We start from the raw sequence: 72,089 nt of genomic DNA on the forward strand, positions 1-72,089 counted from the left end.
CGTGTGCAGGTGCTGTATCGCTGTCCCTTTTCTTAGGGGTAGATTTTGAAGGGGAAGGGGTACAGAAAAAATAGAACTGAAACTGCGCCTTGAAATGCATTGTTTGGCTTTCTTTATTACTGAATAAAAGCACACTTTACAATCTTTTACAGATGTAAATGTCTTACTCTTATTTGCGCGATCTAAAATGATCTCTCTGTCATGAGAAAAAAATGCAAACGTACATAATCCCATGCTGGATTGGAATGTAATTTGATTAACATACCATCACTCACCTGTACTGTACACTACTGTGGAAAATGATCTGTTGAGAAAAGCCCTGGGGTTTGTGTTTTCTGTATATATTTGTTAATGCAGGATGTGTTGTGCTCTTTAAGAGTGTGCTCTCGCTCGTGTGGGTCTGGACATCAGGAACATGCGAGTGCCATGTTAATTCTTGCGATGTACAACACTTGTTGTGATCAGGTGCATCTTCAAATCTTCAAATACATTGTATTTAGTAGTGATAGGCTTCAGTTTTAAATCCCCTTGAGAGCTTCACTGCTGTTTGGAGTGGATTGCGGTAAATTTGACCAATTTTGAAGTTTATTACTAGACCTTAAGGTTTAGCAGTTTATCAGACATGAGAATTTAATCCTAATATACAGTACATATTTGATTTAAATATTGTTGTTTTCCATCCATAGTCATGTTGTGTTTTTTTTTTTTTTGTCTGTGACAGATTACCAGTAATAGGCTACATGCAAAGTGCCTAAAGATTGTTGCCACAGCACACAGTAGTGAAGCCATGAATAAATGTACAGAATAAGTTGTTGAGACAGACATGTCACAGATTTGAAGAAACAAAACACAGATCGAGGTATCTTCAGAAGGATCATAATCATTATTGAAATTTTTTGGGGGGACAAAAAAGTTGATTTGGGCATGGGTTCTGTGCAGATTTGTTTGTTAATTAAGTTAATGCCTGTCCTTTGGTGACTACTATCTGTCTGCACAGCCTTTGAGCGAAACAATTACATCACACTACATAGTTCGTCCTTTCAGTGTTGTCCTTTGCTGTTCTCTCTCCATTCTTCCAGTGTTGGTAACTGCACCCTCTGGTAACCATTTGAAGAACCAGAAAATAAATTGAAATAATTGTCAAGCTTTATAATTGTGGAAAAGGTAGAGCAAACTGTAAAATATTTTAATCAAAATTAGAGCTAAAAAAAAAAGAAAAATAGGGCAGGTCACTTCAAAATTTCTTACTGTTTTTTTTCAGAAAATTAAGCCTAACTTTAGCCAATCTTGTGTAAGCCTTTTTTACTTCTTTAAGATTTTTTTCTCACAGGTCTGACGTGTCTGCAAGGTTTCAGTAGTTGTAGACCATGGCTAAGGCCTCAAAAACAAATGTAGGATTATGCATACAGTCCTATGATTAACATCATCAGCGTGATTTGGGGCTGACTTTAACTTAAGCCTAGGACACACGATGCCAATGTCAAAGAACTAGGAGTGACAAATCAAATTAGTGTACTTAAGCAAACCAAATACTATCAATTGTTTTAAATTTGGTTTTGCAGTTTCTGCCCCCCAAAATATTTGTTGTATTCTATAATAGTTTAAGTTCATTTGATTGACTATTAAAAAAAAGAGTTTAAAATCAGTAGATATTAAGTTTGGGCAAAATTGCTACTTTTTACTTTCATTCAATGTGTTTTTGGTCATTATTAATGCATTGTCTCTTTAATAAATCGTAATGAAAGCAGCAATCTGTTAACATAGGTGCTGATAAAAAAAAGTACAATCTGTTTGTGCATTTAAAAGAGGTGTGGGAAGATGTGCTTTTTTTTTTTCAAAATGATCTTAACACACTGGTTTTGATAATGTAGGAAGGGGTTTTAACCACAGCAATTTGAACTAAAAGCAGACTTACCCACTCTTGTGGTTAGAAGTCCAGTTTTAATCCATTCACCAGGTCAGCTGTGAGAAAGCCTGCTAAGACCAGCTAAAGTAAATTTCAGAAAACTCACTGCAAAGGATCCCGGGTTTCGGCACCATCTGTAGGAATGGGTTTTACCCACAGCGGTTTGAACTGTAGTTTTGCAGAGCGACTAAAAAGTTATCAGCATGATGGTAAAAACTGTACATTTCTAGTCAAACCATTCTTTTGCAATCTTATATCAAAAACGGAAATAAGGGCAGCATTAATAGCTAAAAATGCGGGAGAGCGTTAATATTATGTGAGTGTATTTTATTGCAATATGGAACAATTAAGTGTTAATGTTAAATCAAAAGTAATTCACAAATACTTGGTAATGAGGTGATAAAATGCCAAGAATGCCCTATGGTTCAGGCCCGGATTGGCTAATCGGGAGGACCAGGAGATTTCCCAGTGGGCCGGTACGTTTTTTGGCCGCAAGGGCCGGTGTCCCTAGCTCCAGAATCTATTGCTCTCAGCTGTCACAATTTTTTAATTAATTTGTTTATTTACTTGACCACTGTCTTCTTATTCATTATTTTACCGCAGATCTGCTCATTTTATATGAAACCAGCCTGCAGGTTAATGATGATATAACTCAGATGAGTCACCTCTCAATGTACAGCTGTTGTAGTCTAGTGTTTAGCATGTTAGATGACGAAGCCACCGACCCGGGTTTGATCCTTGTCTGAGTAAGTTTTTTTTTTTCATTTTCATTGTTAAGACATATAAAACTGTTAGGGTTGTTGAACATTTGAAGTTCTAAAGCAGCTGTTTTCTCAAAAAAAGACGTGATAGTGTAATTAGAAACTGAATTGGAAATGACCTTATTTAAATATAGTCAGTCGTGAACTGAGGTGGGCCGGTCTGAGGCTTGAAACTCCAGGGCTGAAAAGGAGTCCCAATCCAGCCCTGCTATGGTTACAGCTGAATTAAGTACAAAATAACAGTATAAAATGATAAAAGAAGAAATGATAAAACATGTGATATAAATTGTCCCCAGCTTAAATGTAAAATTAAAATTACCAGAGGTACAAGGAGAGACACCGGGGGAGGGAGAGAGAGAGAGAGACAAAGAGAGCAGGTCCAGAAGTTAGCCTGATTGCAGTAGAGTCAGAGAAGATAGACTCCAGATGAGGAGAGGAGCAGAGTAGGAAAAGAGGCCAGGAAAAGAGAGGGCATGAAAAGAGACAGAGCAGCGTTTTACACCTATTTTGTATCTTTCTTGACCATGTGCCTAAAGCCCAAATACTGAGACATTCAAACTGACCAATCACCATGGACATGTTTTGTCATATAAACAAATGCATATGATAATTCAGCCTCTTACAATAACATACAGGCTTAGTCCTATAGTATATTACACAGAAAACCCAGATTTATGATCTATTTTACTTATTTATGCATTTATTTTAATGAGAGGTGCATTTTCAAATTAATTGTCTGATGAAATTGAGCATTTTGAGCACTGCTTTGCATGTTTACTGCCTGCTGCGCTTCACATATTTGCTGTACCACTCTGAGCACCTGAATTTGAAAAAAAAAAAAAAAAAAAAAAAGGTCAACGCCGAGCGGAAAAGCATTCGACGTCACTGATGTTGTGCACTTGAGCACCAAGACAGCTGATTCAGTGGTTGCTTAGCAACATAAAAATAGTGCATTGTTCTTGTCTAAAGTAAAAACTAAAAAGGTGGTGCACCTCACATTTAAGACCTGAGAAGTGTGTTTTCAATGATCAGGGCCTTATTTTCTAAGTTAAAGTTGGTTTGTATTTATGCAGGTGTAGCTGTGTGGGCAAATATTAATAATGGCTGCGTTTTAGGCTCCATCAGCTTCATACATTTGAATTAAGGCTTAAAAGGATTATATGACTTTTTGGCGGGTATGGTGCAATGGATTCTGTGGTTATTATAATGTTTCAAGAGTTCACACTTAGCTGACTGAGATGATTGATTATAAAGCTTGTTTGGCATGCTGTCCTAGGAGAGAGCCTTGAGCTGATAAAATCCGAGCCCGGGGCTGCCTCCCGTTTGCAGGGTAGTTTGAGCTCAGGTAGATCTTGAGAACTCCCTTGCTGTAGTAGCTAATGAACAGATAGCGATTGCTCTTAAGAGATTACTACTTCCTAAGTGCATGCAATGTTTCCCTTACCATTATATAAGGGGGGCGCCTCACCCTCACCCATATCCAGCACGTTTTTACACATCGAATGGCCTTCCAGCCGCAACCTATCTCTGGGAAACATTCACACACTCTCATCCACACACCCTCATACACTACCAACAATTTAGACTACCCGGTTCACCTGTACCTGTCTTTGGACTGTGGGGGAAACCGGAGCACCCAGAGGAAACCTACGCAAACGAAGGGAAAACATGCAAGCTCCACACAGAAACGCCAACCGACCCAGCCAAGGCTCGAACCAGCGACCTTCTTCTTGCTGTAAGGCGACAGCACTACCTACTGCGCCCCTGCGTCACCCTCTCTCTCTCTCTCTCTCTCTCTCTCTCTCTTTTTGAGTTATGCTAATATTTGTGTTCTTTTAAGTTTGCTGTTTTTTTTTTTGTTGTAAACACACATACAAATATTGCTGTTGTATGACTTCTCTTTTTAAACACTCCCACCCTTCACAGTTTAATCTGACCCAATTGTTTTAATCTTGTAAAATGGCCTAAATGGCTGGTTGTTACAAATTCTCCATTGCTTGCTAGCTTTTGAAAGAGAGCTTTTTCCCTTGTCTTCCTTCCTTGACATTCATTTTCCCTTCCAGCCAATGATGCTACGTTCTAATTTCACTTCTCTATCAGAAATCTATCTCTTCTGGCAGGCTGTAATGTCCACTCATTCAAGATAATGCTGATGTATCTGCTGTCTACATCCGTTTTGATCGCCTGTTCCTTATATCGGAAAAATAGAATGACCAAATCAAATAGCTCCCTTTCAACACCACTTTCAACTTTTTGCCTCTCTATTTAGGTTTTTTCATATATTGTATATTTGTTTGAGGCTCTGGACATCATTTTATTAAAGAATTTCTATCCCTTTACCTTAACTCACTTCACACAGAACACTTTGTGTTGAATGAATTATCTACATTCCTCTATTCACTTTTTAATGGGCTATATGCACACAGAATTTTCATTTCAGCCAACCAGCCTTGGCGCTTCCAGTGAACTGTCTTTTAATTACGAAATTGTCATGTTTAAGGTCTGATTTTTTTAAATATCTGTGATCTTCACTGCCTGATAGACATATGATATGAAGTGGGTCTCAGACGGGACAAGAAGTACTTAATCCAACCCAGGCTCATTTTGAAAGCGTAGTCCCGCGGACGTTTCTGAAGACCGCGAATTTCGTAGCCGAAGGTAGGTATGGCTGCATTTCAGTATTTTTTTTTTTTTTTAAGCGAATGCTACAGGGCGGTAGGATGCCGTTCCTTTAGGTGCTCACCGACTGACCGCTTACCTCTGTGTGAAGGGATTTCCCGCCACAACCAGTTTGTCCGGTTAGCTCGTCGTGTATGTCGGCAGACTTGAGACGCAAAGGAGTTGACCGCGACGATGATGAACTTGTTTGTCATGCTGTCCTAGGAGAGAGCCTTGAGCTGATAAAATCCTCGAGTCCGGGGATCCCTCCCGTTTGCAGGGTAGTTTGAGCTCAGGTAAATCTTGAGAACTCCCCTGCTGTAGTAGCTAATGAACAGATAGCGATTGCTCTTAAGAGATTACTACTTCCTAAGTGCATGCAATGTTTCCCTTACCATTATATAAGGGGGCGCCTCACCCTCACCCATATCCAGCACACTTTTACACAGCGGATGGCCTTCCAGCCGCAACCTATCTCTGGGAAACATCCACACACTCTCATCCACACACCCTCATACACTACCGACAATTTAGCCTACCCAATTTATCTGTACCTGTCTTTGGACTGTGGGGGAAACCAGAGCACACAGAGGAAACCTACGCGAGCGCAGGGAAAACATGCAAGCTCCACACAGAAACGCCAACCGACCCAGCCAAGGCTCGAACCAGCGACCTTCGTCTTGCTGTAAGGCGACAGCACTACCTACTGCGCCCCTGCGTTGCCCTTTCTCTCTCTCTCTCTCTCTCTCTCTTTTTGAGTTATCCTAATATCTGTGTTCTTTTAAGTTTGCAGTTTTGCGTCCTGGTTGCGACTGGTTGCGTCCTACCGCAACCAGTTTGTCCGGTTAGCTCGTCGTGTATGTCGGCAGACTTGAGATGCAGAGGAGTTGACCACGACGATGATGAACGGGTTCGAGTCCGGTGAAGAGAGGTTCCAGAAATCAGGTAAGACAAAAACAAAAACGTGGTCAAAAATCAGACGAGGGATTTTCTAAACCGTCAATCGGTAAAATTGGTTGGGTTTAGGGAAGGAGGAGGGTGGGTCTGTCGATTGGCTGGTCGCCCAGTCAATCATTCAGCCGGTCGACAGTGGCCTCTGATGGGTTTACGCGAGAACAGTGCGGGCGCGAACGGCGCTCGCGAGAGACATTTGAGATGCGAAAAAGCGCACACAGCGGCCTCTTGCGGATTTGTGAAAACAAAAGCTGCAAAAATATGTACCTCCCAGGACGTATTTCGCAGCCTCCAGAAACGTCCACGGGACTATGTTTTCAGAATGAGCCTGGGTTGACTTATTCAGGTCCATTTCCCACCTCCATGTCATTGAAAAATAGTTACATTAAGCTTTCACCAGAAGCTTATCATGGCTGAAAAACACTAGCTGTGCATATAGCCCATGCAGTTTCACAGAATATTAGAGGCGCACACACACGGTAACAAAGTACTCTAACTGAATAAGTAAAAAATAAAAATCTCAATCTATATGATGAGGGATCACAAGCGTTTATCGAGGGATCACAGTAGTACAACAACTACTACTACAGCGTCTACTACAACAACATCTACTACTACTGATACTACTACTGCGTCTACTACAATTGATACTACTACAACAACGTCCACTACTACTACAACTGATACTACTACAACAACAACGTCTACTATTACTACAACAAATACTACTACAACAATGTCTACTACTACTACTACTGATATTACTACAACAACAACATCTACTACTACTACGGTGTCTACTGCAACTGATACTACTACCACAACATCTACTACTACTATTGATACTACTACAACAATGTCTACTGCTACTACTGATACAACTACAACAACGTCTACTACTACTACGACTACTACTACTACTACTACTACTACTACTGATACAACAACATCTACTACTACTACTCCTGATACTACTACAGCGTCTACTACAACGTTTACTACTACTATTACTGATACAACTACAACAAAGTCTACTACTACTACGACTACTACTACTTCTGATACTACAACAACATCTACTACTACTACTACTACAACATCTACTACTACTACTACTACTACTACTACTACTGATACTACTACAGCAATCACTGCAACTACAACATCCAAATCGACAACATCTACTACTTCTGATACTACTACACCAACAACGACTACTACTACTAATAGTACTGCAACAACACCTTTACTACTTCTGATACCACTTTAGCAATAACATCTACTACTACAGCTACTACCTCAACAATCCCAACTTCAACTACAATCGTTACTACTACAATGACTACTACTACTACTACTACTACAGCAATCACTGCTACTTCAACATCTACATCGACAACATCTACTACTTCTGATACTACTACACCAACAACGACTACTACTACTACTAATACTACTGCAACAACACCTTTACTACTTCTGATATTACTTTACCAACAACATCTACTACTACAGCTACTACTTCAACAATCCCAACTACAACTACAATCGTTACTACTACAATGACTACTACTACTACTACTACAGCAACCTGAATAATGACAATGGTAGAAATGCTTATACTAATGATAATGAAGAGATAACAGAAGGACAAGTCTGAACAGTAATAATAATAATAATGATAACAAAAGTAAAAGTAATACCATTAATAATGATAGAGAGGAGGTGAGGGGAGGTTGGGAAATCAGGAGGAGGACAAATAATGATTGTAATAATAATAATAATAATAATAATGATGGGAAATAAAAGAGGATAAAACACAGTTAAGGGAGGGGAAAGAGTAGAAGAAAAGGAAAGGAAGAAAAGGGAGTCGAAAAATAAAGTGCAGCAAGCAAAAAAAAAAAAGTAAAGAGTGTTTATTTCAAACAAACAGAATAGGACAAAAAAGGGAAAAAAAAGACGAAACACTTGAAGGCAGATCTTTGCACAGGTAAAATGTTTCTTTCGTGATGTGGGGAAATACTCACATAGTAGGCAAAATTCATTTCAATTTGTTGTTTGTCAATTTATAAGATTTTGACCTTTCAAAATTTGATTTTGATAGATTTAAAATATTCACATTTCTCCCACGACAGGACAAACGACAGACTTGCAAGGGAAAATAAGACACGGTAGATGCTGGAAATAATTATTTGTGTGGAATTAACAACTGATGTGATTTTGCTCTATTAGATTAAATAACTATTTTGCCGTTTCATGATTAATTTAAGATTTCGGAGACTAAATGAATCATTATTGACTTTTTACCCTTAGAAAACCAAATAAACAGTATGTAGATTTATGTTTGGGAAGCAAATCGAATCAAAATGCACATATTACATTGAAGGCTGGGCAGGGGAAACTACAATCGAATTTAGGAGGAAGGAATTCAGTTACAGAGTTAAAGACCTTATAAGATAATGTTACTGCATACGAGAAAAAAAGGTGGACCGCTCATAGGCTGAATCGATCTTTAAGGGTTACATTTGTGTAATAGGCATTGAATTGGTGCATTGGAAATCAAGTTCATCCACCATATAAAAAATATAAATCATTGTACTTCTAGCTTAAAAATACAGCTGTGTCATTAAGATGATACTATACATATAGATTTATATGGCCATTGTGTGGTTTTGAAAAGATGCCCCTATGGTTATGACAATGATGACACATTGTTAGAAATAAAAGCTTCTAGTATTAAGTTGGAAAGTTACTTACTTTTAGTAGAATGTGTAAAGTGGACTATCAAATTGAAGTGTCTATCCTATCAATAGAAGATTAAGAAGAGTGTCTTCTTTTTCCTCACACTTTTTACATTTTATTTAGCAGCCCGACGTTGCAGCTGTGTCTATGTGTGTGCCTTATGTTCTAGCACTGCAGTCATCTTGTTTTAGGGTGTGCCTGCTTTTAAAACCCCTTCATTATGCCAAGGTGGAGACAGATCATGGACCATTGGATGTCACTGGTGTTCGTGTCTGGCAGCGCAGTTGGACGGCTCTTAATTGGAGTGATTTTAGCTAGAAAGCAGTGCTGTTGGTGTCAGCCAGACACAGGAACATGTAGATGTGCTGACAGAGTCAGGCAGGGGACATCCTCCTTACTGATTTCACCCCCCCTCCTTTAAATTTTTGTCCCCTCCTTCCCACCCCCCATCTAGGATCATTATCACTGTTACTGGACGCTCAGTCTAGGAGTGCCCACTTCAAAAAATCTGCAATTTAAAGTTATTACTGTGCCTGCTACAAATGTATATCTATGCTGTTAAACTGTTTAAGGATGTTTCAGTTAACTAGAGCCATTAACAACATTTGAACCATTAAAAAAAAAAAAAAGTGTACAGATATTTGGAAAAATAATATTTCTCATTTTAATTAGCTGTAGGACAAAAACATGCTACAAACTAGAAAGTACAACATTAAAAATCTACAAAACTATGTTAAATGTTAAATATATAAAAAAAAAAAATTAGAGAGTTAGCACTTTCAAGTTTCTTGGAGTACACATCCCTGAGGATTTGACAAGGACTACTCAACCAGACGCAATGCTGAGGAAGGCACAACAACGCCTCTTCTTCCTCAGGCGTCTTATGCTGTGTTCACACCAGACGCGGAACGCGCGTCAAGCGCGAGTGATTTACATGTTAAGTCAATGCATACACGCGAATAGACATCCTGTGGCGCGATACGTGCGAATGGCGCGAAGCGAATGACGCAATGCGAATAGCGCGATACGCGTGAGGCGAATTGAGCGTTGTGCGTGTTTGACGCGCTTAACGAGCGTTTCGCGCGAATCTCTCGAGTTCGAAAATCTGGATTTCAGCGGACATTCGCCCCACTTTAACCAATCAGAAGCTTGCTCTTGTGGGGGCGTGATTGTGACGTAAAACCTGTTGATGGTGTCCTGGGGGAAATCCTCCAGGCGACACCGACAACAAGTCATCAAACTGGGCTTGTCTCAGTCAGAAGCACCACTGAAAGCCTCCGTCATCCAGGTTCAGTTTCTAAAGGAGTTTATGAGCTGACAGAGCTGGATGCACCTTTGAAAGCATGTAGTGGACTCAGACACGGTCCTAAACGTATCGGCGCTGTTTTTCAGCCTTCATAAGGTACATAAACACTGTTATTTTCTTCATAAAATCCATGTTAGCCATTTAGCAACGAAGCTACAGTCACCGGGCAGACAGAAGCCCTGCCCATCACGCAAATCTGCGTCTGTTCTGAAGTGAATTTGACACGGGAATGAAGCATTTTTTTACGCCTGAACGAAGCGGGGTTTGACGCGCGAATGAAGTGAGTAAACTAAAATGTTAACGCAGAAATTTACGCGCGAATAGCGCGACTTATCTGCGCGTTCTGCGTCTAGTGTGAACACTGCATTAGGAGGTTTGGAATGAGCCCCCACATCCTCTGCTTATTCTAGACCTGCACTATGGAGAGCATCCTGTCTGGCTGTATCACCACCTGGTATAGAAATAGCACCAGCCGCAATTGCAAAGGCTGTCTGTAATTTGCACTGTTGTTGTAATTTTATCTGTATTTTGTACTGTCTGGAGCCAGCATCTAAGCTGTTCACTCATCGTAGCACACGTGCTGCTAATGATGTGACAATAAAAGTGATTTGATCAACCATAACTCCTTCCAAGACAGCCACAGACTGTGTAATTAATGGTTAAAGAGCCCCTATGATACAATAAAAAGGGTCATATTTTGGTTTTGGGGGTCTCCAACAACAGGATGATCAGCATGCAAGATCAAAAAACACTTTCATTGTCTTATAATGTGCATTTATTTTTACCTAATTATCCCAGCGACTCCCATATGATTCATTCAGCGATTCATTTGTTTCTAAAAGCACATCCTTAGCGCGATGCTAATCTGCGCTGATTGTTGACTGTCTGTTGCGATTGGTCGACAGCATTCAATGCGATACAGAGAGAAATGCCCACCACGGCTTACTAACAATATTGTAGTCAGAGTGCAGAGTGTATGTGTGAGCATACCTGCCAACAACACTCCTGTTTTTCCCGGGAATCTCCCACCACCTTCCTGATTTATTATTTATCCAACGCAATCTCACAGCAATTCATAACTTTTTGATTAAGTACGTAAATTCGTATGAATTCGTACAAAATAATTTGTACAATTTAGTGCGATTTGTTCATCATTCAATGAAGGTTGGGGTTATGGGGTATGGTTGGGTGCCATGCCTCCTTTTTAAAATTGTACATTGTCATACGACTGAACTCATACAAATTCATAAAAATTAGCCGCTAAACTGACAAAACGTAAAATACTTACGTTTCCTCGTGAGATCAGGCTGATTTATCCCGAAAAACTACCGTAATTTCAGTGTTTGTCTTCTTTTTTTTTTGTTACTGTGTTAGTGGGCGGAGCCAGGGGTTTTAAATTTTGCCAGGTTTGAGCTTGCAACAATTAGGCGGGGCTTTCATATTGATGTTGATGAAGACTCGTTAGCAAGACGATTCATTTGAAGCACTATGATTCATTTTTTAGATGAATCAATAGTTTTTAACACTGTGCACTTTCAGATTTACGTCTTGGCTGGATATTTCACTGGACTATTCCAGCACTACATAGAAGGTCATTTTCAAAAACCCATAATAGGGGCTCTTTAACTAAACTTCACAGACCACACTAACTGAACAGTTCACTCTTCTGCATCTACCCAACGGTTACAGTGAGCATTTATGGTTTTGTCTTTGTTGCACTGCAGTAATATCTTTGACGCTAGCTGGAACAATGACCTTTATGTATGTTCATTTTAGCCAATGGTGTACGCAGACTGTGCCCCAAAGGGAGGACCGCAAAGTAGGAATGAAGGAGATGAGTCTGGTCAGAGTACACTGCAATTGCCTTTATCTTTGTGAAAACAGCTTGTGTTGTAGTTTGTCTCTGATTGTATTTGCTTTATTAATTGTATAAATTTTTTAAACTACCAAAGTTATAATGCTTTCAATCCTTGTTTTATGAACACTAGTAAAAACCCTCTCTTTTGTTTAAATTGCTTGACTTCGGACTATGCGGACTAAATAATTAAAACTGGACACTTGTTCTAATGTTATACCGCTCATAACTAGTTAAAAAATTAGGTACACCATCTTTTAGTTCCCAAAACTTAAAATTCTTTTGTCTTCTCAAGGTTCAATTGTAGATGGCTGTTATCTAGCCATTGCAAAAGACTTTTAATGCAATCAAAGTTGACTAAACTGTTTTTGTCTATTTGGCAAAAAAACTAAAAACCAGATCATCAGCATATTTACTTAGTATAAGATCATTGTTGTTGCACTAAATTTAGTTGATTCAGCTAAAGAAGAGGCGATAATGCAAAGCCTTGCTGTAGAGTTTAGACCATGCAAACAGATCAAATTCCAATAACTCTTGGAGGGGTCTACTGATACACAGTACAGTGATATATCTGAGTCTGATACAGTATCTGATACTACATCTGGGGTCCGTTCTTCGTACGTGGATTACTCAGTTAGCTGGATTTGGATATTGACGATTTGACACGATCCAGGATCGTTTCGTTCTTCAAAGCTGATCCGAGAGTTGTTGTCATGGCAACAGTTCTGCTAGCTCAAACCTGATCGGGAGCAGGTTCAATTCATATAAACAGGATTAGATCAGCTCAGTTCAAGCAAATATAATACAGAAAGTATGTACCGAATTCTGATATTTTCTTACAGTATTCGTTATATACACTTGGGAAAAGAGTAAATATTTTTTAAACTATGTATATATATAAAGTTATAGTTATTAATAAAATAAATAAAGTTATATATATTAATAAAACTTATGCAATCTGCACTCTCGAAATGAAAGTACAAAGACTGCCACCTGGTGCTGCACAGAGAAAACTTATTGATATGAACTTTTTAGATCGCTTAGTACAAATTGTTTATAATAGAAATGCACAATATGTGACTTTTTAAAAGCAATAACACATTAATGCAGTCATAAACATGTTTTGATAGTTAATATGACGGTGATTTGATGCTTCACAGAAGTTGCAGACGCCTTTACCAATATGAAAATGCTTTTGTAAACAACCAGTTATTCTTTACACCGATTAAAAAACGGCTACTATAATAAAGAAAATCTTTTCTAAATGTGGAACTAAATACATTGATATGCATTGAAATACATGATGAATACTCTTGACACGTGAAAGTGTAAAGCCTGCTGCTCACAACAAATGTGGAAGGTTATTGCGTGTCATATTTAACAAGCCGTTTACTGCTAATTTGATGTAATTTTGCTCACATGGATAATTGAATATTAATCAGATGATGTCATTACGCTGCTGTTTCGTCAGCCAATCGTTGCATTGCTGATCATGATTTCGAGGATCGATAGATCAGTCCTTCACAACACACGCAGCGATCTCAGATCAGTTCATCCAGACATTCTAATCTGATTCGCGAACTCGTTTGAAGAACCAAATTAGCGAGAGATCAGTTATCAAGATTAAAAGATCCAGGATCTGCCAAATCATCTTACATCATTTAAGCGAGGTACGAAGAACGGACCCCAGATCTGATTCTATATCTGATACAGTGATATCTGTTTATCCCATGCATGCCTCCAAAACTGTGGTAATCATTTTGGCCTCGAATACTAAGATTATTATTTGTACTAATATTAATTTTCTGATAAAAGAGTAGGGCAAATGTAACAAACAATTAGTACATTAATCTTAAATGAAGTGCATATGACTGAAAAATGTTCTGTTCTGATGAGTTAAACCCTTTTAGATTACACATATTTCTTCTCAATTTTAGCACAAATTGCTAGACATAGTGTGTCATAGAAATTCATAAAAGACAATTGGGATTTGGGACACAAGTTTCAATTGTTTCTTTACATGTAGTGTACCATAGTACATCACAACCAATGCCATATTCAATACGTTTTACAAAGTTATTGCAGAAAGTCTAGCATGTTCACTCCCTCCATCATTAAGGATAATTTTTGTCACATGGGTGACACTGACCAACAGAAGCAAATAATCTCTTCTGCACACAATTTTTAAAATGGCTAAATAAATAAGAGAGGACTTCTTTCATGAAATAAAACTAATGCTTTGAGGTGTTATGGCAACAGTACAATTGTGTGATTTGCTATAATGGGATTACTATGACAGAATAAAAAGATAAATGTTGCCAATTGATAGCTGAGGCATTTTTGCAGCCTGGTCACACAATGATTGACCGCTAAGCAACATGGGATAAATGGAACCCACAGCACCCTAAGATTTTATCTAGACAAAATCCTAACTCTTGGTGAAATTAGGAACCTTCCAGTTGAAGGTTCTGAATTTATGTGCAGAGCAAATCTGGATGGTCTGCAAAACACAGACATGGACCTCTGAAGAGAGCTTACTGAGGAATTCATTTCAACAAAACTCCTGTCTGGAACACACAGAAGCCACAACCTTGGAGGTGAGAGTTTTTACATCTTGACCAATCCTGGCAGTCTGGGCCATGCAGATGCAGCTCTCTGAAGAGAAGTTATGAAAGCTAAAGTTCCTGAAGGCAATATGTGTGCTCGTTACTCCTGTTGATGTTACAGCTTCCCAAATTCACTTCGTAGAGACTTTCTTGTTTCTCTTTGCAGGCTGTCAGAAGTGTAATATATTTTATAGAAACAACCTCTATACAACTTCCACAACAATATAATGACACAGCAACTTCTGGAACAAAAAGTATCTGTCTCAGATTCTTTATCTCTTCTTGTGAAGAAACAAATTTGCAAAAATAGTGCCTTTCAGATGCAGCATAGTTTTTGGACAACACTGTCAAAGAATGATTGGAATGACATGTATAATATAATTTAAATGTTTTTCTTCATTTCCAATTTCAGGTGGGAATAAATCGGAGTTACTGATTTAATGTTTGTTACTACACCTATAACAATTCCTAAAATGGACCTAGAACCTAAATCTTCAAGTCTTTTTTTGAGCCTCAAGTCTAAGTGGTGTTACCTTATATAAAAATGTCAGAGAGACATCCACAGGAAACAAAAAAAAAAAACTAAATTAACAGATTTCTGCAAAAACCAACGTATTACATATATACTAAGAAAACAAAAGTAATTAGCTTAGAAATTATGTAAATAAAATTAAATGATCACAGAAAAAAATGTTAAACACATGTTGAGGTGTATCCCCCATCCCTTGGTTGGTTTTGGAAAATTAAAAAAAAAAAAAAAACTTAAATCCAATATTAGAGTGGACAGACGAGACCCACAGAAGATGGGTTTCAAGACTCATTTGAAAAAAAAAATTATACTTGGGCATTGCTAGCAACTTCATTCTCCTGCCATGAACCATTACCAGTCCTGCCATTACCCAAAAGCCTTTAATACAAAGTATTGAATATATTTCAGTAGTTCACTTTTTACTTGAGTCATTCAACAATTTATTTATGGTGTTTAATTGACATGTTTGACTTTTCACCAAAATCTGGGTTAATTTCAAGTCAACAGGTATTTTAAAATCATATTGAGCAGGAAAAAAAAAATATTTGATGAGATGTACATTGTACATTTTCCTGTTAGTTTTGGGATAAATTTCTGGTTTAAAAATAAATAAAAAAATAAAAAAATAAAAAAATAAAAAAATAAAAAAATAAAAAAATAAATAAAATAAAATAAAATAAAACTTGATGGTAGAATAAAGTCTGAATAAACCAAGTATGGATTGTTTATACAGCTAAAATCAAAATCATGAGGCTTCCTGTGAATTTTTTATTTTTTTAAAACATATTTTTAAACAATTTTACTAACTCATTGCTAATAACCAATTTATTTAGTGTTTTTTTCTACTTGCTTTGCAAAATACAAGTTTGTACTAAGTGCAATTATGACTAGTTTATTATGTTAACTAGGCAAATTAGGGCAATTAGGCTAGTTATTAGACAACATTGTTTAAAAAATAATAATAAACTGCTTATATTTCAGCTTAACTTAAAGAAATAAGCTTTTCACTAGAAGAAAGAATATGATAGGAAATACTGTGAAAAAATGTGCAGTCTGTTAAACAGAACACTATGTTACACAAGCTGCGTCTCTAATGGCACATTATTAACTCATGCACTATGTACTTATGCACTTACACACTCAACAGCGTAGTGTATGTATGTAGTGTCATCCCTAATGGAGCACAAATTTTTTTTTACTAAGCGGAAATTCAAACCATTTCCCTGATGACGTCTGATGTTTGCATCAGTGATATAAATGACCAAACTATCAAATAAAACCTGCCGTGAGTATAACCGCATACACCACCAGGAGGCGCTATAATCACTATCGTAGGAGAATTTTGCTTTCACCATCCAAAATAAATAAAGCAATCCAACATGTGCGCCTGATAGCTCCGCCCCTTCCGCTACGTGAGCAAACCTGCAGTCGTTGAGTGCCTGAAGTGTACCGGCTTCATTTTACTGCCTGAATGAGTGCATCATCCGGGTAATTAAAGTGCACTTATTATTTTTAGAGTTTTCAGTGTGAACGCACCACGTACACTATTTATACTACAAAATGGAGTAGAATAGTGCATAAGTATGCGATTTTGGGATGCAGCTACAGTCTTTGGTCCACTCCATAGGTAATCAGAACACACCACCAATACTATAGCAATACTTATCCTCTGCAGTTTGGATTACATTGTTTTGTTGACAATTATAAATCTGCTAAGTAATGCTGTGTTTTTTTTTTTTTATGGGGGGGGGGGGGGGGGATCTGAGCGTTGGTTAATAGAACACTTTTATTGTAAGATTTAGGACCTATTAAATAGAAATATCTTTGATTCAGCTTTAAATAGAAATCAGTACACGATTTATCCAAGGTATAATCACTGTAAAGCACAGCCTATTGATTTATTAAGTGTCTAATATACACTGGGGTTGAAAGAAAGGGAAAAAAAAAACATCCTCGGAGTGTTATGACACAGGCAATCAGGAAGCTTCAGAATTTGACGATTATGGTGCTAAATATTGATCTGCTCTTCACATGTGTCAAAATTCCCTCCCCCTTTAATTAGAATTTTCCCTGTGTGCCACAGACAAGTACTGCTGGAATACATTATGGCCATGTATGGCGGGTAGTGCAGGAACTGCCCAGGATAATTGCGACCTCTTGTCTTCTTCCTTCCCTCTCGAGTTTTGAAATGACTCCAACCTGTCTATCTGACGTCGTCCAAATCTGTGATAATCAGATGTATTTTCCTTCTTTTATCATAGAATCATTGCTTTATCCCCTCTTCCCCATTTGCCTCCCCTGTCCTATACTCTCTCTCTCTTCATTAGCGATTAAGGCATTAGTATTTTTTCCTCACTGTTTCTGTTTTTTCTCTCTTTTCACTTGATTCATGAACTTGTTTTCTCTCTACCCCTGCCCTTACTAAAGATCTGTATAAGTAACGATAAGACTGTCCTCCCCTCTCTGCCGTGGTGAAAGACCCGGCCAACTTGTCCATGTGAGCTCCACATATATGCAATTAAGCAGTCTTTGAACATAAACAGTCTATTAAGCTTTAAAATATATCAATGTGAAGTGAAAATATCCTATAGACAATTTGAGTGTGATGCAATGGTATCCATATATCCTCTATTGGAGAAATACGATAGAGAAACGTTAAAAAAAGTCACTGACCGTATCAATCCAAGTCTCAGTATAATGTGATCGCTCACCCACTGGTGTTCCTCACTTTCCAGAAAAGACTACTGATGTCCATTTACGTTCCATGAAAGCCAATCAACGACCACAGTGTAGTCCAATGAAAGTGTGTATCGCACAGTCATCATTCATAGTAACTTCCAAGACAACAGGTTCTGTTTACATAAGAAATAAACATAGGACAAATCACAATATTGAAAATACATTCAAACTTATAGACTTAGTCAATACTCACGTTTGAGCAGCAACAATGTTCTCAAAATACCAGAACCAGAGTGGGTTGGTATTAGGCATTAGTTGAGCAAGTTGTTCCCTCCACCAAACACAAATCACTTGCTCTATGGTGGCCTGGAATATATCTGGTTATCACTCCCCTCTAGTGCACGCTAGTGGCTCTTAGTGCCATTGCAACCACTGTTTATCACGCTACAAGGAACCAAAGTGATAATTAGAAATACATGTAATGCTAGTTCCTTACAGTCTTGTAAATTGAATTTGATTAAACATAAAACTTTTAAGCAGCCACATTTTGTCAGATAACAAAAGTGGTTCTAGTGCAGTATTTCTCAACTCTGTTGCCAACAGTACACATTTTCAACCTCTTCCTATTCAAACACACCTCAATCAGTTCATCAGAACATAAGAAGAGACTTCAAAACCTAAAATGAATGTGTAGAGCCTGACTAATATAGGATCTGTTGATAATAAAGATTTTTTCTTTTAATTTATTTTGCAACAAATTAATTTAAGCACTTTCTGCTACATTATACATGTGTATAAAACTTGTAGTTCTTTATAAAAAAATGTAATAAATAAATAAATATATTATTTTTAAACCTTCAGCTTGATGACCTCTAGAGGTTAAGAGGTAGCGCTTAGAGACCGAAGAAAGTGAATGAAGAGCAGAGAGCAGACAGTAAGACGCCATTGTTTAGAGTTTTGTATTTGTTAATTTACCACAAAATACTGTCACCTAGGAACCAACCGGTGACACGGCGTTAGTATTCACTGCGGGGGTGCGTGGTCCGTCATCCTAGGAGATATTATTTAGGCTCCAGGAATGCCCAGGGCTGCAAATTTTGTCTCTGCAGGGGACAACTTCTGACTCAGGTACACTAATGGGTGCTTCTCTCCCTTGTGAACTTGTAATAGTATCACACCTAGTCTGGAGTCAGAAGCATCAGTCTGGAGGATGAAGGGGCAGCCAAAATCAGGTGTATGCAGTACAGGGGAAGAAGTCATGGCCTCTTTCTGCCTCTTGAATGCCTATTCTGCTGCTGGACTCCATGGAATCTTCTCTGGTTGCCCCTTCTTTGTCAGGTCTGTCAGCGGGCTGGATATGGATGACAAATTGGGGATAAAACATCGATAATAGCCCGCCAACCAAAAATGGAATGTAACTGGGTTTTCATGTTGGGTCTTCTGGACTTTTTCAACCTTTGACTGTTGTGGCTGGATCAGGGGTTGGGCGGGTCACTCAAATAGTCTTTTCTGAGCGCGCTGGGCTTCAGAGGTGTTGGTGGACTAGGAGCATTCCTCTGTCAATCTTCTCCCTCATGTCCCGTACATGCTCTATTACTGATCTGTGAGGGGCTAGGTCTTGTTCCCAGGCTTGACAGGCTACATTCAGGAGACCACGGGGCTGGGAGCCGGACAGTAGTTTGAATGGGATGAAGCCAGTGGAAGCTTGGGGAACCTCACGGATGCCAATTTTGTGCCAACATAATTCGATATCCTCTTCGTGAAATAACCCAAGCTGCATGGGCATGGAATTCACCACTTAATTGACATGACGGCAGTTTAGAAGTTTTCCGAGGATGAACTGAACGTTATAGCTTTTCTCAGAGGGACAGGTCTGGCAGTGGAGTTGATAGCAGAGTGCTCCGGAGATTATATTGCCTGCTGAACTGGAGTCAAGGAGTGTGACCACTGGAAGATAGAGGTTGGGTGCAGTAAGCATCACAACAGTGGTAATAATGGCAACAAAAAGTAAACAAAGCAATAATAGCCACAGAATAGCACTTAGTTAGGTGCACTGAACGTATGGGGCACGATGCACGGAAATACCCCGTTTTCCCACAGTATAAGCACAAACCCCAGTTCAGCCTACAGAGCCACTCTGCTTCAGTTAATTTACCTTGATTGAGGATCATTGGTTAATGGCTGGAAGGGTTATGGAAACAGTCTGAGTAGAAACTAGGAGGTACTTGGATGTTCTCTGCTACAGGCTTTCATACATGAGGAGCATCAGATTGATAGTTGAATGAAGTTTTCCAGACCATAAGGATCATCATAGGTAGTTAACTGGATTCTCGGGCATGGTTCAAGACCTTGATGATAGTTTGTCATAGGGTAGCGATCATTACACTGATTGGCAGCTGCTAGGGTGCGGAATCCGTCTTTCGGATGAGACGTTAAACCAAGGTCCCGACTCTCTGTTGTCGTTAAAAATCCCAGGATGTCCTTGGAAAAAGAGTAGGGGTTTAACCCCGGCATCCTGGCCAAATCTGCCCACTGGTCTCTGTCCATCATGGCCTCCTAACCATCCCCATATTCCAATTGGCTTCATCTCTGTCTTCTCTCCACCAATCAGCTGGTGTGTGGTGTGAGGTCTGGCGCAAATTGGCTGCCGTTGCGTCATTCAGGTGGATGCTGCACACTGGTGGTGGATGAGGAGATTTCCCCCCATTGTGTAAAGCGATTTGAGTGCCCAGAAAAGCGCTATATAAATGTAAGGAATTATTATTATTATCAATTTTAATAAGTACTCTTGAGTTGACATAATACCTTGTTTCGGAGAATACAACTGTTCACCAGTGGATGCTTCTTCAGTGGATTGACTGAAAACCACTCTGAATTGTTCTGTAAACAACTTTATAGACCGTGTCACCACACCCTTTTTAGTCCATAATGTTTCCGCCCAGTGCAGCGCCTTGCCTGTAAGTAGTTGAGAAATCATGAAAGCAATTTTGGAAGCATCAATAGGGTATAGTAATGGTTTCATTTCAAACACAAGTGAACACTGTAGCAGAAAACCGTTGCACTCCTCCGCCAGGCCTGAGTAGGGTGCTGGCAGAGTCATGGGACTGACATTGCCATTCGGTGGAGAAATCATGCGGAAGGCTTCTGTCACAGGAGACCGGAACCAGAGACGTAAGTAAAACAACAAGTTTATTTATATAGTATGGCAGGATAAACAGTACTAAATGTAGATGCTTTGCAGGATGGTTATGGATGAACAGATGCATCAGAGAAACCAGGCACACAGATAGACAAATATGGAGATCGACAACAACCAGAGGAGGGACCAGAGGTAACCACACTGGGAAGGAGAGATGCAGACGCTGGAGATCACAGGGTATGAGAGAAGTAACTAAACTTGAAACAAGAGTAATTGATAATGACCGTTTGGAGAGTGCAGTCCTTCGTGTATGCAACGAGGCCGGACACTAGGTGAGGGTTGGTGAGGGTACTTATGGTGCTGGCGTGATGAAAGAGAATTATGTGCAGTTGCAGGGAGAACCTGGCCTGGCCGTGGAAGTATGTGTTTGTGTGTTTATGAAAATGGCTGTATTCACACACTGTAAATGTTTTCACCCTCTATGTACTTAAAATCTCTGTCTAACAATAAGCAACTAAAAAATGCATTCACTGTTTTATTCATTTATTTATTTAATGAAAATGCCAAATGTCAGAAATGAGGTGTGCACAGTTTTTTTTTTCTTCTTCTTTAGGACAAAAGCATGTGCAATTTATGAAGCATAAACACATTACTCATGCATGGGTATGTGTCATAGAGTAAGAGGTAGAGGCAGAGAGAGAGGTTTATAGATGGTGTAGTTTCAGTGTAAGTGCATGCTGATGAGGGCAATGTTGTGACATTTTACATTGTGGCAGATAACCAACATGCACTCTAACTTAAAAAAAACTTTTAGTCATCAAACTATATCCATAATTTTTGTGCCTGCTGTCTTAAGTCCTTATTTATGTGAATATTATTTTTAAAAGCTTATTTGATTATTCAGGGGAATTAGATAAATAATTTCACCACAAAATACACATTGGTGTTGCACCAAACTGCATTGTGACATCAAACAACTTCCCTGCTCTAAGTATTATGGCCCAATGTGTACATCAGTGTGAATTCTGATGTGATTGCTTTAAAAGAGGTATGGCTCAAGAAGGACTGGGTGAGAATTATTGCTTCATTCTTAACTGGGATATCACAGTGGGTCTACTACTCTCTGAAAACCCCCAGAACGAAAACTATGAGGCTCTCAAAAGAGAAAATGATGAGCACGGCCCAACAGTTTACATCTTGGGCTTATGATGACATTGCTCCAGTGCACGCTCACATTAGACATCCAAATCGTTATATATACTTTTTTTTAAAACATCTCACAAAAAGGCATAATTTTTCATCTTCATTTTGTTCTGTACTAGCTGTTACATTAAAACAAAAAAAATAATAATAATAAAGTGTCTGAAAACTGCTCCTTTTGGTTAAAATATGATAAAATACAGTTTGTGACTGTTTTGAATTGTTTTCCCTAACCGAATAGGTAATAAAGTGTTGCTGATATTAAACAAAATATATTTTTATTTCTGTGCTGTGCTGAAATTTTGACCTAAGAGTGTTAACACATAACACTGAGTGGTGTTTATATGATCCGTTGTGATGCTAATATTTTACACTATAAGAGTTGATAATGTTAACTCTTTCAAAAGTGTTATTTTTAACACTTTTATAGTGGTTCCCATATAAACTCTGAGGTACTAAAATCTACTATCTGAAAATTGCAGTGTGCCCCAACCCTTTGCTTGTTGTTTCACTCAGCTTTTGTTTTGCCTGTGATATCCTTGTCTGTCATTACTGACCCTGCCTAAAAAATCTGTGTATGATCTTTATAAAAGCTGCAAATAGGTCATCGCTCTGCTGATGCAACTTTACACATTTAATCAGTTGTTTCCCAAACACATATTTAAACACAATCAATATTTCTTGCTTCCCAAACAAATATCTAAGCAATAAAATAAGATTATATTACTTAAATTAAAACTAATTAATGTGTTAAAGGTATTAACAGTATATCTGGAATTATTATTTTTCCACTACTGAAACTTTAAATTTCCTAATTTATAGAATTAGACGAAAAATAGCTGCATTGAAAATAGAAATAGGAAATGGAAATGTATTAGAAAATAAACAATAGATGATAGAAATTAAAATACTTTGTTTCATTACCAATAGACAGCGCAGTAAAATAATTGTCACAGTGTCTGACCAAAGAAATACAAATTTTTATCCATCTGAATGATTTATCAACTAGCAAAGCACAAACAAAATGCTACCCTTTCCTGTGCACTGAGTGCTTAAATTTTCATTCAGTCTTACAGGTGGACTATATTAGTATACTAATGTTGGGAATAGGCACTGAGGGTATAGACTGTGAGTATGGACAGAACTAGCACTAATTATACTTTGGAGTGAGATGTTAAAGGTCTAATCCAATAAAATATTTGATGTCAAGCTGAGCTGAAAATGCTCCTGCTAGACCCAGAGATTTGCTGAATAGAGAATGGCTGAAAGAAAGAAAGAAAGAAAGAAAGAAAGAAAGAAAGAAAGAAAGAAAGAAAGAAAGAAAGAAAGAAAGAAAGAAAGAAAGAAACTAATTTGTATGAATTTGTACAATCTCATTCATACAATTTAGTAAGATTTGCTTATCCTCACTGACGGTTGGGTGCCACACCTCCTTTTGAAAATCATACATTTCGTACAATTGGACTACAATTGGTACAAATTAGCCACTAAACTGACAAAACTTAAAGTAGTTATGCTTCTTGATGAGATCAGGCTGGAGGATCAGCACGTAAGTACAAAAAAAATATGTGTACCGGATAGTGATGTGAAATACCACTGATTTCCTATTCGATCTGATACCAAGTAAAATGAAGGCGAGTATCTGCGATACCGATCCGATTCCGATACTGCCCAAAAAAGACTGTTTGGGAAATTAAAGTAACAAGTAGTGTACTTAAAAGTGTCACATTACTGTATACGAGAAATATTACGGGTTATTCTTGTTTATTGATAAAGAATTAAGATACAAAAAAGCCAAATTACATATTTATTGACAGCGTCTGAGCATGTATATCTTAAAACACCTGCCTGAGCATCTTAAAAAAACATTCACACTTCTACATATAGTGACATGTTTATCCGGTTCCCATGAAAGTGTTTTAAACCATTTTTCGTTGTTTTATCATTGTCACAAAAAACCCAAGACCCCTTATGCAGCCACATCGCCGCATTTCCTCCTTTTGTACCTGGTTGGTGCCTGCCTGCTGCACCTAAGGACTCTGAAAGCGATGTCTGTCTCACCCTAACAGCACCTGTACCTCTCGTTTCCTCCTCTTCTGATCGCCTAGTCATGACGCTGTCATATTCTGTCTTGTGATTTCTATGTCGATGTTTGATTAGGTTTGTAGTATTACCACAGTACCTCACTGTTTTGTTACACGTGTCAAAAACCGCATCGTTTGAGTTTATGGAAGTGAAGTAGCTCCACACAAAACTACGCATGTGCCAGGCCAGCGAACTGAGTGGCTAGCTAGGGTGCACTGCAGTTGTACAGTGCCATATTACGCACATGACTTTGCAGGCGGAGGAAACAAGTAGTCCAACTAAGTTGGCATTATTCAGAGAAACTAGGGTAATTGTGGTTACTCTCCTCTGTATTTCTACTTCCAATAAAATACATATTTGCTCCAAATTATTGAAATATCGACATTTTGATGAGATAATCGATTCTAGAACATACAAAGCTGGTATTTGAAATATCAATATTTTAGTATCGATCTGCACATAGTACCTGCACAAGACATTGTTCAGTCTGAAATGTGTGAGTGAGTGAGTGAGTGAGTGAGTGAGTGAGTGAGTGAGTGAGTGAGTGAGTGTGTGAGTGAGTGAGTTGGGGATGGATTCCCATTCATTTCCTATGGCGGTCACTTTTGACCGGGAACTCCACAGGTGTATCAAGGTTGATTAAAACACTCAAAATTTAATGAAAGATGTGATCATCACTTTTGAATGTTCAAGTTCTGTATTTCTACTTCCAATAAAATACATATTTGCTCTAAATTATTGAAATATCGACATTTTGATGAGATAATCGATTCTAGAACATACAAAGCTGATATTACAGATATCAATATTTTAGTATCGATCCGCACGTAGTACCTGCACAAGACATTGTTCAGTCTGAAATGTGTGAGTGAGTGAGTGAGTGAGTGAGTGAGTGAGTTGGGGATGGATACCCATTCATTTCCTATGGCGGTCACTTTTGACCGGGAACATCACAGGTGTAACAAGGTTGATTAAAACACTCAAAATTTAATGAAAGATTTGATCATCACTTTTGAATGTTCAAGTTCTGTATTTCTACTTCCAATAAAATACATATTTGCTCCAAATTATTAAAATATCGACAATTTGATGAGATAATCGATTCTAGAACATGTAATGTAATGTAATGTGTATTTATATAGCGCATTTATTGTGTATGGCCATACACCCAAAGCGCTTCACAATTATGAGGGGGGGTCTCTCCACACTACCACCAGTGTGCAGCATCCACTTGGATGATGCGACGGCAGCCACAGGACAACGGCGCCAGTGCGCTCACCACACACCAGCTATAGGTGGAGTGGAGAGACAGTGATAGAGCCAATTCGGTGGAAGGGGATGATTGGGAGGCCATGATCGTAAGGGCCGATAGAGGGACTTTGGCCAGGACACCGGGGTTACACCCCTGCTCTTTCACGAGAAGTGCCATGGGATTTTTAATGACTGCAGAGAGTCAGGACCTCGGTTTAACGTCTCATCCGAAAGACGGCGCCCACTGACAGTATAGTGTCCCCTTCACTTTTACTGGGGCATTAGGACTCACACAGACCACGGGTTGAGCGCCCCCTGCTGGCCTCACTAACACCACTTCCAACAGCAACCTAGTGTTCCCTAGTGGTCTCCCATCCAGGTACTAACCAGGCTCAGCCCTGCTTAGCTTCAGTGAGTAACCGGTCTTAGCCGCTAGTATTAGAGATATCGATATTTTAGTATTGATCCGCACGTAGTACCTGCACAAGACATTGTTCAGTCTGAAATGTGTGAGTGAGTGAGTGAGTGAGTGAGTGAGTGAGTGAGTGAGTGAGTGAGTGAGTGAGTGAGTGAGTTGGGGATGGATACCCATTCATTTCCTATGGCGGTCACTTTTGACCGGGAACACCACAGGTGTATCAAGGTTGATTAAAACACTCAAAATTTAATAAAAGATGTGATCATCACTTTTGAATGTTCAAGTTCTGTATTTCTACTTCCAATAAAATACATATTTGCTCCAGATTATTGAAATATCGACATTTTTATGAGATAATCGATTCTAGAACATACAAAGCTGATATTAGAGATATCGATATTTTAGTATCGATCCGCACATAGTACCTGCACAAGACATTGGCTGTTTCTCAATATGCGTTCTTCAGCGGTCTTGCGTCCTCTGTTTTCGTGAAACGACATCATCAGCTGCCTAAGTTCAGTCCCAATACTCAAGACTGCAAGTACAGAGGACGCGTGAAACTTCCCGGATGTGATCTTGATATCAAGGACGCACCGATGCAGACTTGAGCACCGAACTCGCTCTGGAAGTCCCAGAAGTCATTGCGACTGGAGGTGGGAAGCGCTGCATTTTATCTAGATTTATTATTAAAGTTCATAGATATGAATTATTTACCTCAGGAGTTTCCCTAAATGAAACGGTGAAGTAAACATTACCATGGACATATTAATAAAGAAATAAACACATTAAGGGTGTTTGTTTGCTGAAATTCGTATTAAAATCTATTTTATTTATATTGTGCAACATATATTTATAATTGTTTTATGCAAAGTATATATTTTGAATTGGGGAAAAACAATAAATCGATGTATGAATGCTGTAATGTTAAAATAATTTACCATTTAAAACACGTGAAGGTCATGTGACCATCAGGAAGAACGCAGCATCTCAATTCTCAAAGGACGTGTTCTCTCCTCTCGCGGTCTACTGAGTTCGTTCTTCCGAGGACACCTGGCAAGACCGGTCTCCACAACAACACAAGTCCGTTCTCTGCGTTCTTGGAATTGAGAAACAGCTCAGGCTGAAATGTGTAAGTGAGTGAGTGAGTGAGTTGGGGATGGATACCCATTCATTTCCTATGGCGGTCACTTTTGACCGGGAACATCACAGGTGTAACAAGGTTGATTAAAACGCTCAAAATTTAATGAAAGATGTGATCATCACTTTTGAATATTCAAGTGCACAGTGTGGAGGATATCATAAGGCCTTGAGGCAATCAGATGTAAAACACAATATTTATGAGTGTTTTAAGCTGTAAATCGGTCAGATTTGACCCAAACACATGACCTAAAAGATGCATTATCAGTATGTTTTGTTTCAAAGTACTTCTCAGGTGCATTATCTAGTTTTGAATACTGTTACTGGAAAAATAAAGAATGCTAAATAAGCATAAAAACTAAAATGTGCATCTTACAATTATGATATGTTTAGTTTTCTCCTGATTTCCCCCTCATCTGTAGATTTGCATTAGTCACCCATGCAGCGCAGGGTTGCCGGCCACACCAGAAATGATAATTTAACAGTATTCATCACGAATCAATTCACAGCGGTGGGTCGGCCCACAACTTGTTTAAACTAAATATTTATGAGTGATGTGACTGCTTCCACAGCTGCAGTCAGTCACTTTAAAGTGGATCTTTAAATAATTAGTGTCTTTTGCTGGTCTGATGTGTGTGATAATGTCTGTTAGAACACAGAGGGACAGCGCTTTAATTTCCACATGCAGTGACATCAGTCATTGTTTGACATTTGGTCATTCTCTTTACATGACTAAAGGATCGGTTCTCTGTTTATTAATATGAATGACAGAATAATGTGCCAAGAGTGAGGTCTGTGTGTCTGCGCAAGTGTTTGTCATCCTTCGCACAAAGAGACATGCTTAATATGTGTCAAATCAATAATTGCCTTTTGCAGTAAAGGGAAATTCTCTGTGTGATCATGCTTAAAGAGACACTCCAATTAGCAATCAGTCTATTGAATGCATTGAATTAGTAGAATATTTTTGGGAGGATTTTACTCTTGCATCTTATGTAAAACATCTGTGTGTTTGTGTATGTGTGTGTAGCTTTTGTTTAACACATTGTGGGAAACAAATGTTACAGCAATATGACCTTGTGGGGACATTTATTTGGTCCCCATGAGGAAAACAGCTCATAATTGATTCAGAATTAAGTATTTAAAAAAAATGTCAAACTGCAGAATGGTCCCTGTTAGAGCTAATTGGACAGTATATACAGTCTGTACAGTATAAAAATCATGACATACAGTTGAAGTCAGAATTATTAGCCTAATAATATTATTTCTCCTGGAGAAAGTCTTATTTGTTTTATTTCAGCTAGAATAAAAACAGTTTTTAATTTTTTTAAACAGCATTTTAAGGTCAAAATTATTATTATTTTTTTTTTTGAGTCTACAGAACAAATCATCGTTATACAAAAACTTGCCTAATTACCCTAACCTGCCTAGTTAACCTAATTGACCTAGTTAAGCCTTTAAATGTCAATTTAAGCTCTATAGAAGTGTCTTGAAAAATATCAGTCAAATATTATTTACTGTCATCATGGCAAAGATAAAATAAATCAGTTATTTGAAACGAGTTATTAAAACTATTATGTTTAGAAATGTGTTGAACAAATCTCTCCAAAAAAAAAAAATAAACATGGGGCTAACAATTCAGGAAGGCTACTAATTCTGACTTTAACTATAGGAAGTCTCCATAAGTTGTATGTTGTGACCTCTAGCTCTACAGAGTATATGGATTATATGAAGTCTTCTCTCTGACCCACTTTACTCATGCATGCTCAAACATCAAGATAAACTGTTCTGTGCCAAGTGCAAGAAACAGGACATATGATGGTAAGATGTAGGAATGATGCAGCGGGGCCAGAAAAAATAAAACGACACTGTACTTCAAGTGTGTAGGACAGACATTTAAATCAAAAACAAAATGAAATTTTGAAATTTGTTTTAACAAATAAAGAACAAATGGAACAAACTGCAATCTCTGCTCTGAGACGTACACCTGACTTGCTCTCTCAAAGTCTGCAAATAGCAGTTATCTCGCTCATGAGATGAACACCTTTTTCTAGAAACTCTTGAGTAAGTGAACTAAAGTTATGCCCTAACACATAGCTTCATATTTTAACATAAGGGTAATTTTTACATTTGGTATTTTTTCATTTGATCATTTATCAAAAAAAAAAAAAAAAAAAAAAAAAAATATATATATATATATATATATATATATATATATATATATATATATATATATATATATATATATATATATAGTTTTGTTCAAATTCCTCTTTCTTTGGAGAAACTAATAATAAAACTTACTTTTAAAAATTTACTAGCTTTCTATTATTTATTTTTCATATTATTCAACCTACTTTTAGGTGTTAAAATCACTGTTTTCACCTTGTCGAATTACAAACTTCAACAATGAAAATAACATTTAAAAATATTTTTTACCTGGTAACTATTAATGTATCCTAATTAAGCACTTGTGAAATAAGGTATATATTGTATAGTATTAATGTGAGAATGTATTAACAGTATTCATTTTTATTCAAAATATAGCTGTCACACAGTATCAGTGTCATTTCCACCACAACACTGTAAAATCGCTTTTAAAAGTTTGTGTGAAAGATTGCTTAATAAATATTTCATGTTTTTCTACATTAACACGAACTCATTGTCATTTCCACAACACCCTGTCATTTCCACCACCACCTTTTCATCACAACACAATTTTTACAAAATCACATAATCACCACATAATAAAAAAAAACTATATACTGCAGTGGCGCAGTAGGTAGTGTTGTCACCTCACAGCAAGAAGGTCGCTGGTTTAAACCTTGGCTCAGTTGGCGTTTCTGTGTGGAGTTTGCATGTTCTCTCTGCGTTTGCATGGGTTTCCTCCGGGTGCTCCGGTTTCCCCCACAGTTCAAAGACATGCAGTACTGGTGAATTGGGTAGGCTAAATTGTCCGTACTGTATGAAAGTGTGTGGATGTGTGTGTGTGGATGTTTCCCAGAGATGGGTTGTGGCTGGAAGGCCATCTGCTGCGTAGAAGCATGCTGGATGGGTTGGCAGTTTATTCCGCTGTGGCGACCCCGGATTAATACAAGCCGACAAGAAACTGAATGAATTATATATATATAAATATATATATATATATATATATATATATATATATATATATATATATATATATATATATATATATTTATTTTCGAATAAGCTCTTAACCAAATTAATATAACGTGTTAGAGTGTGACAGGTGTACAATCCAGCATTTGGTCCTAAGCGACTAATTTATTTCACTGACAAATGCATAATTATTGTAAATATTGTGGAAAGATTGGTTAAACTGGACAAAAAACAAAAGATTTTAGACTATTTTTAACTGCCAAAATTTATTTCATTTTGAAATAAAAGATGTATATTGAGATGTGGTGGAAATTACATTAATATTACGACAGAAAATTTTTAAATATTAACAATTTCTCTTCATTTCTAAGTTCCCTCTCTTGCAGTTCTTAAAACTAGACAAATTGTTTAAACTTATGAGGCTATGTTACCTGACTTTTGAACGTTTTTTTTTTTTTTACTCAACTTCACAAGGCTCAAGGTGCCAGTAGTTGAAGAATTCCCCACATAGATGCCCATCAAACAGATCACTAGAAAGAAATTGGAAAGTAGATTTGCATGTATTAAAGCAGTGGGTCTCAAACTGTGGTACGTGTACCACTAGTGGTACGCAGGCTTCCTTCTAGTGGTACGCAGAGGAATCCTACATATCATGTACAAGCAACATATGTTTCAAAATTAATCAAAAATGGTTTGGATATGAACATGATGACAAATAGCCTATTTATGAGGTCCAAGCAACATTTCCAGGTTTTGATAAATAGGCTACTATAGGTTAACACTTTACATTTAAGTACTGCAGTTTTTTTTTCTTTTCTTTTTAAGGACAATAACCTACCATTTTTAATGAACCTTTAAAAGCACATTAATTTAAACGTTGACATTATATTTTGTTTGTTTGTTTGTTTACATATAAGCAGAGTACAGCCTTAATGTTAATATTTATAATGTTTAAAGTGGCTGATAATAATAAATGTTCTTAATAATAGTAGCTAATTTACCACGTTTTTAAACTGTGCAGAGCTGTAGCTGTTTTACTGGGCCTACTACGCAACTGTATTTCAATACTGGTCATTGTGGTGGTACTTGGAGGAACAATCTTTTCTGAGGTGGTACTTGATGAAAAAAGTTTGAGAATTACTGTATTAAAGGATGTATCTTAAAAACGAGATGTATAGACTAAATGTATCTTAATGTATTTTAAAACTAGACAAATTGTTTAAACATATGAGGCTATTTTACTTTCTAACATGTTTTTTGACAACTTCATAAGGCTCAAAGTGCCGTGTAAAAGTATTGCCCACATGCATGCCCATAAAACAGATCTCTAGAAAGAAATTGGAAAGTAGATTTGCATGTATTAAAGGATGGGATGTATTAAAGGCCAAGCAGTAAGCATCTGTCTATAAACCCATTAGTGTGTACATAGCATCTGCTTTAGCTTTGCGCAAACTTGCATTGGGGTTGGACGCTCACAGACATCATCATCTGCCATATGTAAACCAATATATAGCAAATATAGCAAACTTAAATCACATCACAGAACTTATCAAAGCAATGATAAAAGTTGCTGAGTTCTTGGCTGAGTACTTCTCCCTGAGTCAAGTTCAATGTTGCAGCTATTTCTCTCTGACTTTGTTACTCTAAGGTCTCTCTAAGTTACTTAAATTATCTGTGAAATACGAAGAACTCGTCCTGCACTGCTTAATGACTGTATTTTAGGGCGTCTATTCCTTCAGTCCCTCAGTACAAAGACCGGACGGATCTGTTCGAGTTGAGCACTGCATTATAATTTAGTTCCTCTTAGGTTTCCTGCTCTAGCACTTAAGACAAAGTGCCTGCGGCCTTCCAACTCTCCGCGTGCAGACGGAGCGTGTTATTCCTTCTGCTTTTACATTACCTGCCGTGCTAAGCAGAAACCTGAGAACAGATTGACAGACCAAGAGCATATAGGAGACCGTCACCATCTTCGTCCCTCTTGTCAGAACAGATAAACCAGCAGTGAGATGCTAGGTGAATTCGTCTCTATTTAAACACGCACAACTGGAGTGAAAGCGAGGCGACGTGCACGAGAGCTCACTGGAAATACCTCAACACGTGTTAGGCGAGCGTGTTTCTCTCGTCACACTCCGCTCACGACATCGCTTCGTGCTTTATTCTCTATGCAGAGATTAGGCCGTTGCCAGCCTAAATGATTACTTCAGTCAACACGTTACAAGCTTGTGACACTGCAGAGCGTCCCTCTAACTGATCTGCTAAATGTCAGCAAACTGCTTTTGAGTGTAATCTTAATTTGACTTGGAATTAGTCTTTTTGCTTTGAAGATCTAATTATTCAGACAATTCTTTGCCTTGTGAGAACTTTGGGAAAAGATCAGCCATGCCATGGCTGATGAGAGAAAGAGAATGAGACAGCAAAAGAAGCAGAGAGAAAGAGATGGAGATTGTGCGATTGTGAGCGTTCCCAGACGTTGCCCAGAGGCACCTTCATCTCCTTTCTGAGCTACACGGACATGAATGTTGAATGACAGAATTCCGCAAAACTCTCTCGTAAGGCACAGTAATGCTCAAGACCACCATCCGGGAATCGTGAGGTACAATTAAACGAGAATAACTTTTTACACACTTCAAGTCCATACTCATCTGCACCAAGTTAATGTTGTAATAAATATGTAATTTTCATGTTTCTACCATTTGACCAGTTTACCGTCGAATTGATCAGTTTTGCCAAGGTAAATTTTGCCTCTGCTTTCAGATTAAACGTACAGTTTCAGAATCTTCTCAGGAAAAAGTCCCAGGGGACACAGCTAAATGCAAATGTTTAAAGCTCATTTTAACTAACATGTTAGGGTCATTCATGGTTTAATTGTCACGTTTATTTGCCACTAACGTACCAGCGTTGAGTTCATTTATTCATTGCAAGTATTTGTTAATTTTTTAAAACGATTCATTGCGAAATTTGTCTGAAAATGAATTACTGACTTTGTTAAGGCCAGTAATATGATAAGATTATATACACGCGCGGGCGCGTGCACACACACAGGTGAATGCACGTTTCTTGCCCAAATACGCACTTCATTCATTTAAAGAATAATACCTGTCTAAATAATATAATTATTATTTAGCAAATTTCTTGTCCAGTTTTAATGTCCCTTAGATCAAACAAAACATTAACACTAATAATTCATAAATGAATTAGGAAAAAGGCAAAACATATTTATATACGGATTGATTTTAAAAACAGTATTATGCTATTTGAATATCTCATAAATTCAAACGACCGAAGTAGTTAAATGCGCTATAACTTAGTACATTTTATTTCAACCCGTTTAAGCGCATTCCGTGTTCAGAATTAGGGAAAAAAAATATTGAAATTAAATGAATGTCTAGTCATCCTAAAGGCTTACTATAATAGTTCTATTTATTTCTCAATCATACAAACGCATTTTAATCAAGAATTTAGAATCATTTTAAGTAGTTATTTTTCGTCCGTCGACATGATTTTATAATTATTCCATTGACAGATTTGATAGTTCTGAAACACCTGTGGTGATCAACAATATGCATTAACTTCTACCAAATAAAAACAGACCATGCAAAGGCAGATGTATTCATTACGCCGACACAATATGCGAATGTTTAAGCACACTCTTTAAAATAAATGCAAATTAATTTCCCAACGAGTGCATAAAGTTTTCTAACTAAATTATTTAAATTATTAAAACACTTTCGTATTTACTAGGACGTAAATTAGTATTAGGAGGTTTTAAGTGTTTATTAGCCTATTATTATTATTATTATTATTATTATTATTATTATTATTATTGTTGTTGTTGTTGTTATCTTTTGTTAGTCTAATAAAAAAAATGGACAACTTCCCCATCGAAATAAATTTATATCTTGGTCAGCTTTTCTTAAAAACATGAGGCGTTACAAGCAGAGGTGAAAAAAAACTTTCCTATTTCTGATCCTAAATTTGAGGAAAAACTTTATTATCATTACAGTGAATTTGTCTTCATTTTTCAAAGTAATTAAGAGACACGACTTCTGCATGTAAATGTTACACGTTTTATTTGTAAACATCGAATATTCCTTTCTCATGGAGTTTGGTTCGGACTCGATACCGACCGCGTTGCAGTACATTTAATCAAACCATAGAAAAAGGCAGTGATGATCTTCACACACCTATAGAAGATGCCAAATGAAATCACATATTAGACATTAAACAAAGACAACGGTGATGCGTATGAAATTATTTCAACTGCACCATGCTTTAACTGCAAACTCAAAATAAATATATAAACGTTTATATTAAACAGCAACAATACATACAACACATACAAACAAGGAATGTCTGACAATTTTACAAACACAATGGGTCCCTTTTTACCTGTACAGACGATACTGGTATTTATATCTACATGTGCCATATTTAAAAGTTGTCCCAATACTACGAATCTTTATAAAATCTAATAGACTACATAGTGTCCGGAATATAGTGTGTGTAATAGAGACAAGAGTCTTCTACAACATGCGTCTCCTTTCCACCTGACAGAGATACACAGGCACAAGTTATAAAAGGAAAAAGAACTGTCTCTGTACAAGCTTTATACACATCATATAAATGACATAAATCTATTGAATAGGCATATAGAAATTGCGTATAATACACTCTACTCTGTGAATTTTCCATGAATACGGACTCAGTTAATGATTAGTAGTGGCGGCTAGATTTTATTATTCAAAATCAGGCAAACTTTTTTAAGTGTCTTTTATTGTAGTTTTCCCACATTATTAATGATTTGCTTCCTTATTAAATTGTATTTGTTCACTTTATTTATTTATTATACATTTTGTCGGTTCTGAGAGGATGCTCATGGGCGGGGTGTAAAATTAAATAACAAAATAAATAAACAAACAAAAAAATAAATAAGCAGGTAAATAAATAAATAAATATATATATATATAATTAAATAAATAGCCGATAACAAATTATATATATATATATATATATATATATATATATATATATATATATATATATATATATATATATATATATATATATATTTATATATATATATATATATATATATAATTAAAGTTGAGTGCTGTTTTCTTGTTTTCCTCGCTTTGAATGTATGATCCTTCAGAAAGCGCACGTCATTTGGCGATGGCTGGTCGTTTTAAAAAATCAAGGTGGTTTAAAAATCAGACTTTAGTTTTTTAGAGAGAGTCTGTGGAAGTTCTCTGAGGTTGTTTCAAATAGTTTTTTTTTCACACTCTGTTTAAAATGGCAGAGTGTCAAGAAACAGTTTGTCGATTATTGCTGGCGGTGGGACGAGATCTTCAAGTTTTAGGTAGAAGATGCGCTGCAGACCCTGTGTGCACAGTGTGCGCAGTTCAGGCAGTTTCCCCAATAGTTTGGACAAATAGTTTGGGCGATTCAAGCCGCCTCCGTTGAAAGTAACTTGATCTTTCAGACAATTTACAATCTTGTTTTGAAGGTCCTCAACTCTTTTGGGTTCTTTCAGTCCGTGTCTCTCTGCAAAAAGAAAAAAAAGAAGAAGAAGAATTAAATATAATATTTTTTACAACATATAAAACAGATTTCTTACCATTATAATAAACGGATCTCACCTGTGACCATAGCTAGGGCGGCGATGCATGAGAAAGCAGATATGTCTAAATTCATATTCTGAAGATTAGACGAGAACTCCACTATTGAGTCAATCCACTCGCCAAATCCACGGACGCACTGCAGTCTATGCAACACCACTCCATTGCAGAAGATGAGTTTGCTTTCCATCGGGTTGGACCTGAAATTAACAACGAAGCGCACATTAATAACCGTACTTATTAAACAGGGATTTAAGTGGCTCCTAATTATAGCTGAGCCAATAAAATCTGAAAAAGGAAAAAGACACCTCTGCAGAGGCCTCGGTACCTGTACGCCAGCCGCAACACGAAAAGCTCAAGGAAGGCGGATTCGAACAGCAAGTCCTGGTCTGGTTTAGGAAGGTCAGTGAACCCAGGAATTTTTTCTGCCCATCCGCGGATAATCTCCATGGATCCGGTGAGGAGGTCGTAGAACTGCTGGATGTGTTGTGTGTCATCTCCACTCAGTTGGTAGTCCGGGTTGGCTTGGAACTGGAATTTAATTTAAACATGACTTAATAAGCTCACTTAAAATATATAACCCGTGAAATTGCAAAGCCCATTTCTTAAAAGGGGAGAGTTTTCCCCCTCTTTAATTTAACTTTTGTCTGTATTTCACTTGCTTCTTTATTGCAAAAGCAATTTAGAGAGTAAAATATGCCACACTAAGTGTTGAAAGATTATAATGAAACACTGCAGGATATTAAATTTAAAATACTTCTGTCCGATTTGCACTTTGAGCGCATCAAGTCATGTGTGCATTTTGACTTTCTTCTTTAAAAGAATAAAATCATGGGTAAATTTAGAGATGAGTGCAATATAACGTACTCTGGTGTAGTCGAGGCTGTTCATGGAGGGATTGGAGTCCACATGAGCTCTGACCAGAGCGCTGATCAAACTGACTGGCGGAGAAGGGGGCGAAGACTCCTGAGGACTTTTGGGTTTGGAGGGTAAACGGCCTCGACGACCCTTTAAGTTGTCGGTCCGGACAACTGTCAAATCAACACAAGACTGTAAATATCACACGGTTATTGTGCTCGTTGTAACATATAATTCAAATTAATCTTGCTGTAATTCTAAATGGTGTTGCGATGAAAGTACACTAGACGCAAAGTTCCCTCCGTGCGTTTTAGAAGCGATGATAAATACTGTAGCGATTTACCTTCTTTCACCATCCCGACCACCAGGCACTTCTGAAATCTGCAATACTGACATCTGTTTCTCCGACGTTTATCCACAGGACAGTTTTTATTGGCTAAACACACATATTTGGCGTTCTTCTGTACTGTACGCTAAAGAAGGAAAACATATGCAATTAGATGACGAAACATTTGATATTTTATCACGCAAACATTCAGAATGTCTCTGAGTAACAAGTGCGCTTAGCAAAAGAAAAAAAAAGTATATACATGTAAAAACCTAACTACATTTCCTTAAAATGTGTGAATTTTTAAAAATAAAAAGATCCGCAACTATATATATATATATATATATATATATATATATATATATATATATATATATATATATATATATATATCCTTTATAATGATGATGATGATGATTTATTAATCAGCAGTATTATTATCCCTGAACATGATCTAAAAATACCTTAAAAAATCCTTTGCACCCTTCACAAGTTCGGACTCCATAGTGCTGACAAGCCGCGTTGTCCCCACACACCGCACATAAACCTTCGGTAGATGGAGATCCCCGAGACGGAGGTGACGGCACCTGACTGTCCATCAGCTGATGGCCGTGACTGAGCTGAAGTGAGTGGGTGAAAGCGATCCCCGCCTGCTTCCTGATGGTACTGGGCACGGCGAAACTCTGACTGTCCAGGGTTCGGTGCGCCCCGGTACTGTCGTGCATGGACACATGGAGAGGCCCATCAAAGCGCATCTGACAACTAGAAACAGGTGTACCGGGCGGAGATTGCTTGAAGGAGAAAAGGGAGAGCCTGGACACGGGGTTCTTCCGCTGATCTATCATGTGCGAGGTCATATAGTTCTGATGAAAAGTGTGCAGAGAGCCCGGGTCCTCCCACATGTGATTGGGCTGAACCTGGAAGTTCGCCGGTCCCGGACCATGAGGTGAGGACGGTTTGAAATACATAGGCCCAGGGTGGGCCATCATTTCCTCAGACTGCGGGCCTAAATGGCTCTGCTGATGATATGTGTGCATCTGGACGTCCTCTACTTTGATGGACGACTGGTCTCCAGAATGGGGTACTTGGTAAAGACAGGGCGGCTTCACGTCATAACTGGTATTGTAGTTGTCCATGAACGTACTGAAGCTGGGCAAAGAGGTGGTGGCGGCGGTGATTTCGGTATTGGTCAAGTCCATGCTGAACTTCACAAACTCTGGCGTGAGGAAATCGCAGCTGTATTCTCCGCTTGTGTGGTAACTGTAGCTCTGAGACGCAGGACTAGCGCCTTGCGGAGATGAGCCATACTGAGCCTGGACGCAGGGCATGGCTGCAATTAAAACAAACAAAAAAATAAATAAATAAACAGAAAGACAATCATAAAAAACAATAAATAAAATAAACACGCATTCCCCTAATAACACGTTTTCAGCTTGCATGCAACCTTAGCAAATTGATTTCAACGTAAGTACCTTCAGTCGTCGGACTGTTCCTCAGCAGATCTCGGCGTAGGTGATATTATCAGGTGAAATTTAATACAGGGTTCACGACAAACGAATCAGTTCTGGATTCTGCCTCTGATAAAACACATAACTTTCACTTGATTTTGCATCACATTTGATTACTTCCTTAAGCCTACATAATTATGCAATACTCCAAAGCTCACTTAAACTTTGTATGCATATTAAAGCGAAGTTTTGCGCGCAGCGTTGACATGTTTTATTCTATAGTTTAATGCTTTTACATTCTTAGAATAAATAAATACATCTAAATAAAATAGTTTAAAATTTATAGTTTATAATAAAATAGTTTCAGACAATAAATAAATAAAAGCTTAAAAGTTCACATTGCAGTCTTAGTATATATATATATATATATATATATATATATATATATATATATATATATATATATATATATACACACACACATACACACACACACACACACACACACACACACATACACACAACAAACGGACAAACGCAAATCTGTTTAAAACAAACATGCAATGGGACAATTGCACTATACACAGAATAAAAAGACACTAACATACCTTAATAGAACATCATCAGTAAAACAATATCGTATCCATATGCTTCTGTATGGCGGTGATGGAGAATATGTGTATAAATGTCCAGTATAGCGTTGTCCGCCGGACCCGGAGCTCAGCACTGGCATGTAGAGCTCTGTCTGCCAATGTGTCTTTGTTTATGTGAGACCCACGTGTTTGAGTTCAGTACGTCATCTGCGTCATACATGTGTAGCACCAATCAGCCGCGAGACTCTTCTGCCATTCTGGAGGCTGAGTGACAGCCGGTGCATGACTGTAATTTCACCGATCTGCGACAGTTTATTTTCCCTTTAATCGAATATCAATACTTCTGTTTTGTGATGTTTATTTCAGTATGCACACAATACAGTATAGGCTAATACAGTATACGCTATTCTTGATCAACATGATATTGCTATTATTAAAATTGATCAAGCAGAAATCAAGTAAGTCATTGATGAAAAAAGATAACAGTTTTAGCATTTTAGGTATTTTGGTATAGTTGAAAAAAAAAAAAAACACAAGGGGTTCTAAATAAGCATACATGTCTTTATTCTGTTGGACACAAAGAAGACATTTGCATATAAGCTGAACACCTGTAACCATAGTGGGAAAAACAAATAGGCTACTATGGAAGTCAACTGTTAGAGGTCCTGGCTTACTTTTAGCATATCATTTTAATGTTCAACAGAAGAATAAAAGTAAAACTAGAGCTATTTGGAACAAGTAAAGGGAGAGAAAATGATGATAATTGACAATTTTGGGAGAACTATCCCTTTAACATTATGCTTTTATTAAAGCTTTTGGTAGAGGCTGTTAATACTCTCTAAAAACGTTGAGTTATTTATTTAACCCAATGGTTGAGTTGCTTTATATGTTGCAATATTTGGTGCTTTGTTGGGCTATTTTTTAACCTTTATTAGGTTATTTAATAACTCAACCAGCAGAGTTGGTCACACTTTACAATAAGGTTCATTAGTTATTGTTAAATAATGCATTTACTAACGGGAACAAACAATGAACAATACATTTACTACTGTTTTTGTTCATGCTAGTTAACATTAGTTAATGAAAATACAGTAGTTCATTGTCAGTTTATGTTAACTCATGGTGCATTAATGTTAACAAGCATGGACTTGGATGTTAATAATGCATTAGTAAATGTTCAATTATGAATAATAAAGGCTGTACATGTGTTGTTCATGATTAGTTCATGTTAGTAAATCCATTAACTAATGAACCTTATTGTAAAGTGTTACCTCTGAGTTAAATATCTGGTGCTTTTTTAGGTTATTTTTAACCTTAATTGGGTTATTTCTTAATAATTCAACTGGTTGAGTTAAATATTTTTGTGCTTTGTTGGGTTATTTTAACCTTTTTTGGCTTTTTATTTGATAACCCAACCAGTTGCATTAAAATTTAGAATTTCAATAGTCAACTGATTTTTTAAGCTATAAGTTTATTTAAGCTATAACGCAATAATATTGTTGTAATTTTTTTATGAAATTACCTCTCTGTGTCGTGTTTTTATATCTGTTTCTCCATCCAAGACCATCTTTTTGAAGTGTTTGGATGTGGTTTAAATGTATTGTACACTGTGGACACTGAGTGGAGCCTGCTGCAGCTGCTGGACAGCCTCTACAGCACACAGAGCTCCTTATTCTGCTCCACCAACACCTGATTTTCTGCTTGCACAGTTTAAAACTGTCTGTACTTTGTTTAGTTTCTTCATTGTTTGTGATTCTTGATTTATTTTAACAGAAGTGTCTGGAACTAAAATGAAATGGAAATGAAGCATTTTTAATATTTTTGAAAACTGCATGTTAATTATTTACCCAGCCATAGTTATAAAATTATTAGTAGTACTAATAATAGTAGCAATAGTAATACCAGAATGGAAAAAAATATATTTAATCAAAATAACCTAATGCATTGGGGTAAATTATAAAACCCGATGCATTGGGTTAAAATAACCTATAGTTGGGAAGGTGCTATAATAACCTAGTTGGGTTATATGTTAGGGTATTTTTAACCCAACTATTTTAACAGAGAGTTAAAATGGAAAAAAAAATGTGTATAATATGTAAAACAGCAATAATAATAATAATAATAATAATAATAATAATAATAATAATAATAATAATAATAATAATAAATACTTAGTTACAACTGTCTCAATAAATGTAACTCTAAGTAGGCCTTGTTTTAGCCTAAAATAAATATATGCACAACTTTATAAACAAAACACAAGTTTCATATTTGCAGGATTTGTTGCTCTTTGCATCTGTTTGAATGAGACTACAGCCATTTGATTCTTAGCAGGTACAGGCGGATGGGGCATTAGTCAAGGGCAGAGGAGGGGAGTGCAATGGTTCAATCCAAAGATGAAAGGAAGATGGGAAAAACGAAACAGGAACTGGCAAAATTGTGCTACAGAAAACAACAGCTGCCCATGCAGAGATCATGAAAGAGAGGTGACTTCCTCTTTGCATTGTTGAATCTGAATGGGTGGGTGTTTTTAAAGATAGGTTTTACTCCAGCATAACGAATGAGCATTCTCTTTCGACAAACCTTCAAATCCCTCCGTCCCTCAACCACAGTAAAACTTGATGTCCCTGTAAATAATATCACAATATGTAAAAACCTATGCTCGGTCATTTGTATATGAAAACAGATACAGATTTGTGTCTGTGAGCTGAAGTAGTCTCAACAATGCTTAAAAGGAGTATTAGTATTCTTGTTGTGTGATGTTTGTAGCCTTTCTATACCATTGTGGTGATTTCCAAATGGGGTGGTATGTCTCCTCTAGAGGACACTGTTGTTCATCACCCAGTAGACCGTCATTTTGGACTTTTATTTAAGTTGTAATAACACAAAAATAAATACATTTAATATTATCATCCCAGCAAAGAACAAAAAGATGCCATTGAGCTCTGTATTTAGCCAAGGCTGATACTGTAAGGGCACAACTACCCCACGAGTCCATGACGTATTTATTATACATGATGTCCTAAACTGTCAGTCATGTTTCACATAACCGGTGACAGGAAAAGTGACTAGCTGTGTGCTCAACACCTGATTGGGTTTATTGCTATTTCTAATGTATTATATCCACAATATGGTCTGCTTTCATTTACCTTTTTAATGAAGGGAAATTACATACAATTAAGCAATAATTGCCCATTGGCTCATTTAATTACTAAGTGCCTTATATATATGCATAGTTTAATCATTGCTCATGGGAAAGAAGAGGCAGCAAATGAAGAGCAATCAAATTGGACTGAAGTTATTTCCTAATTATGACACGTTGAAGAATGTGTGTGTGTGTGTGTGTGTGTGTGTGTGTGTGTGTGACAGGGATAGAGGGAGAGGGAGCGTTTTTGTGTTTCAGAGGGGAAGAGAATGAAAGACATATAGAAAAAAATATATGGAAACAAATCTATTCATACATTATAAACAGCCAAATTTACTGACTATTTTTAACAACTACAAAAATTCATTCATTCATACACTCATTTTTCTTCGGCTTATCCCTTATTTATCCTTGGGTCGCCACAGTGGAATGAACCACCAACCACCAACTATTTTTTTCCTTTATTTTTTGCCAAGTACACTGTGAAAAATGCAGGGTTCCACACAATGAATTAATATTATCCCACGACAAATTTATTAAGCTAACTTAACACTTAAAATTATGTGGATTGAACATAAAAAATTAAGTTGTCCCAATGAAATCTCAAGAATTGTGTTGTTTCAGCTCATTTTAAATAATTAGTTTGAACAAGCAAATATATATATATATATATATATATATATATATATATATATATATATATATATATATATATATATATATATATTTGAGTGTACACATGACATTACTTATGCATATATATATATATATATATATATATATATATATATATATATATATATATATATATATATATATATATATGTGTGTGTGTATAAATATATATATATATATATATATATATATATATATATATATATATATATATATATATATATATATATATATATATATATATATATATATATAAACCCACTTTAACAAACCCTAACACTGACTAATGAAAAATAGTAAAAAATAAATAAAAATAAAATAATAATAATAATAAATCTAAAATAATATTAGTAATAAAAAACTGCAAAATTTTATGCAAAATAAGAATAATCAAAAAATAATTAAATAAAAAAAAATAGACAACAATAACGGGTGATAAAATCAGGGATAATGCTGTGCTATCTTAAAATGGTAGGCTAACATAAACAAAGCATGAAGGTCTGGACAAAGAGAGAGAGAAGACAAAAGAATTACAGAAAAAAAAAAAAAAGAATTACAGTAACATACAAGACAGACCACCAACTATTCTTGCATATGTTTTACACAGCAAATGCCCTTCCAGCTGCAATCCTGTACTGGGAGAGTATACCCATATACTCTCGAATTCAGACACACACGTATATTCTATGGTCAATTTAGTCAATCCAATTCACCAATAGCCCATGTCATTGGACTGTGGGGGAAACCCACATGAAGGGGGTGGGGGGGCATGAAAACTCGACAGAAATGCCAGCTGACCCAGACGGGACTCAAACTAGTGACCTTCTTACTAACCACTGAAAAATGTGTGACCCACTACAAAAATCTGCAAAAATAATAATTAGATGCCTCCAATGGGTAAGAATGGAAACAGGTTAAGCACCATGGACAGCGGCACACATTTTACATGAGCTCAATATTATGTTCCTTGTAATGGACAGTCTTGTGTAGAAAATCTAAGATTTTCAGTGTTTTTGCAGTTTTATAAATGACAAAATTTGAATTATTTAGGACTGAATGATTAAACGTAATTACAATTAAGTCAAGTCAAGCCTCTACTGCACACATTATGATACATCTATAAAAAAATTGACTTTTTCTTTTCTTAAAATGGCTTAACTTGAAGTGCTGTAAAAAAAAAAAAAATTGGGAATTTTTTTTTTTTTTAAAGGTACTTATTGATATGTTGCCATTTGGCAACAGTGTCCAACAGTGGATCTAACCTGGAAATTTCAAATTTAAAACTTTCTTTATAATTGTCGGCACCAGTGGTGTAGTGGTTAGTGCGTCAACACATGCACTCCAGTGCTCGTGGCGTCCCGAGTTCAATTCCGCCTTGCGGTCCTATGCCAATCCTTGCTCTCCATGCTTTCCTATCAATTCTCTACTGTCCTATCAAATAAAGGTGAAACAACCTAAAACTAATTATATATATAAAAGCTTTCCTTATAATTATTAATTTTGTTTGTTGTTGAAATTATTTAATTGGTGTTGCAGTATTATAAGCTTTAACACCTTATACATACTTTCCAACAACTCATATTCCAACAGCTTTCATTTATTCCATTGTTATTGCTGAATATTTTAAAAACAAACCTAATGTTGTATTATCATGTATACAACATACAGTGAATATAAGTATTTCCTCCTGTAAATATTATAACAAATAAATAGCAAGTCTAATATATCCAGATGCAACAGAATAATGCAGCTGCTAGCGAACAATGTTTATATATTATAGTATACTATGCATGTCTTATCAGCCTCAGAGCAAACCTTCCTGAACTGTCTATCAAATTTCGAGTCTGCATCATTCTCATGGTCACTAAAACCCATCTCATCCTCACTTTTATATGCAGGAAGAGCCAGTACTGTCCTATTCTCCTTTCACTTTCCATAGAACATGGTGGTGGTCGCTAATACACTGTTTCCTGTATTCATATCTATTGAAAAGTTATTATTGCCATTAAAACTAGATTTTATCCATAATGCAAATGCCATTACTTAACTAATCAACATTATATTACTAGCATTCATGTTTTTATCATTACAACTTAAAAGTTCACAGTTGACCTTGCTAGCTAGCTAACCCATTGCAATATTACATGTTCCACTATTGCACAGTGTTGCCATTTGGCAACACATACATTTGTTCCATTTACAAAAAAAATAATTTGATTAAAAAAATTTAAGTTGTAAATATGTCATCATGAATTACTGGAGGTGATGTTTCAGATTTTTTTTGTGGATCTGACATAATTTGATCCTCTGTTTTTATTCACGTTTACATTTGTATCCAGCAACTACTCACAATAAACGACAGTTTGTCAGAAATCGCGTAACAGAAAAACACTGCAGGTCATGTGACTTAACCAAAGCACATCATTGGCTACTCTAGAGACTTTTCTTTCAAAAAAACAAAAACAAAATAAAAATTAATAATGTTGGTCTTAAAGAAACAGTGGCAGGGAAATTAACATAAGTATCATATTGCCATATGGTTACCGTGCTACACCGTGCAGTAGAGGGTTAAGCAAGGGACCACTTTGACTTCAAACACAGTTTTAGAAATAAAGATATTAGAGCGGATAACTTTACAAAAACCACAGGTTTGTACTGAAAACCCAGCGACAGCTCTCATGCATTTATTTCTGAGAGTGCAGAATAGATTCAATGTCCAAACTCATTGTCCAAACTAGACATTTTATCCAGACAAGCTTCCTATAAAAGATAAGAAACGCATGTTTTCTGACTGTCTGCTGATGAGATAAGCAGCATTAATCTGGTGTTACTGGCCAACAGCCCGTGGTGTAAAGTAACTAATGACAAATACTCCAGTTACAGTAATTGAGTGGTTTTTCCCTCATGAATTGTAATTTACTAAGTAGTTTTAAAAATATGTGCTTTTACTTTATCTTGAGTACACTTTTAGTGGAGTGTCAGTACTTTTACTCCACTATTTTCCTTCAACCCGCAGTCACTACATTATTTCTTTCTTGCCTTTGGTGATTGGCTAAAGTAGAAAAATCAGTCCTGTGATTCCTGTCCAATCAAATCACATAGAAAGTAAAACATGAACATGATACTGAAACATGATACTGAACAACATCAACACATGGGCACTTTATAAATGCAAGAAACCTTTTGGAAGCATTAAACATGTCCAAAAAGACGTCCAAAATCTTTAGACAAATTGACACACAGACTTTTAATAGACTGGATGTCACTGATGATTTTAACTGTAAAAAAAAAGAAGAAAAAAAAAGATGTCGACAGTATGAAGACAACTCACCAAACAGCCTTAAAAAAAATACTAAATGGAACGAATGAAAAATGGAAGGCAGCGCCTAACGAAAGACGGACTGAACTAATGAAGGAAGAAAGGACCAAATGAATGAAGGAAGGATTCAAGGAAGGACTGAACAAAGTAAAGAAGGAACGAACAAATGAATGAACAAAGGAAGGAACAAAAATTATGAACAAAAGAAGGAATGAATGAGCAAACAAATGAAGGGAGGAACGAAAAAAGGACCTAAATGAATGAAGGAACTAACAAATGAATGAAGGACAGAACAAAAGACCTAATGAAAAAAGGAACTAAAATGTTACTGAACGAACAAAGGACCAATTGAATGAAGGAAGGATTCAAGGAAGAACTGAACAAACTATTAAACGAATGAACAAATGACCTCATGAAGGAAGAAACAAAAATATAAATAAAGGAACGAATGAAGGTAGGAATGAAGGAAGGAAGGACAAAATAAAGGAAGTAATGAACAAATGAATGAATGAAGGAAGGACAGAACAATCAAACAACAGAGGAAAGGTTGGAAGGAAAAAACGAATATAGAAAGATTACTGAATGCACTACAGAATGTTACGTTTACACATCCCTGCACAAACTGCATGTAAACGCACCAACTTTTTATAGCGTAATACTCATTACTCACTATGTCATGTCTACTGTAGTGCCATCTTGTGGATTTCTGGACACTAGTTATGTTTTGGTTTGTTCCTGCTTTGTACTTCACGTGATCACTAATTGTTTCCTGTCTGTCATTGTCTAATCATTGTCGTTGTCTTTATAAGCGTTGTTATGTTGTGTTTAGTTTGCCTTTGGATTTTTGCTGTTTGCTCGTGCACTCCGTTCACCCGATTCTGGTTTGTTTTGTCCGGCTCTTATCTGGTCCTGGTCTGCTCACTGACTCATCATTTTGGTTTGTTTGTTTGTTCACTTTGTTTCATGTTATGATCATATTTTTGAATTCCTGTTCAAACATTGGTTAATTCACTTTAGTTTATTGTGTTGTACTATTTGTCTCTGTTCGATTTTGAACCTGGCCTGTCCCCTTATTTTTAATTAAAACTTCTATTGCTGCACTTGGATATCTTTTGTATTTGTGTGAGCCCATCGTGACACACTACTCTTGAGTACTTTAGAGAGGTCTACTTTTTACTCATACTTTGAGTAATATTTACAATATTTGGATACGTTCACTCTACTTGCACTACATTTTTGGGCAAGTAATGGTCCTTTTACTTGAGTATGATTTTACAGTACTCTTTCCACGACTGCCAACAGCTGACATCACTTCACACAGGATTGAGCTGGATTTTGAAATGATGAAATATCCCTCAGTTTTACGCAGAATGAAATAAATTAAATGTTGTTTATTGCGTAATCGGACTCATAAAAAAATAAATAAATAAATTAAAAATTCTTGCCATGTTAACCACCTTTTTCGCTCAAGGCACCAGTCTATGCCTTTTTTGCAATTTACAATTCCTTGATTTCAGGACTAAATGTCTACTTAATATGCTTAAATTTGAGTTCTGTGGAACAAAGGAGCACTCCATCAGTTTAATGCACTTTTATATAACACACATTGAACCATTTAACCCTAATGAAACAGCTTGTATTGCAGCTGAGCAACTCCTCTGCGCTGTGATGAAGGTCCCCTCTCTTCTACCTCAGAAAAACTGTAAAACAGCCCATTGCTGCAGCGAGAATGAAGATCAGAAGTGTTCAATATTCATGAATCAGTGTCATGACATCCCTTGTAATTGCCAGTAACATTAGTAATGACTCTGCCAGCATCTTGTGAGTTCTTGCATATTCATGCCAAGGGGCAATATGTTGTACTTTTTTGGGGTGGGGGAGGGAGGTTCTTATCTTATCGCCTTGTGAGAAAATGAATTCTCAAGCTGCAGGTGGGCCCTTGTGCCTCAATCAATTGTTAAATTGTGATTCGTTAGGAAAAAAAAAATACTGTCAGTCTGAAACAAGACGAGCAGTCTAATTAATTATCCTTCAGCTTCTGCAAAGTCATTTTTGCTAATATGTTCATTTGTTCATCAATATATAACAGCTTTGCTTCCCATATCATTCATCATAAATCACTCCTCACCATTTTACTAGTGTTGTTTTGGTTAATACTACTACTACTCATTCATTCATTCAATCATTTTCTTGTCGGCTTAGTCCCTTTATTAATCCAGGGTCGCCACAGCGGAATGAACTGCCAACTTATCCAGCAGGTTTTTACACAGCTGATGCCCTTCCAGCAGCAACCCATCTCTAGGAAACATCCACACACAAACACACACACACTACGGACAATTTAGCCTACCCAGTTCACCTGTACCGCATGTCTTTGGACTGTGGGGGAAACCGGAGCACCCGGAGGAAACCCACGCGAATGCAGGGAGAACATGCAAACTCTACACAGAAACGCCAACTGAGCCGAGGTTCGAACCAGCAATCCAGCGACCTTCTTGCACTACCTACTGCGCCACTGCATCGCCTACTACTACTACTGCTATCACTACTAATAATAAATATATATTTTGAGTTAAATTGAATTTTTATTTGACAGATTTTAGACAAACTGTAAAAAAAAATCCAAGTATCCTAAACATTTTGAAATAAAACTGTCGAGGTTAAAAACACAAAGCCCTGGGCTTGTTTCCATTGTGGTCCTCGCTGTTAAAAAACTTTTATTTTCTTTTTGGCTTAGTCCCTTTATTAATCAGGGGCCACCACAGCAAAATGAACCGCCAACTTATCCAGCACATGTTTTATGCAGCAGATGCCCTTCCAGCTGCAACCCATCACTGGGAAACACCCATACACTCATTTACACACATACACTACTGACAATTTAGCTTAACTAATTCACCTATTGTGCATGAAAGCAGAGCAACCAGAGAAAATGCATGCAAACACGGGGAGAACATGCAAACTCCACACGGATGCAAAATACAGTTAATGCATAAAACAAACAGTACCTCCATATTTTAAAACAGGAACAAAATTATTCACAATACAATAACATTTTATTTATTATTTATTAATATTTTTTAAATATTTCCTAAACAATGTTTAATCAATGTTCTCTTTGCATTGACTGATGTGAATATCCTCTTTATTCATAATGAGACAGCAGTGATTTTTCAATGGGTGACATACAGTTCAAGTCAGAATTATTAGCCCCCCTTTGATTTTTCTTTTCTTTTTTAAATATTTCCCAAACGATGTGTAACGGAGCAAGGAAATTTTCACAGTATGTCTGATAATATTTCTTCTTCCGGAGAAAGTCTTATTTATTTTATTTAGGCTAGAATAAAATCAGTTTTAAATTTTTTAAAAAAACATTTTAAGGTCAAAACTATTAGCCCCTTTAAGCTATTTTTCCGTCTACAGAACAAGCCATCATTATAGAATAACTTTTTTTTCTAATCTTACCTAATTACCCTAACCTGCCTAGTTAACCTAATTAACCTAAATAAGCCTTTATTTGTCACTAAGCTGAATAGAAGTGTCTTGAAAAATATTTAGAAAAATATTATTTACTGTCATCATGGCAAAGATAAAATAAATCAGTTATTAGAAATGAGTTATTAAAACTATTATGTTTAGAAATGTGTTGAACAAATCTGCTCTCCATTAAACAGAAATTGAGGAAAAAAAAATAGAAAAAGAGGGCTAATAATTCTGACTTCAACTATATATATATATATATATATATATATATATATATATATATATATATATATATATATATATATATATATATATACATATATATATATATAGTGTGTCTGGTAAGTGCGTGTGCTAAATAATAAATGAAAAGTAAAAGTAAAAGAGGTGCTCTGTCCAAATGTATAGATTACTTTAATTTTAATTTTAAGTTAGTTTAAATTTAAACAGCATGCAGAAGTAGTGTAAAATCCCACAGTATTTCTCTAAGCAAATTCATATGCACGTGGCATGCATATTTGTGATTAATCATGCTGGACACTCGTTAGGAGTGGGGGGAAGTAAATAAATTAGCATGTGATTGATCATTCTTTACTTGTTTGTGCTGTCATTTTTCTGTCCTTCTGCAGAAAATGTATGATTTGTGCTTTGTTGAATCCGTCATACAATATACGAAGACTTGCATAGTAATGAAACTCATTTATAAATGCATCCCCCCAAGTCATGTGACAGTGAAATAAATGGCTAGTTACGGTGTATGTGGTGGTGCAGGTGAGAATGGCCATCATCTCTTAAGGAGCAGACCGCTAGATTACATCAAGCAGATGTCTGATATTTGTAATTCAGGGCTGAGCCACTCAATAAGGATGTTCTTATGACTCTGTCATATTTAGTTCGGATGGTTTGTTCATTTTATAAAATAATGCTATTGCTTAGTTTGGATTTAGTGGTGCTATTTCTAAATTGGAGCTTTAAGAGCTTGAAAGAGCATAACACTAAGAGCAATTGTTACTATAAAAATCAAAACAAACAAACAATTTTGCTTTCCTTAAGCTGACATAATAGAAGAACTCTTTGAAAAACCCAAAATACAATAATGTCATGTTATGCATTCCTTTTCTTGTCGGCTTAGTCCCTTTATTAATCTGGGGTCGCCACAGCGGAATGAACCGCCAACTTATCCAGCAAGTTTTTATGCAGCGGATGCCCTTCCAGCCGCAACCCATCTCTGGGAAACATCCACACACTCATTTACACACACTCATCATACACTACGGACAATTTAGCCAACCCAATTCACCTGTACCGCATGTCTTTGGACTGTGGGGGAAACCGGAGCACCCGGAGGAAACCCACGCGAAGGCAGGGAGAACATGCAAACTCCACAAAGAAACGCCAACTGAACCGAGGTTCGAACCAGCGACCTTCTTGCTGTGAGGCGACAGCACTACCTACTGCGCCACTGCCTCGCCCACAATAATGACATGTTAATAGATTCAAAAACACAAATGTTGTGCAGTATTGTATACATATATATATATATGTGTGTGTGTGTGTGTGTGTGTGTGTGTGTGTGTGTGTGTGTGTGTGTGTGTGTGTGTGTGTTTGTGTATATACATACAATATATATAATGGCCATTCTTCTTTTAGCAAGAATGGCAATTTTAGCTTTGTGAAGTTGAGTAAAAAAGCTTTATAATTAATGTAATATAGCCTCATGAGTTTAAACAATCTAAGATCTGTAAGAGGACAAACTTGGATAAGAAGAGAAACATTTTTTTCCCATCGTGAACTGAACAAATGTCAAATCCACCGCATCTCAATATACAGCTAATTTCAAAATGAAATAAATTATGGCAGACACACATTGTCTAAGATTTTTTTGTATCTAGTTTAACCAATCTTTCCACTATGTATATATATATATATATATATATATATATATATATATATATATATATATATATATATATATATATTAAAATTATACATTTGTTAATGAAATAAATTAGTTGTATGCTGAATTGTACACCTGTCCCACTCTAAAATGCGTAATATTAATTTGGTTAAGAGCTTATTAGAAAATAAATAAACTGAGTTTGTATATTAATTAGAGCATTAACTTATACATTGTGAATGCACTTTTAATGTGTGATGAGAACTTTTAAAATATTTATTAAAAATTTGTGTGGTGATGGAAATGACATTTCAACAGTTTATTGTAAAAAAAAAATAAAAATAAAAATAGCTTTACCGATTAGCTTTGAACTGATACTAGCCTTTCAAGTATACATACCCACTCTGGGAACAGTTTAGAATAACTATCCGTTATAACTTGTTATTAGACCATTAATAAATTGTAAGTTAATGGGTTGTAAATGACTTGTTAATTAAAAGTTGATGGTTTAATTATTTATAACTGTGCCTTATAGAAGGCCAACAGTTAACTTACAAGCTGTTAGTTAACAAGTTATAAACGACTCGTTAACTGTATTTAATGATTTATAACTATACCGAATAAATTAGTAATAGATCAAGATCAAGCTGTGGGTAAACTACTTCCTAAAGACTTGTTAAGTATCAGTTAATAGTTTATAAATGTTATTGGGACGTTATTCTAAAGCTGCAACTATTCTTCATTCATAATATAATAACACTAATAATATTTTAAAATGTTATTTTGGTGCCACTTTATATTAAGTGTCTCAAACTACTATGTACTTACATCAAAAAAAAAAAAAAATACAATGAACTTACTGTGTTTATAATGTATTTGAGAACACTTGTGGTGCTTTTGAGTTGGACTAGACGTTGGGTTATGGACAGGTTTGGTGGCATGGGTAGGTTTAAGGCTAGGTTAAGGTGTAAGGGATGGTCAACAGTGTATTTACAAATGTAATTACAAAAGTTAATTACAGATGTAATTACATTCATGCATTTAATCAAGCATAAGTACACAGTAAATACATGTATTTGCACAATAAGTACATTGTAACAAACTATTAATTCCTGTGTAAGTACATATTAGTTAAGGTCACAATATAAAGTGGGACTGTTATTTTTATTGTTGAAGTTTAAAACTCTTGGTGTGTGACAAGGTGAAAACAGTGATTTTGACACCCAAAAGGAGGTGGAATTATATTTAAAAAAAAAAAAAATTATATATATATATATATATATATATATATATATATATATATATATATATATATATATATATATATAATAGAAAGCTAGTAATTTTTTTAAAGTAGGTTTTCTTGTAAGTTTGACAAACAAAGAGGAATTTGAACAAAATTATATATATATTTTTGGATATATGACAAAATGACTTAAAAGTGCTCGTAGTTGAAGAATAACCCATAATTGAAGTCATGGAGCCAAAACAAAGAAAGCTCCTCATTCTCCACTCTCTTTGCTTACCCTGTGTGTTTTTGTTAGTTTTTTTTTTTTCATTTGAGAAATTTGGATCAATCCTATTTGCTTCTGCTTAGCACCAAGAGGAGGATTTTGAGCGGCACTCTGTATTGTATGCGTCCCACATGCTGCTGTAGACGGATGTTTTCTGAACAGTTGTTGCATAACGCTGCAGCTCAATGGTGCAGCTCATTGTATGTTAACTGCTTGCAGGGCTGCACGCACAAGCTCAGAGGCTAAGTGGCTTCAGCCTCCTCCTCAGGAGGCCTCTTCATCGGAAGTACTGGACTTAGAGGGATTTTCGTCTTCCAGAAAATGAAATAGTGGCAGGGTAAAGCCTGATCTCTGTGTTTGAAGTATGGCTTGCAGGCTTTCCCAAATGAGACTTCATGAGATTTTTTCTTCTTTTACTCCATAAATCAATCATCTATTCTGCTGTTGAAGTTTTTTTTTATTATATGTATTTCCTTTTCAAGCATTTTCGTTTTCTAATATTGAGAAATCTGTGAGAAACTGAGAAAGCAGGCTTTTGTAAACTGCTTGTCCTCCTAATCCACTTTTTCTTTTGGAATTTTTGGATTAACAGCTTCTAATCTTCAGGGAAAGCTAGGCTTGGCAGTTTTTGTGTGCCATGTTTACAGCAGTCTCTCGCTCACCTCCATGATAAAATACACGTCGTCTTCTCTGCAATCTTTCAAGCGCTTTGCAAGTCTGAATCGCGAAAACTACTTACTGTACACTTCATGCAAAATACGAAAGCTGGAAATAAACTTTATTATTTCTACATTCAGAGATTTTTAACGCTCTCATACATATTAACGTATCCCGTTTTCCCTGAAGGTATGAATGCCCTCTCATATAGCCTACCTCAGTCCTTTAAAGCACATTAGAGCGGAAGGGGAGATGCATATGAAAATGATATGTAATATATTCTAAACAGTCTGTGGTGGTGAGGATAAGTAGCCAAAAATCAGTCTGATGTTGATCCAGAGCTGGTTCTCTTCACTCTCCGCGGCCCTGGCAGAGCGGAGCGATTTCTCACCCGGGACTGGCAGCGGAAACACTAAGCTTATTCACATCAGGGTCCGATCTCTACAGAAAGCCATGAAGAAATTAGATTAGAAACAGGTAAATGCTTCATTTTTTACCACTACGCTGACACTCATCTGGTGAATTCCTGGTCCTTCTGGTCATATTGCTTTATTTTCCCTCACGTATCATTTTTCATTCAAAGGAGGTCTAGGCATGTTCGTGTTGAATGAGTCGTGGGAGATTTCTTTCTTCTTCTTCCCTCTCTTATTATTTTTTTTCCCCTCTCCTAAAGTTATTTGAAAGGATTCCGAGTATTTTAATGGAGAGAAAGAGGAGCCCTGTCATTATCAAGGTGGGTTTAATACAGAGTAATTATATTAAAGTAATAGGGGACGCTTTCAAACATCCTGGCCTTCTTTTGTCTTCACATTGTTAAAAAGTCAGCTGGGTTTAAACCAAAATGTCATCATTTTCTGTTACATTTGAAGCGACCTGAGCAATCTCATTATTTTAGGGCTGTGTTTTATTTTCCTATCTGTTTGAACATACTGAGGTCTTGGAGGTGAATCAGAAAGGGGTCCAATTAGTGTGACTGCAGACAGTAAGACTGCAAACTCAGCATATAGCTGGGGAAGATGAAGAAGAAGATATGAGCACCAAGCACATTAGGCAAATATAGCCAGATATATTCATATGTTTGGCAAATTTCTCACTGAAATAAGACTCAAGCAGTGAGATTTACGATACGTGGTTCGAAGTCTTCTGGTTCAAAGTATTAAGGATTTAGATCACAGGACAGGCCGGATGTAAATTTGCGATGGGAAAGCACTGTGTATGACTCTGTGGCTCCAGCCACCAAGATCCTGAACCTTCTAGAAATCCAAATTAGCTCAATTAAATTTTTACTCAATGGTCTTCTTTAATAATCATGCAAATCAAAGGTGCGGAAAAGTTCTATTACTGCCTAGCATCTAAGGTTGCATCCTTATATTGTCACTGGAGGATGTTGTCTTCTCTGTGAGTCGTGTTTCATTTAGTTAGCCAAGTTTTTCCAGACAACAACAACAAAAAAAAAATACAATATTGGTGCAATATGATTTAGGGTGCTTTCACAGCTGCCTTATTTAGTTCGATTAAATCACACTAGAGTTCGTTTTCCCTTTTGGTGCGGTTCGTTTGGGCAGGTGAGAATGCAGCAATCGAACTCGAGTGTTGACCAAATAAGTGTACCAAGACCTGCTTAAATAGGTGGTTTCAGTACGCTTTCAAATGAACCCTGGAGCGGTTTGTTCGTGGTGAAAATATGATTCGAACTAAAACAGGTCCACCCGCAAAAAGTGCTGCGCCTTTTGGACTAATCCAGCTGCCGTAAGCCGATGCGCTGTGCATTATGGGAAATGGAGGAAAAATATTTGTTGACATCGCTTAACCGACAGAGAGAGAGAGAGGGGAAAACATTACCTGATGGATCGTTGGTAATATTTCCGCAAGATGACCATGTCACAGTTTAGCTAAATTAATTCACGCCTCCTCCTGAAGTGACGAGCGATGCATTAAAACATTGTTTTCCAGCCGCAGCCGGGCTTCATTCTCGAAATGTATAGTTTATCTAAAGCAGGCATACGATTAGTTAGCGGAGTCGTCGCTCCAGAGTAAAAACAACATTTTGTGTCTGCCTGTTTTGTTTACTTGCAGGAGTTCATTGGCATTTTCCAGCACGTGAATTCTAACCAATCAATAAGCAGCTTAGGAAATATGCTCAACAACATCTGGCCAATAAGAGATGTGGATTTTGTCAGATGACTGTATTTTGGTTCGTTTCAACTGGTTCGGATCACAGCCAGCAGTGTGGTGTGAAAACGACCCAAAGACAGCAGAAAATGCAACAATGTATCATTTATTGCACTTGGTCTGGACCAAATGAAGCGAACTACAGATCTGAAAGCACCCTTAGAAACTAGAGCGCAGTGTTGCATGTGACCAATGCATAGTAGTAAATATAAAGAAATTCATTACAAATATTTATATTAGCTGTAGGCACTCACGTAATTGTTAACTGTTCAGCTTGAAAAATGATCATTTCTAGCTTAAGGAAAATAACTTCCATACTTTACAATACTGCTCAGAGCATGAAATGAAAATCTTTACGTTTAGGGACTCAAACAAACTCAAGTTTGATACAAGATGGCTTGTATAAGTAATGCTATCTCTCAGCAATCTATGGCTTTTTAGTTTTCCTTGTAATTTGTATAATCTCAATTATAGATTATTAGTACTGTTCGCTCAGGCGTGTGGTTTGGCAATGCAAATCTCACAGCAATTCGTAAGTTTTTGATTTAGAGGCTAATTCGTATGCATTTGTACAATTTAGTTCGATTTGCTCACCACCCAATGACGGTTGGGGTTAGGGGTGGGGTTGGGTAACACGCCTCCTTTTTAAAATCGTACATTTTTAAATTAATGAACTCGTACAAATTTGTACGAATTAGCCACTAAACTGACTAATCGTAAAATACTTACGTTTTCTCGTGAGATCAGGCTGGAGGAAACGTAAGTTTTGACAGTTTAGTGGCTAATTCTAATAGAGTTGAGTCGTACCAAACTGTATAATTTTAAAAAGGAGACATGACACCTAATCCCCCCCCTAAACCCAACCGTTTATGGGGGATGAGCAAATCGTACTAAATTGTACATATTAGATCCAACAAATTCGTACATATTAGCTACTAAAATAAAAAGTTATGAATTGCCGTGAGATTGTGTTGGAGACATGCTTCATTTAAACATTGTACATTTTTATATGAATTAATCGTTCTCCGGCATCTTGTGTGCTTGTTGGGTGGGGCCATTTTATCAATGAATCAGTTGACTTAACCTATAAAGCCTTTAAATTGCACCGTGATCTAAATACTAGTATCCTACAAAAAAGTAAAAATGTAAAAAAATTATCATGGCAAAGACAATATATATATATATATATATATATATATATATATATATATATATATATATATATATATATATATATATATATATTCCAAATTAGTGTTTTAATTTATTATGTTTAAAGAATTTAAACACAATTTTTAACACAATTTGTGTATAGCAATGGTAAACAACCGTTGATTTTCATTTATTTATTTATTTTCTTTTCGGCTAGGGTTCCCATTTTTGGCATTGATTTGCCTAATTACCCTAACTTGATTAATTAACCTAGTTAAGCCTTTAAATTTAACTTTACCCTGAATACTAGTATCCAGAAAAATATCTAGTAAAATATTATGTACTGTCATAGCAAAGATAGAAATTAAATATTAGAAATGAGTTATAAATGTTAAGAAAAGTCGTGAAAAAAGCTAAACAGATATCGCTAAACAGATATCAGGGAAAAAAATATGGGGAGGCTAATAATTCAGGAGGGCTAATAATTCTGACTTCAGCTGTATATGCAAAAATATATTATTGTATAGCATCCTATAAAACAATATGAATTTAAAAGAGATTTGTGATGGGTGTACTCATACAGTATATGCTGAGCACTGTATATTGCTTTTTATAAAACCATACTGTATTAAATTGTATTATATAAAGCCTGATCTGATGAGGAAACATAAGTATTTAACGTTTTGTCAGTTTAGTGGCTAATTCGTACGAGTTAAGTCGTACGATAATGTGTGATTTTAAAAAGGAGGCGTGGCACACAACCCCACCCCTAACTCCAACCATCATGATTAATTTCATCGTATCCAAATACTTTATAAATAATATTTAAAACATTCTCCGGTGTTTATTTATTTATTTATTTTTTAGAAAATATCTAAAATCTTTTTTTCAAAGAGGCATTTGAAAAATGAAAGTTTAATAAAATTTGAAACAGTTTGATATAGTACCTAATTGTTATAGCTATAGCTTTTGTTAGTTTTATATTGGTTTATTTATTTAATGTGATTTTATTATATCTGATATTTGTAATTCTTTAAATTATTTCAATATAGGAATATTTTATCTAGATATGACACTGTTGTTTTAAGCCTACAAAAGTGGAGATGAAATTTGTAAAGTTTAATGCCTTTCTGTTGTATTCATATGTATTATCTCCGAAATAAATTAAAACAATAAAAAAAAAAGAAAAAAAAGAAAAAAGCCACTCGCGGCATCAACAGAGCTATGAATGGAGCGCTCTTTTCCTCGGTCTCACACACATACACAGGCATCTAAACACGTAAAATCACTTATTAAACTTGACAAAACCTCTTGAAAACCTTTACTCTCTGCTGTGTCTTTAATATGGTGTAAAGATTATTATGCGTTATTGAAACATCAAAGAGATGCAGCAAAGAAAAGTCACTTATTAAAACATTTTTATGCAACATTTTATGCAACAGCCTTACATTTAAAAGAGAAACATAAGGGCGATCATATACAAAAAAGACCCCAGCATAAATTTGTTCCAGATGTTTTCTTTCCCTTATTTATTTATTTGTTTATGTGTTTGGCGCATGTACTTGTGTGCGATCGGAAAACTGTGCCCGCCTCTCCTTTCACTCCACCCCGTATCCCCGGCTGGCCCTCTTTGGCCCAAGGTATTCGGCGGGCCGAAAAAGGCCGGCCGCTGGCCCCAAGAAAGCCCCGTTTTGGCCCGATTAGGCCCCAGAAGTGACAGTGGAAACGCCACTGGCCTTGACTCGCCCTGGCTCGCTCGCTTTAGGCGCGATAGTGGAAACGCGGCTACAGGGTTATGAGCAAATCGTTCAATATTGTACGAATTAGATTGTACAAATTCATATGAATTAGCCACTAAACCAAAAAGTTACGAACCGAAGGAAAATAGTGGAGTAAAAGTATCGATACATCACTGAAAATATACTCAAGGGAAAGTAAAAACACACACATTTTTTTTAAACTAGTTAGTAAATTACAGTTCCTGAGGAAAAAAAAAATCTTGATTACAGTCATTTGAGTAATTGTATTTCTTTACTTTACACCACAGCATACTCTCAATAAAGTTTTCAATGAGTGTAATGGTTTACATGAGTGATGCACATGTTCTCTCTCTTTGGAACAAGATTCACATTTTTTTTTTGCGGTGCAGAATAAACCTTGTAGGAGTTTCTTATAAAAGTGTGTCACAAGTGATCTGTCATTCCACATCTCATCTCTCTCTCCCTCTCTCTCTTTCTCTCTCTCTGTTTGGATTTGTGCCATGTATCATGAGTTTTAATTGCATGTGACATTTCTATTTCCTCCACTGGTATTTAAAAGTTCAGGTGTGCTTCATTACTGAGATGAAACAGAACTTCCCATCTGCACTTGCACCCTCTACCCTGCACCCAATCAACTTTGTAGCCTAAAGGTACCGTATCTGTCACTCAGCGAGGGATTTTGCTCTGATAAGACGTTCAGACGTGATGTTTAGTTGAGATGTGTGTTACCTTTGACCTACTGACACCGATCTACTGTACCATCAGAAGCTTAACTTGGCTTCGGTTACAGCCAAATGTATGTAATGACTTTAGTGGTTTTAAGTTATGTCGAATATGCATGTAAAAATAACTAATAAGTTAATGATAAAAAATCTCAGAATAACGTTTCTTGTAGTTCTTGACCTTACTCGGACACCAGTTTGGGTTGTTAATAGGGATGTAACGGTTTCAGAATTTCACGGTACGATAATACCTCGGTATGAATGTCACGGTACGGTATTTATTGAATAATTTACAGGAAAAACAAAACTAATGAAAAGACTCGAAAAAAGTGCCAAAAGTGTTTATTTACCTTAGCACTGAACTTATCAATGACATACAAATTAGCCATCTATCTGTACGTTTCGAAACAGGAACTTCAATTTTTCAATTTTAATAACAAAAAACTACTAAACCATATAAAAAAAATAAAGTTTCAATTTAGTATTGTTGAAAACTCATCACATTCAACATTTAATCACTCACTCACTTAGATAGAGATGGGTTTTTTAAGGAGAATTATCATATAACTATAATCTGGTAAAAGCTGGGATCTCTGGGCATGTCCCCTGCAACAGAAAAAGCCCCTCTCATTTGGGACTGAGGTTTCTGGGACATAGAGATATGATTTAGCCAAGGTTGACAGCAGTGGGTAACGTTGTGCATTGTCTTTCCCCCACTTGAGAGGACAAGCCATGAGTGAGATAGAGGTCTCTTTGTGGTACAAGTCAATGTCTGCATCAATCTAACAAGTGTGCTGTGTTCTGCAGTCCCCATGACTGGTTTTAGTCGTATTCCCCGACTTATATTTCACCACAGTCTGGCAGTGCCTACATACTGTTTTTTTTTCTTTGTCTGTCACCTTTTCTCCTTTTTCGTATCTTTTTAGAAAGAAACCGAAATGCTTCCACACATCCGATTTAAAACCCGCTTTAGGTTCGATCATTTCCAGCTATTTTTCTTCCCCACTACTAGCAACTCACTCCATTCCGCATTACTGGATCTGTAGTGACAACAGACCACAAAGGATGGCTGATGGGAATTGTAGTTCCCGCTACCTCCTGTTCACTTAATTTGCCTAAGCAAACTTTTCTCAGAAATATAGTTTTATTGAGTCATGCGCCTACGGTAATATTGAAAAAAATTACTATTGCGGTATGACGGGATTTACAATATTGTTGCATCCCTAGTTGTTTATGATCATTTATGGTGTCTACAGCTCTCACATTTACTGTATGCTAAGATTTCTCTCAATTTTGTTTTTTCTTAATTTCTGTCACCTGATGGAGTTCATGGTTTCTTGCCATTTTTTTTTTTTTTTACTTTATTTGGGCTTGGTACAGCTTAATCACTTTGTCCAGCATTGACATTCTGTAAGACTCTGCTTTGAATGACTGCCCCAGTTGCTAGGGAGTGTTGTCTGTTCCCTCTTGCAACAATTCTCCCAGCCATTGATGTGCAGCTTCTGGCCTTTACTGTGGGCACTAGGTATCACCATGCCTTAAAGTGGCAACACTTGCTGTGAACTGCTTTGTTACAACAGCTCATCAAGTCTGTTTGCTCCACTTGAATCTCCATTTAGTTTTTGTCTTTGACTTGTGCTAAGTCAAATGTATTGCCTGAATTTTAGAAGAGCTAAGTGTTACTATATTTTTGCTTTGCAAAGCTTTGACTGTTCCTTTTTTTTTTTTTTTGTAAGATAAAAGAGAAAACCACACTCTCCCATCACAACCAGCAATTAGCTCTTCATAGTATAGATGGAGTTATTCACCACCGTGTTCATGGAGCAGGGGTTGATCATCAACAGCTTCAGCTCTCTCAAAAACATGCAGTGTGGCAAAGTTTTATATTGGGTTCCTCACTCTAGCTGCAGAGAGTGAGTGGGATCAGTGAGCCCATTGCACTTTAGCAGGAGTTAAAGGAAAAGATGATCTACAGATATCTAGCTCCTAATTTGGAGTCTAAAAGTATAGTAATGAGTCTGTATAGTAAGTATAGTAACTTTTTGCATCACTTACTGGAAATACATTCATTCATTCATTTTCTTGTTGGCTTAGTCCCTTTATTAATCCAGGGTTGCCACAGCGGAATGAACCACCAACTTATCCAGCAAGTTTTTTCGTAGCGGATGCCCTTCCAGCCGCAACCTATCTCTATGAAATATCCACACACACATTCACACACACACACACACACACTATGGACAATTTAGCTTACCCAATTCACCTGTACCGCATGTCTTTGGACTGTGGGGGAAACCGGAGCACCCGGAGGAAACCCACGCGAACGCAGGGAGAACATGCAAACTCCACACAGAAACGCCAACTGAGCGGAGACTCGAACCAGCAACCTTCTTGCTGTGAGGCGACAGAACTACCTACTGCGCCACTGCCTCGCCTGCACGGAAATACAACTAAAAAAAAAAAAAAAAAAGAGTCTCAAAAAAATAGTCTAAGGAGAATAGTCACCACCTCTAGTAAACTGGTGGAGAATAAATTACCAAGCATGAAAGTCATTTACAAAGACAGAGTGGTCATAAAGGCAAGAATTACTATGGCTGGCACAATGCACCCACTTAGATCTTCATTTGACTTACTATTATTTGGGCGGAGATCCTGCCTTCCTGCAGTATCAAAAACAAAAAAACAACCCAGGCTCATTATTGATATGTACCCCTATATACATTTATGGAGAGCGCGAAATATGTCCTAGGAGATACGTTTTTGTTTTCGCGAATCCAGGTAGCTGACGACTGACTGACTGACCGATTGACTAATACCCCGCCCCACCCCACCCTCTTCCCTAAACCTAACCGACAGCGTTTTCACAAACAACCCAGATAAAGAAAAGCCCTCATGGCTGCCAGATTTCTACCACATTTTCAGATCTCACCACGTTCTCACCCTGTTAATCACTTGTCTATTTAATTTTTAGATTTTTTTTTTGTTTCACCTACTTTCTGGAACTATTTTTTGCCAGACTTAAACCCCATTGTCAGAGTCAACTCCTCTCCTCATCTCAAGTCAGCCGACATACGCGGCAAGGTACTAGGCAAACATGTAACAGTAGAAAAGCCGTCCACATGGAGGTAAGCGCAAAAAGTAAGAGTATAAAAGTGTAAAAAGTTCCATGGTGGAACCGAGGACAAACGTAGAGCGGGTATAAAAAAGATGAACCCAATTGAGTTTTATGGAGGAATTGACAAGACTTTTAGCTGGAGGAGTGGAATCCTGAGGTGGAGGTATTAAAATGACTGATGACCAGATGGATATGGTAACTGGAAGGCCTGTGGTAAATATACAGTTCCAGATGGAACTGGCTGAAGTTTAGCTTAGGCAATGACAGGGTAAAGTGGAAATGGTAACTGGCTAATCTTATCACAGACTTTGTGTAGTTGTTGAGTCAAAAGAAATGGATAGTACATGGGAAGCTACATGGAAAGTGGGTTTCTAAAAAGTCACTTGGGTGGTCCTTGAGGGAAATATAACTCCTAAAGGTATCTCTGAAGAAGAACCAGCATGGCAAATCCATCCAGGAGAGGAAAAATGCTAGTTGTACTCAGTTTTGATGGACGGTTAGTCTGCCATGGTGAATTACGCTAGATTAAAAAATACATAAAAAATCAGGAATGTAAAAATGAAGAAAGTAAAAGAGTTATTTAAATGATAATTCACAAAACCGTCTTAAGAGCTAAAGGTAGCACTACTGACATCTACAAACATTCATAAACAGAAAAAAAAACATCTCCAAAAGGCATTAGCACAATAAGCAACAGCACAAGAACACATTAGGTAGTGATGTTGCCTCACAGCAAGAAGATCGCTGATTCGAGCCTCAGCTGGGTCAGCTGGCATTTCTATGTGGAGTTTGCATGTTCTCCCTGTTCGCGTGGGTTTCCTCTGGGTGCTCCGGTTTCCCCAACAGTCCAAAGACATGTGGTACAGGTGAATTCGGTAGGCTAATTTGTCTGTAGTGTATGATTGTGGATGAGTGTGTGTGTGTGGATGTTTTCCAGAGATGGCTTGTGGCTGGAAGGGCATCCGGTAAATAAAAACGTGCTGGATGAGTTGGCGGTTGATTCCGCTGTGGCGACCCCGGATTAATAAAGGGACTAAGTCGAAAAGAAAATGAATGGATGAATGAATGAATGAACAAGAACACATTAACATTTGAAATAACCAGCAATGAACTGAACAAACAGAACAATGGAAACTAGGTCAAACAGAATGGGGCCGGAAACAGAAAATCCACAACCAGCACACACAGGGTACGAGGACCTAATCTATTAGGAAAACCGAACAGTGAAAGTGTGGGAAAAATGCGCTTAGCGTCCATACTATAGAATAAGGAACAGGATTGGTGGTATTGCTATAGACTTAAGCGTTGGTTTCAATAATTGGTAGGGACAATAGTGTCAGATATACTCCCATAGAAATGAATTATTATAAGCAGCCATTTTTAAACTGTAAGCAAAATACATGCTATCTTATTTAATAAACATGTTATTTAAACTCTTTTGAGTAGTTGCTAACAGGACACTTATTATGAAGTAAATTACACTGTTTATTCAAACCTTTGGGTCACAGGTTTTTAGAGCAGCTTAACAATTGTAAAGGTGTATTACAGTATTGTAAACAATTAAAAAACAATGGTCTGCCAAGAAAGAAAAAGAAAAAAAAAAAATAGCCAGCAGGCTGTTTGCGCCAACTGGTCCCCAAATCTCAGAAGTCACTTGGGGCCATAGATGCTCTGTGTTGGCATCAGAAAAACAAAGCATATGTTCATTGTTAGCCTGGGTGTACATAGCATGTCCTGTTTGCTCAGGCTCTTTACCACTGCCCCAAACTACCAACTTCATTTCTCCAGGCAAGCTGTCAAGCTTCATTTAGAGCATGAGGATATGTGTATTCACAAGGCTAGGCAGAAAAGAGAGCAACGATCTGTCAACATCACTTATTCAGCACAGAGGAGACATACACACTACCTGCTTCTTTCTATGTATGTTTTTTTTAAATGTTTTTTTTTATGAAGACCATTTCCTTTACACTTGTTTTTCAGATGATTAAATCTTTATGTAACAATTATAATAGGAGAAATGTCTTAATGTTTGCTTGGGCTTTGAAGAAAATACCGTAAAGATCTTGTTAAATGCATAAATGCATAACTTTTTTTTTTTCTTTTTGAGCTGCAGCTATGATAATTATGTGAAGGATGATGATTGCAGTGACATTTCAGAAGCTGACCCTTTTTTTTCAGTCTAGGCTCTGAAGGCAGGAATTTATTTTTCTGAGGACATTTAGCAGACCAACACACCACTATGTTTTCATTATTCAATACTAAAGTTCTAAGACAATCAGCATGTCTTAGGAGGGCTTATAAAGTGGCTTGCTACACGCGAACTGCAATAAAAGGAAATTACACAAATCAAACATAATGTATTATGCGTTACATTTTAGCATCTGAATAAAGCACAACTTCATTGCACTTAACAATTATTATACATTCCACATGATGTGAATATTTTGCGATTATCTCAAGCTGTCAGTGGTGATTTATTGTCTCTTTGTTCCTAGCTTTTGCCTGAAGAACATGAGTCTACCTGAGATACAGTGATGAGAGCAGTCAGCTCAGCCAAGCATTTCACTTTGTGACTGGCATTTATGAAATTCATCGTCACTAACATTTCTCTCATGTCACTGCAGAGTCCCACCATGCTCTCCCTCGCAGTCCACTGAGCTTGCTTACCTCCAGGAGGTGCAAATTATATCAGAGTAGGGGGGAAGGAAAGAAAGCGTTAGGGGTGAGGGTTGTGGGGGTTCAGTCCATTTTAAAGAGTTTGCCTTTCGTCAGTCAACGCGGCCGTGATCTGAAACAACAACATGATTGACTGTCGTGTTGTCTAATATTAATGATGAAAGAAGACATTTCATGGAAGGCAGGGTTGCATATTCCTTTATATTATTGTGAATTATGGCATCCGTTTTGCCCGAGGCTGAAACTAATCCACCACAGGGCTCTAGTAGATGACACTCCAAATTATGTTTATGCGCAGGATCAGTGAAGTGCTTATCCAGCAGAGTGAGTAGAGGTATTCCACACCTTAATACATCATGGCAGCACACATGCCCCTGCATGTAATTTGTTTCAAAATGTGGCCTTTATATTTGTTGTGTTTTCTGCGTTTCTTGTCTTGTATTCCTTTCTCTCGTTCTGAAAATAACTTCAAGCGTATGGTAGCATTAACCGGGGCCTGCTAGTTACTTAGCCTCCAGTCATTTTAAGCTTCTGAGGAAAAAGGCAAGGGATGAAAGACGAAAAAAAAGAGGAGATCTGTTCTTTTGGCCATTTCATTCCCAGAGTGTAGCAACATTCTGAACCCACAACAAGAACTTTCACTTCCTTGGCAATTACAAATCGAGAGCGGACTCTTTCAGACACCAACATTAAAAGAGATTAATCATTTCAGCGTTCACTCCTTTCTTTAACCAGAGCATTATGCTGCAATAAATCTTAAGAGATGTACATAAGAATCAGTCCGTAATGAAACTGTTCTTTGTTCATTTGTCACCTTTTAAACCCTTTCATTTAAATTACAAAACTTGCGACCTTGCGCCTCCGAGTATGGATCTCTGGTATTTTCAGACCCAAAAGGGATTAATCCATAAATCTTGATGCGAGATTCCTCTCTTCATTAATAGTAACTCATGCCGATGTCTTCACACAGACACAGTGCCTGTCAAAGACGCTTACTTGACGTAGATGAATTGAGGGAGGACGGTGCCACTGACACAGTAAATAATTATTTTTAGTGATCAGTGCAATCCGGTCTCTTCGTGCACCACCTCTGCCTTTATCTCCAGCTGCCTCCGAATTAATCTCTCAGCCACCCACAGCTTTAAAATGAAACTCAGAAAGATCTGAATATTACATAAAGACAATTAAGGAATGCCTGATTGCTGTGATGAACGATGACCTAAAAGACAATTGGTCTTTTTGGTTAGGATATACAGTTAAAGTCAGAATTATTAGCCGGCCTAAATTATTCCCCCCCAATTTCTTTAGTGATGGTCCCCAATAGTGATGGGTCGTTCATGAACGAATGTTCATTTTGAACGAATCTTCAATATGACTCGGGAACTACGAGTCCTCTCAGGGAGTGATTCGTACATCCGCGCGTGCGCACATTTGTGCAGGTGGTATCGTTCATTTCAAGTCTTTTGAGTCATTCATCGCGCAAAGGAAAAAGCCGATCATATGCGTTTAGAGGCGGAAAAAGAATTGATCCGTTCACCTCTCGAGTCCTCTATCGAGTCAATCGTTCATCACGGGCCAATCATATGTGTTCAGAGCCGGAAAAAGAATTGAATTAAAAGGTGAACTAATCATCATATATCCTATCGACTCAGACTGTGTACATTGGTTAAGATTATATGTGACTGTCAGTGTAACGTGAACGAACCACTGACATTTGAAGAGGTGAGCTGAGCAGAGACAACAATACCTTCATAGACAAAAGAGCAGGTAAACATTGAATTATTATTTTCTCCTTCTTATAATATTCTATTTATGACTTATTTGTCGTGTGGTCGACCTTTTGGGCTAGTTGTAGATGTGTTTGGAAGCAATTCGTAACATTTTAATAATATTCTGGCAAATTGAACCAAATGAACGAAATGACTCGAAAAAAGATTCGTTCATCTCGATGAACGAGACTCAAAGATACGAGTCAGTAAAATGATCCAAACTTCCCATCACTACTGTTTAACAGAAAGACGATTTGTTCAACACATTTCTAAATGTAATAGCTTTAATAACTCATTTCTAATAACTGATTTATTTTATCTTTGCCATGATGACAGTAAATAATATTTGACTAGGTATTTTTCAAGACACTTCTATACAGCTAAAAGTGACATTTAAAGGCTTAACTAGGTTAATTAGGTTAACTAAGCAGGTTAGGGTTATTAGGCAAGTTATTGTATAATGCTGGCTTGTTCTGTAGCATTTCGAAAAAAATGTGCCTTAAGGGGCTAATAATTTTGACCTTAAAATGGTTCATAAAAAATTAAAAACTGCTTTTATTCTAGCCGAAATAAAACAAATAAGACTTTCTCCAGAAGAAAAAATATTATCAAACATACTGTGAACATTTCCTTGCTCTGGTAAACATAATTTGGGAAATATTTAGAAAAGAAAAAAAAAATCTAAGGGGGGCTAATAATTCTGACTTCAACCGTATATTTCCATTTAGTGCATTGTTCCTCTACATGAAATGTCTGTGCACATGCGGGTCTATCATATCTGGCGGTACAGTATGTGTGTGTGACACATTTCTATTTGTGGGACTGTGGCTGTGTCACATTTATGCGTGTAAGAATGTGTTGTGTGTGTGTCTTCAGGGTCCCTTCTTTCTCATGTTATGGCTTTAAATGAGCAGGCCTTTCCCCTGCACTCTGTGCTAACATTTGTGCATTTGCCTATGTATAACTGATTGAAAGTGACAGGCCCAGATGTGACGGATCATTTCCGACACACTTCCATAGCACCAGTCAGTGTGCGGAGGGGTGAGTCACTCACTCGCCCCTCTTCATGCCCCCTGCAGGACAACGCAGGAATGCATGAATGAATCTCTGCAGCACACTCTATGCTGTCAGGAATGACGCTGCCATCACCAATTATACTGAAGATCTGCATTTTCTAAACAGTCGTTATCCCTGTTATTGCCAAAGAAGAGTCTGTAGAGCAGGTACATTTGATAAAAAGTTGTGAAACAATACATTTTACTTGGAAAGACAGCAGAGGATGTCGCTACTGTTGCTTTAATCGCATCTAAGGGGACTATTACAGTTGAAGTCAGAATGATTAGCCCCCATAAATTATTAGCTCCCCTGTTTATTTTTTCCCCCAATTTCTGTTTAATGGAGAGAAGATTTTTTTCAGCACATTTCTAAACAACATAGTTTTAATAACTCATTTCTAACAACTAATTTATTTTATCTTTGCATTGATGACAGTAAATATTTACAAAATATTTACTAAATATTTTTCAAGACACATCTATATAGCTAAAAGTGACATTTAAAGGCTTAACTAGCTTAAGTAAGTTAACTAGACAGGTTAGGATAATAAGGCAAATTACTGTATCATGATTATTTATTCTGTAGACTATCGAAAAATTATATAGCTTAAAGGGGCTAATAATTTTGTCCCTAAAATGGTGTTTAAAAAATTAAAAACTGATTTTATTCTAGCCAAAATAAAACAAATAAGGCTTTCTCCAGAAGAAAAAAATATTATCAGACACATTGTGAAAAATTCCTTGCTCTGTTAAACATCATTTGGAAAATATTTAAAAAAGAAGAAAAAAATTCAAAGGGGGGGCAAATAATTCTGACTTCAACTGTACGTACTTTTAGTTATTTTAGGTTTAGGTGTTGAGAACTTCCGCAACACACTTCAATATTTTTTTTCCACTGGTCTGAAAAGTTATTGTACTATGTATTTCCGTAATGGAAACATATGCTAATCAATGCAGTGGATTGTTGGTGACGTTTTGGTTGTTGAGCAATACCTGCAATATGTGAACATTTATTTCATTTTGACATTTTTCCTGAAAAAACCTGATGGTGTTTAAAATATTCATGCTAAAACATTATGATGAAATATTAAAAAAATAAATAAATTGGATTGGTGAAGATCACATGAGGTCTTACATAATATCCCACAGAATTATTACTTTTTTGTCTTCTCTAATGTATGTCAATCATATTGAACTAGCATAAGGGGAAAAAACCCAATAACAACACATACCTCTTGAATATTTAATTATAATAATATAGCTTCTAAGAAGCACTACACTAACGTTAAGGGCCCTATCATACACCCGGTATAACGATGGTTTGTTCTGTAGACAATCGAAAGAAATATATAGCTTAAAGGGGCAAATAATTTTAAAAACAAAAACAAAGTAAACCAAATAAGACTTTCACCAGAAAAAAAAAAATAAATAAATAAATAAATAAATAAATAAATATATATATATATATATATATATATATATATATATATATATATATATATATATATATATATATATATATATATATATATATATATATATATATATTAACTCTAAAATATTTTTTGCTCTGTTAAACATAATTTGGAAAATATTGAAAAATGAAAAAAAAATTCAAAGGGGGTTTAATAATTTCGTCTCTTATATATCAGGTTGCTACAGCTGAATGAACCGCCAACTATTCCGACATTTGTTTTATGCAGCAGATGCCCGTCCAGCCGCAACCCAGTACTAGGAAACACCCATACACTCTCGCATTCACACACTATAGCCAATTAAGCTTATTCAGTTCACCTATAGCACATGTGTTTGGAGCACCCGGAGGAAATCCATGCGAACACGGGGAGAACATGCAAACTCCACACAGAAATGCCAACAAGCCCAGCCACGACTTGAACCAGTGACCTTCTTGCTGTGGCCACTGTGCCAGCATTATTCACCTTAAAAAATCCAAAAGAGTGATTAATATTTCAAATGTGATAACAATCTGAAACCTTACAGCATCATTGAAAATGAAGGTTTTTGTGAGCTACTTAATAATCTTGAGCCAAAATACAGCATTCCCCCAAGACAGCATCAATACAATCTGCATTCTGAAGCTGTAGAGGCAAGTAAAAGATTATATACAGCACGCACTAATGAGGCAGAACAAGTTGCAATTACAACAGATGGATGGACATCATGTACAACCGAAGCTTATTTAACCATGACCTGTCATTATATTGACACTGACTGGCAAATGAAGAATTATGTTCTGAGAGACGCCTTGAGTGAAGCACGTGAAGAGTGGAATGTATATGAACAAAACATGCACTGGTCACTGATAACGCTGCCAACATGGCAATAGCCGGAGAAGAGGGAAAAATGCTTGCACATACTATTAACTTCGCAACACAAAAACGGACTGATACTGTATGTGCTTGTAAGACACATCCTTTATTTTAAGATTTGTGTGTTTTTTTTACAGAGGTTATGTCTTTTTGGAGTTAACAAGAAGCTTATGATGTTGTTTTATAAAGGTGTTCTTGAAAGCATTGTTAAATATGGTATTACAGTGCATATTTCTCAACACTGGGATGTGAAAATAAGGGATATCCCCACTATAATAAGGGAACCCTCAACCCGCCCCACCTAAAATTATCCCCAAATTACAGAATCTGTTTTATTGTAAATAAACAGTTAAACAGTCAGTAATATGTATTATTATTATTTACAAAAGAAAAATAAATGAGGCGAAGCAGTGGCGCAGTGCTGTTGCTTCACAGCAAGAAGGTCGCTGGGTCGCTGGTTCGAACCTCGGCTCAGTTGGCGTTTCTGTGTGGAGTTTGCATGTTCTCCCTGCTTTCGCGTGGGTTTCCTCCGGGTGCTCCGGTTTCCCCCACAGTCCAAAGACATGCGGTACAGGTGAATTGGGTAGGCTAAATTGTCCGTAGTGTATGAGTGTGTGTGTAAATGTGTGTGTGGATGTTACCCAGAGATGGGTTGTGGCTGGAAGGGCATTCGCTGTGTAAAAACTTGCTGGATAAGTTGGCGGTTCATTCCGCTGTGGTGACCCCGGATTAAAAAAGGGACTAAGCCGACAAGAAAATAAATGAATTAATTAAAAAATAAATAGTGCAGCAAATAAATTAGCAAACAGTTACGTTGCAAACACTTTTTAAAATTAATAGCTATTAAAAAAATAGAATCAAGATATCAAATCTCATTATTCTTTTCTTGCTTGGACAATTTACACATTCTGATTAAAGAGTAATGAATGAATCTCTCATTTATTTAGATTTTTTTCGTTTGATTACACTAAATAACAGGTGTCACTTAAAAAATTTACATATCTAATGTTATAATGAAAGCATTCAATTGCTTTCCTAACTTTTTATGCTCATTTGGGACGAAATTAGTTGTGTCTGAAAAAAAAAAACACCAAGATTGACAATTTTAGATGTTTTTATTACTAATTATGTGTATATGTCTGTTCAACATGCACCCAAAACCCAGACTTTCGCTCCGCTTCAAATCACATGTACAGAATCTGTTTGGGAAACAGCGTCTATTTATCACTATGGAGCATTTCAGGAGACAGTAGCGCACCGCTACAGTATATGACTGTTTTGAGGATTGCATAGATAGCAATGAAAAGGAAGGGAATCGTGCTGTTTTTATATTTATTTCAAAGTATTTTCATGCCTAAATAAAATGAAAGCACAGAATAGATCACATTTAAGAGCAAGGGGCGTCCCCTGGTGGTTTAGAGGTATGGGTTGCGTATAGGGAGGATTGGCTGTTTGATGTT

The 72,089-nt window shown here is 36.7% G+C and overlaps 1 protein-coding gene across 2 annotated transcripts; it reads right to left on the bottom strand.

The window, feature by feature from the left end:
• Positions 1 to 34,396: 34,396 nt before the first annotated feature.
• Positions 34,397 to 39,330, bottom strand: nr4a2a (nuclear receptor subfamily 4, group A, member 2a). Of its 2 annotated transcripts, XM_087265776.1 has the most exons (8): positions 39,204 to 39,330; positions 38,620 to 38,724; positions 37,612 to 38,477; positions 37,163 to 37,292; positions 36,829 to 36,992; positions 36,290 to 36,492; positions 35,983 to 36,161; positions 34,397 to 35,887 (listed from the first exon to the last, which is right to left on the bottom strand). In XM_087265776.1, the coding sequence occupies exons 3-8, from the start codon at positions 38,473 to 38,475 to the stop codon at positions 35,631 to 35,633; spliced, it is 1,797 nt and encodes a 598-aa protein (XP_087121902.1). In that variant the 5' UTR covers positions 38,476 to 38,477; positions 38,620 to 38,724; positions 39,204 to 39,330; the 3' UTR covers positions 34,397 to 35,630.
• Positions 39,331 to 72,089: the final 32,759 nt, after the last annotated feature.

The sequence above is a fragment of the Danio rerio genome, chromosome 9 (assembly GCF_052040795.2).
Source record: "Danio rerio strain M-AB ecotype USA chromosome 9, GRCz13ab, whole genome shotgun sequence".
Taxonomy (NCBI): domain Eukaryota; kingdom Metazoa; phylum Chordata; class Actinopteri; order Cypriniformes; family Danionidae; genus Danio; species Danio rerio.

Excerpts from the sequence above, each read along its gene's own strand:
- nr4a2a (XM_087265776.1), bottom strand. The coding sequence starts at position 38,475 with ATGCCCTGCGTCCAGGCTCAGTATGGCTCATCTCCGCAAGGCGCTAGT. Across the intron at positions 36,993-37,162 it reads GGTCGGGATGGTGAAAGAAG|TTGTCCGGACCGACAACTTA; the intron begins GTAAATCGCTAC and ends TTGATTTGACAG. Across the intron at positions 36,493-36,828 it reads ACAGCCTCGACTACACCAGA|TTCCAAGCCAACCCGGACTA; the intron begins GTACGTTATATT and ends ATTAAATTCCAG.